This window comes from Paramisgurnus dabryanus, chromosome 18 (genome assembly GCF_030506205.2).
Source record: "Paramisgurnus dabryanus chromosome 18, PD_genome_1.1, whole genome shotgun sequence".
Taxonomy (NCBI): domain Eukaryota; kingdom Metazoa; phylum Chordata; class Actinopteri; order Cypriniformes; family Cobitidae; genus Paramisgurnus; species Paramisgurnus dabryanus.
The window spans coordinates 2,920,908-2,992,996 of NC_133354.1; the positions used below are offsets into that span (position 1 = coordinate 2,920,908).

A 72,089-nucleotide genomic window follows, 5' to 3' on the forward strand; every position below is an offset into this window, starting at 1 on the left:
TTCAATTTATATTTGATTTGTAAAATTTCTTAAGAGGTTTAAAAACAGAGAGAAATGAGACTTAACTCGTTGTAAATGTTATATATATATAGATTTAAGTTTGAAGTGGAATACTAGTTTACTGACTACTAAACAATGCAAGGTGTATACATATTTACCAAAGGTTAAAAGGATGAATATCATATAAGAGGCATAGCAGGACAGCTTACAAGCTACTTTCTAGTCTTGTATTATGGAAAAAATGGTGCAGTCAAATAGTTAAATTAAAAACAGTTGCTCCTAATTTCGAAATTTAAGATCAAACTAAAATGCAGTTTAACTCTGAACTATTGAAGACTACAGACACTATTGAAGAAGCTACATAAAGCTATGAAAGATCATTCTGTCTTTTATTTATCCCCTCCATCACTCGCTTTTCTCCAACTTTCAGCCTTCAATTCCCTTAGCTGACACTTTCCCGCCCAGCTCTCACTTTGACGCATTACGTTTTCCTTTAAGTTTTTACTCTCATTGTTTGCTGTGACCCAGGGCACAATCTTTTTCCTCCATACACTTCCTGCACCATAGGAAGTGCTGTGTAGGGCCATTTCCTTTCTCCAACTTTTTTGAACTAAAAATGTTGAGAATCAGGGTCTTACCACCCCCTAATCATACACGTATTAACAAAACAATGTCCAGCTCGTTGATCAAAAGAAAACTCATTTTTATAGTGTCTAGACTTTATTATCACACGTTGGGCCACAATTACGCACAGTTTTTATACTGTGCTGTTAAAAGATCAATTGTGTAGATAAACATCACTGAGGCAAAATGCATTGTTGCTGGTTTTACCTTGACATATGAAATACATTTACATGCTTGTTTTCTGTTTTTTAACTTGTTCTAATGTTTTTTTTATATAACATATCAAGGCCCAAGTCCCCTGGTTGAGAAACGCTGCTAAGGATGGCAATGTCTACAGAACACCCACAGCAACGTTTTTATTTTTGGCTGAACTATTCCTTAGCTTCTTTGCCCTCGAAAATATGTGTGTTGATTTACTTTGGCTCTCTTTCTCCAAACTATTAAAACAAGGTATGCAAGTTCCCATCACAGGGCCAAATTCTCAACCCCACGGTTTCTACAAATCACGGTGTGTTTGTGCACCAGAGACAGACGTGATTAAAAGTTGCAAGGCTGTTTGTGCAGCAGGTTTTATCAGCAGCAAACACTCGCAGGATATCCGCTTTGGGATTGTCCATCCAATTCCTGAGCTCCACAGGAAGCGCGGAATAAAAAGCTGGAGAAAAACGCCCAAATGCATCTCATTCCTCTCCAGTCGGATCGCGGGGAGCATCGAGACACCGCACGCGGCTCTTCAGCACACTGAGAAAGAGTTTATAAGAAATGCTGGCGATGGAGAAGCGCCTTAGAGCGCGCGGCAGGTGGACCGCATGGCAGCTCGGCGCGCGATCACGTGACCTTATTCTAGGAGGGTGAGTGCGTGTATTCATTTTGATATGATATTCGTTCGGAACAAGTTATTAACTTCTTCCATGGCTTATTTAAGTAGGTCATGTACAATAAAATCTGAAAAATTAACTATTTCATTTCATAATCCGCAGTGCATCATGTTTACGCGTCAATTAAATTGATCTAATTTAATAAGCAATTGTCTGCAATTTCATTGGTACAAATCTGAACCTGAGTAAGAAAGTAAATAGCAGTGTAAAACATTTTTGGTGCCTTAAAATTTGAAGTAGGCTTATTTTGATGAGTTAATGTAAAACATATGTTTAGATTTTTATAGTGTACAGTGGATTAGGTTTATATTAATGTATATAAATGTGATTTAAATGTGATGATAGTTGCCGATGGTCTTATGGTTTGACAAAACTTGATGCAGATTTTATACATTCATCTGAGATTTTGGATAACTATTGAATTGGCTACAAACACCTCCAAAGTTTGCATTCTTTTCGTTTTCTTTCTTTCACTTTCTTTCCTTTTCCATGACCCCTTAAACTCGGCACCGTTGCGTGTGAATTCCTCGGGCGATGACGTCACGGGCAGTGAGCGTCTCCCCTGTGGGCTCGTGCGCTAACGTTTCTCCCGGGACGTCCCGGTAAAGGAGGGGCAGTGGTGGTGTGTGGTTACCCCCCTGCACGCTTTGACAGTTGTGAAAGAACTGAACTGAGCGCAAAACCCCTCCAAACCAACCCCACGCAAAAGCGGGCGCGCGCATGGAACTTCGAGTCCCGTGCCAATGAGTTTTTCTGGGCACATGCGTGTTTTTGGATGATTAATATAAGAATATTTCAGTCCTGTCCTTTGGTTTGGTGGGAAACTTTGTTTTTGGGACGCGTTAAGGAATCACTTGCTTTGCGTCTCACGTCTATGCACGCGACTGTCTGCGTTTAATTTTACAGCGGCGCGCTTATCTCGTGAACCGAAGTAAACAGTAAGTGTTAAGAAAGTCTTTTTAATTTAAATGTATGCATGCACGCATCACTCTGTTTATACTGTAATATAAAATCAGATTATAAGATTTTCGTATAGTACTAGTTAAGGTTTATTGTGTCTGTGTGTGTGGCACACTAGAGATTACTGGCTGATTTTACTCATTCCTGTTTGCTGAGTGTGTGTTAGCATAAAGTGTCATTGCACTCAGCTTGGATCAACACTGACATTTTTGAATGGCATAAAATAATGTTGCAGGAAATTAGCGCCGCCTGCTGGTTGTGTAACGCGCAGTCAAAGGATCCTTAACCCTAAACTTTCCACTGTTTTGCACTGCTAAACTGTGTTATTGTATAAAACCTCCTCTTTTGTACTGTTCTCGTTATTATTCCTTCTTCGGTTTCATTACTATTCCTACTTAAATGTTGCTTTGTGAATTGTGCAAAATGTTGAATGCATCCTTATTTATAACACACCTAAGTGTCAGTGAATAGCAATCTAGCACACTACTCTCATATATTTCTCAAGTATAGTATGCATAGTGCATATTGCATGCATAATGCATACTACTTCATGCATATTGCATATTAGCTATGTCAATTTTTTATACACAGATGATGTCTATGTCTTTTAAAAATAGTAATAGTAAATGTAGGCTATTTCCTAAAAATAATGTTAAACAGAACACATTGTGCAATTATAAACATTTGAAACTTTCACTATGCTTCTCATATGACTTCCTCATGTTGCATGTTAAATTTAATCAATTGCATGGACTTACAATTTTAGAAATCATCCAGGTATTTTTTTCAAATAAGAACAGCATGGTGGTATTACAATCATAACCTACATAATTTACAATTAATTGACATGCATTTGGCAGACGCTTATCTTACAGTGCATTCATTTACAAGCCAAGGTTTACATTTTTTCTGGAAATCAAACCCATGACGTTAGCGCTGCTATAATGGAATGCTCAACTTGTTTAGCTACAGGAACACATTGACAACACTTGAAAAATGCAGATTAACCAAAGTTGTGTCCAAAGTTGTCACCTAGTACCAATAAATACAATTTGGCATGTGGTGAGTTTGTTTGGCAAAACAAAGATGAGCATGAATGTTAAGTGTTGCATATTGTATCACGTATCACATACTAAATTTAGTAGTAGGCAGCATATAGTGTGCATTATGCAGTACTCTAGTGTTGCATTCTGGACACAACCGCACTGATGTTGATATAACTCCGACTGACTCTCATTACTCTTAACTGCTTCCGCTTCTCATTTGTGTCATTATTTGTGATTATATGCAGCCATGTGTATCAAAATAGAGTTTTGCCTTGGCATGGATGATGAATGCTGTGTGTTTTATTGTGTGCTAAACCTTTATTCGTAATATAATTCTGTATATAAGATTGCAACATAATTTCTAATGATAAACATATGAGAGCCCCACAATAGCATACATTCAGATCTACAGATCTATAGAAATTACGACTTTCTCTTGGTTTTTATACTGTAGGCTGACCTAACCAGGATGCACATTGTGATTTTTATAAACTTCTGACATTGGCAGAATTTAATCGGAGGGAAAATGTGTCACAGTGGCCATAATTCGACGACTGTTTGCATTTTTACATTTTTTAGTATTCTCAAAGTTAATCTCAGACTAGGGATGCTAAACAATTAATCGTGATTAATCGTTAGCTGAATAAAAGTTTTTGTTTAGATCACATATATGTGCTAACTGTGTATAATAAATATGTATATATATATAAATATTTAAATTTAAGAAAAAAAATGTATATATTAAGTATTTATATTTATATATAATATAAATTATACATAAATATACAAATGTATATACACATGTAAACATTTCTAAAACATATACATGCATGTGTGTACATTTATTTATACAAAGTTATTATACACAGTTCACACACATATATGATGTAAACAAAAACTTTTATTCTGCTAACAATTAATCGCGATTAATCGTTAAGCATCCCTATCTCAGACAGCCAAAATTGTTTGGTTTGCACACTTTTAGTTCAAGATTACCTGGTGATTATTATTATTATTAGTGTTTATGTTGTTTATAAAAGTGCTTATGATGCGGTGTTGGATTAAGATGATTTCTTGTGATTTAGTTTTTTAGTCACAAAGTCCAATTTTTTTTTGCATATTTATATTTCATAAATCTAGATTCAGACTTCTTTGTACTATTTTTATGGTGGATTGTGTAAATATCCACTTTTAATGTATAGAAAAGAGTAAACCTACAGTAGCTATAGACAACTCTTGTTGTGAATTACACACTAAATGAAATCATGTGTAAAAAGTTTAGAAAATAATACACTATTCATTTTTAAGAGAACTGAACCCACAGATTGCTTATGCATGACTCAGAGATCTGGCAACAGCGTGCAGCGTTTACATATTGCACTCTGTAAGCATTCAATGTGACGGCTATCAAACACACACATGCATACGATCTCTATGACTGACACGGACTACAGGTATGGGTCTGTTAAAATCATTAAATATTTGGCAGGAGATCTGTCTGAACATCATCTAGAGATCCCAATCCAATTTACAGCCTCATTGTGCTGTCAGACTCTCTCTGCGGTGGGCCGTCCGACTCAACGTCAGTGAAAACATTATCTGACCCAGAGACATCTGCACAGACGGAGGAGTTAACACCATATTTACTGATAAAAGCTGACCTACAGGGCTTAGGGTTAGATGTCAGATCTCACAAGCTGCTGTAAAGAGCTGTGAACGGTGTCTTTATCTTCTCAAATCTGACATTAACCACCACACATACATACACAATGTGTATATCAGCACAACTGAATGTTAATTTTAACTGGTCTAAAAAATGTAAGGGGTATCTGTTGGCTCTGCTCTCCAGTGATTCTGATATATAAGTCTAGGGAAAGACACATGCACGCACATCATCATAACAACTTCAAACATTAAGAAGAAAGTGCAGAAGAGGTTTAAGATGGGTCAGTCATTTTACCAAGAGTGAAGAAACTGCTGACAAAAACACAAACACAGACTTGTTTACACACACTTAGACAACTTAAGCTCCCTTTGCGGCCATACACAATTAATTGCTCTCTGCCCATTTCTTTTTAACATGCACACAAATACACACAAACACGTGTGATGCACATACACACAATACGGACACACATACAAGCACACAAATACACACACATGCACAAATACACATACACTCACATGTTTACTTTGAGTTTACGTTTTTTTATAGAGGTTTAATAGAGCACTATTATAACCCGTACTGCAAAAAAAAAAAAAATCTCTGGCCAAAATATATATTTTGAATTTTGAAAATATATTTAATTTTTTATTATTTCAAAATATAATTTTTAAACCTGTTATTTTAAAAAGTTTTGTAACATAATCATAAAGTTTAGCTTTCAATGCAATGTAAAAAGTTGGTTCAACATAAAAAGTTACTTCAATTGGTAACTTGGTAATTGTTTTCACCTAAAGTGAAATTTTAAGTTGACTTACCTTTTTTACTTTTTTAAGAGTGTTCTTAGGTTATCATGTGTTACCAATTGAAGTAATATTTAAGTTGATACATCTTTTCAATTTTTACAGTGTGGTTTAAAAATATATGGAGGGCTAAATATATATATTAAATGTTTTAAAGTGGTTATATTATGTAAATTTTTTTAAATGTAAAATAAGTCTTTGATGTCCCCAGAGTGCCTGTGTGAAGTTTTAGCCCAAATATCCCACAGATAATTTATTATAGCATGTTAAAATTGCCACTTTGTAGGTGCAAGCAAAAATGTGGAGTTTGTGGGTGTGTCCTTTAAAATGCAAATGAGCTGATGAAATGCAAAACTCAACTGTGCTGTCAATTATTTTCTCTCTCTCATTCTCTCTACACTAAATGGCAGTGCCGTGGTTAGATAGAGCAGATTAAGGGGCGGTATTATTTTACTAAGACTCGCTACGTCACAAAACAGGCGAAATCTGAACAACCTAATTTTTCACATGCTTGCAGAGAATGGTTTTCATGATATGACTCCTTTAAATAAGCCAAATACAAGGCTATTTTATAAAGTATATTTTTAAGTTAAAAAATATATTTAATTTGAACTTTTTCAAAAAATTTATTTTCAAACCTGTTATTTTTGTACATTTTGGAACATAAACATACACTGTAAAAAATAATACGCTGGGTTTTCTTAAAAATATAGATGGTTTCATCGGACGCACGTGATACACGTCTGGATCCGAACCTTACTTCCGGTTTCGTTTTTTTAATGGTCTGACTAGTTGCTAAACTGATCTCTTGAACAAATGCCTGGTCGAAAATAACAAATGTTTTGGTTTCCTAGGTAATCTATGTGTTGTTTTGTTTGCTTGTTATATAAATAAACTATGTTTAAAGAATTTGTTGTTATTTATTATTAGCGGAGTTTACCGGAAGTTACGTGCGGACCGCGACAGCGGCTTGTTTATGTTGTTACCGCTGAAACGGTCTATAGTGCATCATTTTTGCATCCACTTTTTTAAGTAAGTTTTACTTGAAATTTTATGCAATTGCATACATTTCTTAAATTTCCATATAATATTTGCTTAAAAAAATTAATGCAAAAATGATGCACTATATATTTTTTTCAGTGTAAAGTTTATCTTCCAATCCGACGTGAATATGTTAAAAGTGGGTTCAACTTAAAAAGTTACTTTAATTGGTAACACCTTAAAAAAATTTGATTCAACCTAATTTTTCACATAAAGTGAAACTAAAGAGAAATTTTAAGTTGAATAAACTTTTAAAAAAACTTTTTAGGTGTTTTTTTTAGGTAATCGGGTGTTATCAATTGAAGTAATTTTAAATTGAACCAACTTTTTACTGTTTACAGTGTGGTTTGAAATATTTGAAGGGCTGTATATATATTTTAAATGCTTTAAAATACATTGATTTATAAAATATATTTCAAAATATACAAAAATACCCAAAATATATTGGTGAAAAATATAGTTTTGTAATTCAGGAAACATTTTGCATTTTAACAATGTAATTAACCTTATTTACTTTATTTTATAGTGTTTTTACAAATGAAGATGTTCCCAAAGGGAGGTATTGATCAAGTTTGTCAGGTTGTGCTTACTTTTGGGTACATATTTCTCACCATAATATAGTTAAGTAGGTACACACAGACACACACAGAGGTATGCATGAATAATAACTGAGTGTTTTAGGGTTGTTGTCAAAAGCTCTCTTTGAAAAACACTATCATCTGTGTTTTCATTGTTGCTCCTATGAACCCAATAAACCGGCATTAAACAACGTATTACTGTGAGCTGTTCAAGATGAGAGACACAAACACATGTGGTTACTCTACACAAGTTAAAATGAATCCTAATATAGATGAGCTTTCATTGTTTCATGTTAAATGAATGTGTTGAAACTATAAGCTATATCTGTTTTAATAATCACTTCCATGTTTTTAATAACGCTGTGTTATTAAAATCATATCTTAGGGGCTTATTCAACCTGAAACCTTCGCGTTTTAGACGGATACAGAAATATTTCTTCATTACATGCAAATAAAACTATAGCTATGTAACTTAAGCCATATTATAAATCATGATAAAACTGTCTGTTATAAAGCGTGCAGATGTGCTCATCTTAGGAGACCGTGTTGAATTTAATGAACTGTAATTTGTAACAAATCCGAGTCATTTTCTCTAATTTTGCTGGATTGTCTGTCTTTCTCTGTATCAGTCTTATGTTTAAACATTAAATCATTTATAGTCAGAGAAAATGATGGGTTTTAATGTGAATGTTTCTCATAATGTCTATGTCTCTCTCTGTCTCTCTCAGGTAGCTGATATCATCGGCTCAGGTGTACCTGAGTGTGATCGACACACCTGTGACAGAGAGATGTACACAACAGTCCTGCTGTCATCTCTGTTTCTCATGCATGTGACCTCTACGCCTCAGTTTCACGGTCATCATGGGTAATGTCTTAATATCTCCCATTAAAGATGTCTTAAATCTCCCTCATGCCCATTTATAAAGGGGTCTAATCCTAAAGCACTGCTGTCCTGCAAACTAAAAGTCCTAATAAAAGGCAGGGTTGGAGCTAAACTAAAGGAGCTGAATTGGACGGCCCTGTGGCAGGAAGTCTTGGTTCACACATACAAAGGCATTAAGGGTCAAAGGTCACTTTGAGGTTAGAGTTCAATGGGTATAATAGCAGCTAATTTCATCGGCCAGTCGCTTTTCGTTACACATGATGGATGCCAAACTCAGATGCAACACTCACAAAAATGAAACACATTCCTATGCAAACATCATTCAGCATTGTCATACACACACACACATTAGCATATAAAGTTGAAATGCATCAGTAAATTTCCTGCAATGCTACTAAGGTTGTAGGTTCTAAACCAAGACAGACACATACTGGTTAAATATATATATATATATGTTGTAATGCACCAAAAGTAGTTTTGGATAAAAGCATCTGCCAAATGCATAAATGTAAACTCTTATCAAACTCTATGTAGTGACTATTAAAGCATGTTACATTTACACATTTGGCAGACTTGTTTATCCAAAGTGACTTATAGTGCTGTAGATTTATCAGTATGTGTGTTACTTGACAATTAAACAATGCAACTTATGTATTTACCTATAAAAAGGGGCTATAATATATACTACACTGTCAAAAAATGGTCCCTAGCTGTCAGTGGGGCAGTACCCTTTTAAAAAGCACACCTTTGCATCTGAAGAGTTTATATTAGTACCTCAGAGGTGCATATTGGTACCAGAGAGTGCACTTTAGTGCCCCAAAAATATATTTTGGTACCAAATGTATGCATATCTTAGGACCTTTTAAAAAGGGTATTGCAGTGGGATTGTTTTTTGATTTATTTTTATTTTCTGACAGTGTAATACAGTGAGCATATAGGGATATGAAAATGCTATTTTTTATCCAGTACATGGTTTGGTCGAATATATGGAGGATGAAAAATGACTTAAGTGTATATAAATATATGAATAAATGCATGAATAAATAAATAAAGTATAAATAAATAAATTCACAAATAAATGTAGAAATATATAAATAAACACATAAATGCATAAATAAACCAATGTAGAAATAAATAATGCATAAATAAATACACAAATAAATGTAGAAATACATAAATAAACAAATGTAGAAATAAATAAATACACTAATAAATGTAAAAATACATAAACAAATGTAGAAATAAATAAATCAATAAAGTATAAATAAATGCATAAATAAATATATAAATGCACAAATAAATTAGTCATTAGTTAAATGCATAAATAAATGGAGATATAAATAAATAAACAAAAGTATCAACTTTTAATTGTATTCTTTATTTTTATTTGTACATTTATTTATGTATTTATTAACAAAAGTCATTTTTCATCCTCCATAACTGTGTGTTTGTGTGTGTTTCAGGAGGAGAGTTTGTGTTGGAGATGCTTGGAGTCCTCGTGTATCCTATAGCACAGAATCGTTTCTTCAACCTGTACACAAACCCTATATGACCATGTGCCAAAACCACAGATTGTGTAGTACATACAAGTAAGAAAACACACGCACACACACACACAATGTTTTTTTTAGCTCACTCATTTCATTTAAACTTCTGTAAAATGTTTTGCAAACCAATGACCCTTACTTGGTTTGATGTTATCTAATACAATGACATGCATAGATTTTTATGTCCCCAATAATTTTTTTTGTTTTGGCGGGGGGCACTGTATGTTCTGAAGTCAAAGTATTGAAATCAATACACTGACTGCTGACACTCATATACACTGTGTTTTTGTGTTTGACAGAACAATATACAGAGTATCTTATAGGCAAGTGAGTAAAACAGTCGCTAATGTGCACGCGGACTGCTGTCCGGGATGGAGGCGCATGCATTCGCACAACTGTAACCAAGGTACATTGACATGACTTATGCATTTATACAATACAGATAGATATGTTTGTGTTTGTATATGTTGATGTGTGTAACTCTTTCTCTATTTAGCCGTGTGCGAACAGTCCTGTGCAAATGGAGGATCGTGTTTACGGCCTAATAAATGTGCGTGTTCGAAAGGATGGACCGGACGCTATTGTCAGATAGGTACTTAGAAACACACAATGCATACATTTTTCAGTGTTCGAATTGGGGGGGTCACAGCATTGAGGGACCCCCTATAAAGCACAAAAATATAAATTAAATTAATTAAATTAATACAATTTAAATACTACATGAATTTAGCCCCTTCAGACCTGATTTTCAGGTGTTTGATCACTGTGCCTTATTTTGATTGGTTAATCATAATTTTTTTATAAGTTTGTCGGCAAAACATGTGATGTTCATTCCAGTGGACGCAGGGACTGAAAGGGTTAAAATTCTCGTTCTGCCCTGCCACAAAGTGATACTGTCCATTATTTGTCCTAATTTCACAATAAACTAATAGAAAAGATTTCTGAAATAAATGTAAAGATTGTTAGATTTAGGATTGGGTAAGGGGCTTTAAAAAATATTTCAGACTAATTTGAGGGGTAAAAATTGCTTAGGATTCGAGTTAAGGGTAATTTGGGGTTTCTTTGATTAAAACGTTGTTCCAGGACCAACAAAAAATGTTAATTCACATCTTACTTTGTGAAACCACGGTGACCCTATAATGATGGGGGGCTTGGCCAGGGGTGGGTCTTAGCTAGGGGACCACCAAAATCTGCATTTTTTTTTATTTTCAAGGCTGCAATCTGTGACATTTGCTCTCTATTGCCATCTCTGTTTGAAACATAGAATTGCAGATTACTTGCAAAGTTGTTTTCATAACGTGGGTCAAACTAACATTTCCAAACTAAATTATAAATCATTGTGCTCAAAAACCACTTTTTTCTCAGATGTGGATGAGTGCATTGAAGCTCATGGCTGTTCACAGACGTGTGTGAATACACCGGGGAGTTTTCAGTGTGTGTGTCATGAGGGATTCAGTCTGGCTGAAGATGGAATGACATGTTCAAGAATTCCCACGCCCTCCGTGCCGACCGCCGCTCCTCCCACAGCAGACGATCTCTCATCCAGCGCTGATGCTGGTAAGACATTCATACACTAATCAATAATGGAGATAACATTATACACCCTGACATAAACAACCATTGAGTAAGAGATACGAGAATGATGCATCTACCTCCCATGCATGAGAGCTCATCTCAGGGATCACAGATGTAGGTCTTCATTATCCTTACATCCGAGGCCGGTACTATATCCACAGTGCATGCATGCATTCAGTAAGAATCGAACACTGGACTATAGTGTGAAGATGTTTACGGACCCCTGACCAGCCTCACGATTCATTATTACTTTTGGTACGCGCTATGCCACTATCAACTCGTACCGTGAGTAATAGTGCACTGTGACTGGTGACCACATCAACCACGTACGGACCAATCACCTGCCATGAATCTACAACAGATCGTCATAAATGCATTCTGGTTTCTATAAAACAATGAACTCTGGCAGTAACATCTCTCATCACAGGCAACTTCTCCTACATCTGCTTTCTTTTATGTCTCCAAATGTATTTTCGCCAAGCTTCGTTTTTGTCCTAGCAAGCAAAACCGGCAGAGACATTTCAAAATGCTTTCGTGAGTTCACCATGGGAACGCATGTGCCAAAACTAGCTTGTGATATTCAATCTGTGACTTCCTTGGCAGCGTTTCATCATCTTTTTATGTTTCTCCATCTTTCTCGAACTATATTAGTAAAAGCAGAACCTTTACTGTCCTTAGATAGTCATATTGACCGTTTCCTAGTGACAAGCTATAATAATCGCCATTTTTTGGCAGGCCCTCAAAGTTGAACGCATTCCAGTACTGACAGTGAGATTGTTAGTATGTGCAGGAAAACTGCAGGCGAAAAGGGGCCAAATTCGACTTTATTGCTCAATATTTGATCTTTTCAAATCAGACCCTGGCCACTTTCATATGTGGTCCCAAATTCAGATACATATCCGATCACAAAAGCATCAGATTTTTGCTTCATTGAAATGCAATAGAAGTCACAATTCTGCGCCAGAGGAGGCGGGATGATGACGTCACGTCTTTATTTGCGCATGCGGGTCACTTCAGGCCCGTATACGGTGAATAAAAAAAAAAAATCAAACTGAGCATTAAGACCTGCAGTGTGAACTAAGCCTTATACGTCTGAACCATAGACTGAATAAAACATGGACGTAGCGTCTGTGACAGCAACCGTGGGTTTCTGAACAGCGTTTTTGAAGCTAAAAGTGGGCGGATCCGGTCATCGCCATCTTGGCAAACGTATCACTGCCGGATAACCGCAATTGGCCAAATAGGCGGAACATGGGTGAAAATCTTTGGTGTCTGCAGTAAATGGCAGTGCTGTGGTTGGATAGTGCAGATTAAGGGGCGGCATTATCCCCTTCTGACATCACAAGGGGAGGCAAATTTCAATGACCTATTTTTTCACATGCTTGCAAATAATGGTTTACCGAAACGAAGTTGCTGGGTTGATCTTTTTCACATTTTCTAGGTTGATAGAAGCACTGGGGACCCAATTATAGCACTTCAACATGGAAAAAGTCAGATTTTTTCTGCTCCCACACTTGTCAAAGCTTAGTAGTCTGCTGAGACCTCCACTGGGAATAAGGTGTAAGCTCAGTTTACTTTAAAACCGTCACCGGTCTCATTGGTTAAATACAAAGTACCATTTACCTTTACTAATTCAAAAACAATGGGTCTTATTCACTAAGCATGCGTACGGACAAATTTGTACGGACGTTTAACTTACAAATCATGATTCAACAAAAACGTACTAAATTTTATTTTAAATGTATGCAAAAACTTAAAAACAACTTAGACTACACATACGCAATAATCATGAACAAGGAAAAAATATAAAATATATATTACAGGGTTCTTTTTCCTTGTCCATGATTATTGCGCATGTGTGGTCTAAGTTGTTTTTAAGTTTTTGCATACATTTAAAATAAAATTTAGTAAGTTTTTGTTGATTCATGATTTGTTAATTAAAACGTCCAAACACACATTTCACAAACAAATTTGTGCGTATGCTTGCTTTGTGAATGAGACCCAATGAATCCTCCAAACAGAGTAAAATAAAAGTTTAACTATAATAAATATGGTTACCACAGTAAATTTATGTGTGAAGGTTAATGCCGACTTATTTCTGGGATGTGATCTTCTGGAAGTCAATCTACAAATGATTTACGCTAGGGCTGTAACGATAAATCGCGTGTCCCATTAAAAAGATCCGTCTAAAATCGATTCTGCATCGCAAGGCTGCCATTCTGTGTTTAATGCGCAGCTTGTGCGTGTACTACGGCATTTGGTCAGTAGGAAGTCCTTATCAATCTTAAATCATTATGAGTCGGAGTCGTTTATAACGTGCATTTAAAAAAAACACTCGATAAATAAAATCATTCAAAATATTCTTTATTATCATGAAAATACCTGAAACAATCTGAAGAATGGCGACATAAATATCCTTATAGGCATTTCCTGGAATAGCATCCGTAATGTAATGGGTCTTCTGTGGCACAATGGGAGTTTCTGCACGAGAGCGCCCTCTGGCTTTTGGATGTGGTGGCATTTCACCGTAATTCATTCAAATTCATTCATTGAGAAAACACGCATTTGCACGATTAATCGTTAATTTACGCATAGTTATATTTGCATATTAAACATTGGTAAGTGAAAGTTGATATCAATCTTATGGTTTTGTTATATTTAACGTGCCGTTGTGTTGTTGTAAAAGCATTAATGTGTTTAGATTGAGATTTTTCAGCTAAATATAATTGCTATGAGATTTTGCGGAGAGGTCACAACCGGACAGAAAGTGTAGCTGTTGTTTCTCTTTATATTTTGGCTCAGTGCTTCGGCTTACATTCCACATCTATCAAACCCAGACTGCTGGGGGTCACTGTTTGTCTTATACACACACAGAGAGAGAGAGAGACGCACAACAGACAGGCACAGATACACACACAGACATGGAGACACAAGCACACACACTCACAAAAAGTCAGACACACATAGAGAGAGAAAAAGAGAGAGACTCAGACACAAACACAGACTCACAAAGACACATAAACAGACACAAAGAGACACAAGCTCAGACACACACAAACTCAGACACATCTTTATAACATCACACATCTGGGACAGATTGACTGTGCGTGTGTGTCTGTGTAAGAAGCCAAGTGAATGCTAACTATAACTTTAGGAAAATATGTGTGTGTGCGACCCATTGACTCGTTCTGAGAGTGATCGAGTACAACTGCTTGATCACAATCCAACACATCCAAAACAAAGGCCAAGAGGCGGGACTAACAGAGCTAAACTCTGATATGATTGGTTTTTAATCCTTTCCATCACACTATTCAGCCAATCAGAGTTGTGTAATCCATCACTGAGACATTTGATGGAATATGACCTGATTTCATCTACAGTTGGATCCAAAAGTCTGAGACCACATGGAAAATATGTTTTTAGAAAATTATTTGAATGAAATCTGTTAATGTACGCATTTTATTAATAAAATAAAGGATGCAATAAAATATTTTGACTAATAATTTGTGTTGTGTCTGCACTTTTTATTGCATTCTTCTTTTTACAGTACAAGTGTTTTCATTGTGACCTGTGTCTCTCTTAAACACACGTAGTCTTTCTATTTTCTTGAAGGTGGAGGTTTGCGATTGGTGGAGAACGTAACAGAAGAGGTTCAGATGCTAAAAAACCGAGTGGAGCTACTGGAACAGGTCAGACATTCACACGCACTCACCATCAGGTTATCAAACTTCAAACAACTGTGTGGTGTTTACTAAAAAAGTTTATGAGTTTAAAGCCTCACTAATGATTTCATTAAACAACAGGTGACTTATAAACCTGTAAATATTTGAGTGTTTCCAGAAGATATCAAAGGGGATAATTCACAAGACTTTTTTAAGATTTCAAATAAATCTTTGGTGTCCCCAGAGTGCGTATGTGAAGTTTTAGCTCAAAATACCTCACAGATAATGTTAATGTTAAAAAGATCCCCTTCTGACATCACAAGGGGAGCCAAATTTCAATGAGCTATTTTATCACATGCTTGCAGAGAATGGTTTACCAAAACTAAGTTACTGCGTTGATCTTTTTCACATTTTCTAGGTTGATAGAAGCACTGGGGACCCAATTATAGCATTTAAATATGGAACAAGTCATATTTTCATGAAATGTCGCCTTTAAAATACACACTTAAAATAAAGGTTCTTTTTTTGGTCTATTTCTGATGCAAAAAGGTTCTTGGTATGTATGTGATCGAAAAGAACATAAAGGTTATTTTAAGACTAAATGCTTCTTTTGGAAACCCAAAATGGTTGCTCTGCGATCTTAAAAAATAAAGATGTTTTAAATTAAGCATGGACCAGTTAACGGTTTCAAGGTATACCGAGGTTTTAAACAGTCCAGGTTTCAAAATCACTAAAATGTTCTGTGATATCGTCTCCAAGGTATGAGCTCTGTTTATACAAAATTCATGAAATCATTAAGTCATATGATGTTTACATTTAATATACAAAGCATATTATAATTTAAAGGCTTTATTTTTACCTGACATTTAAAAATAACACATTTTAGTGTTGGAATGACAGTACCGTAACACTGTGAAACCATGGTATTTTTGCTAAAGGTTATCATACCGCCAGAATCTTATACTGGCCCATGCCTTCTTGAAATGTCAATGCCATTTTTGGTTCCTCAAACAACCATTTTCCTTACATTTTTATAACCTGAAGAACCTTTTTCACCACAAAGAACCTTTTATGAAAACAGAAAGGTTCCTCAGATGCTAAAGTTCTTTATGGAACCGTTCAGCCAAAAATGGTTCTTCTATGGCACCGTGAAGCACCTTTATTTTGGAGACTGGCATCTCTGCAGAACAAAAAGAGGTGTTTCCCAATTTTGGGCCGTTTACAAACTGAAATAGGTGTTAAAAAAATAATGATGAAACGGCCCTTTTTTGTTCCGCAGAGACTTATACTACACACAACTTTTTTTTAAAGTGTATACAAAGTTAAACATGCAAAGTATCTACTGTGTACTGTACCCACCCACAGAATGAAGTGAACCTTTTGAGCAGTACAATGCTACATTGTTGTTACAGGTCTTCATTATATTTTTAAGCAAATGGTGTCCAGTTATTGTCATTTGCATACAGCAGATTTGCATAGCCTCCTGAGCATTGCATATACATACAGTACTAGATAATGCCAAAATAGTCTGGTGGTATTCTGAACACAGGTGCTACAAATGGTTCTACACAACAATGCAATAGTAGAACCATTTCTGGTTCCTTAAAAAATAAAAAATAGTTGGTATCATATAGCGCCTTTATTTTTAGGAATCTAAAATCTCACTTTCATGTCTGCCACATCTTTACATAATCAAATACATTTTCTCTGTGAACTTTCTAGAAACTAGAGATGGTTTTGGCTCCGTTCACCACTCTCTTCTCGTTGGATGATATTGGGGGTGAAGGAGACGCTAATAGCTTCCTGTCTGACCGGACTAACTTCCTGTCACATTCGCTGCAGCAACTGGACCGTATCGACTCGCTCAGCGAGCAGGTTGGATTTCTGGAAGAACGAATCGGAGCATGTAAGCATTTATTTGCTTGTATGAAATGCATACTGCTATACTATATCAAACATCTCATTTGACTGTGTGACATCTTTTTTTTAGGTGCCTGCCAGGAAAACTGAGCGATTACTGGAGATGGGCTGGATCCTCTCGTGTGAAGACAACAGCTCGTCATTTACATCAAAGTTAAAACCATGAAAAGATGTAAAGGGGAGCATAATGTCGAAGACACACAATTCTGTTTGGGAGTTTTATGAAGTATAACCTGGTGCTTATTTGTGTGTGTTTCGTAACATTTTTATTTCAATTTTATCATTGTATTTTTGTATTGTCTCTCATGTTTAAGTATGAACCAGGAAAATTTATATATTTATTCCATGATAATTCCATGTAGAATTCCTTTCCCTGGATATTACGGTTGAAAGAAACTACAAAAGTGTACTTTTCTGTAATTATTTTTTTTTACTTTTTTTTGTAATAAAACTGTCAAAAAAACGGAATTGGTACATTGCTTTAAAACACACAAAAATAGACAGCGAGATGGAGAGACAGATCAAACCTTAACATTTCTATAGGAAAAACAGATGATTTTATTTACTTTTTCCAAGATGTTCATTACACGGATCGTATCCAGATTCTAGCACATCAACATCTGATATATAACTATCATCTCATGACTTTACAGATTTACAATGGGCTCACAGCTGTGCGTCAGGTCGGCACCCAAACACGTTTAGCACATAACGCTGCCTGCCCGTAAAACGTCCGACAGTATCAGAAATTAAAATCAGAAATCATTTAAAAGCTTCATTTGTTCTTTATCCTTAATAGCTTTGGTGGAAATCATACAACAACTACATTTTTCATACACAATTTTTAGGTATATTTCTTCTTATACAGTTGGCGTGTTCAGCAGGGCAAAAGTTAGACTGAGAATAAGAAAGAAAGGCTTATAAAACTATAGCCCAATACACATTATTCAAATCTAGTTGTGATGTTTTTAGCTCGAGGAGCAAATTATTACATACTGCATATGTACAATTCAGCCCTCGAATATTAAGTCGTACATATTGAATTATGGATGTTATATATTCTTATCAAATAATACAAATTACATCATCAAACATTACACATAGGAACTCAATTATAAATGTGTGAATGTGGTTATAAATTTTGATCAATGCATAACCATGTGTTTTTAATACAGTTTGGCTTAATAAATATGTGTTAAATAATCATTAAATCATCAATATTTTTAAATAATCTAATTATCAGTAGGTACAATATATAAAAGTATTTCCTACATTCGGTTATGCTCTCTAAGAGCTGAAACTTTAGTAAATGGGTTTATTAGATTAAACGCAAGTATATTTCGGTACGGTACAGTACTGATCTAAGACAGGGATGCTTAACGATTAATCGCGATTAATCGTTAGCAGAATAAAAGTTTTTGTTTACATCATATATGTGTGTGAACTGTGTATAATAACTTTGTATAAATAAATGTACACACATGCATGTATATGTTTTAGAAATGTTTACATGTGTATATACATTTGTATATTTAAGTATAATTTATATTATATATAAATATAAATATTTAATATATACATTTGTTTTTCTTAAAATTATACATGAATGTGTTCATATTTATATATATACATATTTGTTATACACAGTTTACACACATATGTGATGTAAACAAAAACTTTTATTCTGCTAACGATTAATCGCGATTAATCGTTAAGCATCCCTACCAGGTATAAGACCGGCTCATGCCATCTAGAGACAGAAGCAGAAAACCCAACTTTATCTGGAATTGTGGGTAATTTTTGGAGATGGTATAAGTGACACCACCACGACAAAACATTTTAAAGAGCTCGCAATTTGCATTATATCTTATTCAGTTCGATTTCGTTTTTAGTAGTTGTTTGATCCGAACATTGTATGCAACAAAGAAAAGTTGATTTTTAAGGTGAAAATATCGTAGTTGAAACAAAAATGTTTTTGCATATTTTTTACAGCGCATTCTTTAGATTGAAAGTTTTAAAAAATAAACGCTACTCTAGATAACATGTTAGATAATACTTAGTAGATCACTCATTATAATAATGGTTCCCTTGTGAACAATTTAGGTGTGGTTAAATAAGCATTTAAGAATAAAAAAACATGTCGTAGCTTTAACGCAAACAAAACAGACATATACTGAATAAACAAAGCAACTTGAACGCATTTCTATTTAAACAATCACTAGTGTTTAAACAACAGTCAGATACTGCACAGCCGATGATAGCTGAGACACTTTGGACACATGGCACAGGAAGAAGCTGCACTTGTTAACCTTTCGACACTTTTGAGGACGAACAAACGTAATATTTGACAAAAGCGAGCAACCTGGGATTTCCTTTGTTTAAGTGACCACGCACGAAGCGGGTTAAGGTTTTGAATTCAGATTTTGGTCAATAACCTTTAAATCAACTTAATTAATTGAAACACTAAAGGGCCATCTCCTATGAGCTGGGCTGTTAAAGGCAAACTAAATAAAACAGGCGTTTGTCACCGATTTCCCAAAACGCAAGAATATAACGAACAGAGTCGGTCGCTGTAGATGATCTGTGAAAGAAGGACAGAGAAACAGAGAAAGCATGCAGATCAAACACACATCCACGATGTTCTCAGGGTGTCACTCCAAACTCGACCTGTCGCCAACGATAGCAGATCAATCCCAACAGCGACCAGAGACACGCGAAACGCCAGAGTCACGCCAGGTTTGCCCAAAAAACGCTTTCCACATCTCAGCGCCCCCTGTTGTCCGATGGGAGATCAAATCTAGGCTAAGATAAAATCTGCTGTGTATTCACGTGAATGTGTACGTATGTAATTTGTCTGTGTATGCACATGTATTCCTGCTTCATGAGGACGCCGTAGATACCAAAGCGCCTGGTTGTCATGGTTACCGTCGCCACCATGATGACGTAGCCTTCTTTGTATTCAGGCTGAATGAAGGAGCTCGAGCTCAGTGACTGGACGGCCCGTTGCTCTGAGGGGTTTTACCGGAGATCTCCAAAAATGCTGAACGCATGATGCCGTACGATTGGTCGGTGAGTGATGTCACATCATCTGCCGTCAATCCTTTCGTCTCAATCTTCGGTAGGATCTTCAGAGTGATGGTTCCTGTTGGAAAGGAGAGAAATTGTAGCTTATAAAACCTCTTACATGTAAAATACAGGTATGTAACACAAGAAGGTAGGCACGTGTGATGCACGTGCCATTTTTGACAATGCAACTTTAACCAACTGGCAAAAAAGGACTCACCTGAATTAAACTCTTTCTCTTTTCGTTTGTAGAAGTTGTTGTAGGAGGAGAACACAATGGGTATGATAGGAACCTGTGAGGGAGGGAGGTCAATGTGAAATGAAGCAATAATTCAGCAGAGATTATAAACAGACTCATACACACATAAATCACACACACACGTACAGTTTCCCTCTGTGAGCAGCTAATAATAGATTTAGAGGAGCAATCAGTTCTCATGAGAACACAGCTGAACAGATGAGACAATGTGTGTTAACTATTCATTACCATTGACAGATGTGAAGAAATAAAAAGATGTGAAGATGTTTAACCCCTAAATGTCCCCCCTTTTGAGTGTGTGGGAGGGGGTAAAAATGTGATGTGCAGCTTCAAATTAAAATATGGCAAATCATCTCAATATCAAATCAACTCTGGCATTCTTTGGTCTAAAAGACTAATCTTGGTTTCTTTTCAAAAAGAACGTCTCAGGTTACGTATGTAACCCTGGTTCCCTGAGAAGCGAACGAGACGCTGCGTCGCCATAGCAACGCTTTGGGGAACGCCTCGGCGTGACTAATCTGAAGCACGTGTAAAACATAATCAATAATTTGATGATTGGATACTGACCGTGATGCCGTGCAGACCAGGGGTATAAGGAGGCATCCCACACAAACACACTCGCTTCCAAGTGCCGAAGCAAGTGCCTGCAGGGATGCAGGGAGTATGGCATGGAGACGCAGCGTCTCGTTCCCTTCTCAGGGAACCAGGGTTACATACGTAACCTGAGACGTTCCCTTTCGAGGAACTCGAGCTGCGTCGCCATAGCAACGCTTTGGGGAACGAGATGCCCACGCTTCCATACTACCAAATGCCTGTAGCGTGTATAACTGAACACAGTCAAGGCAAAGAACCTGGGACCCTAAAGAGGGGTCTAGGTCTAAATTATAAATCTGACGAAGGTGAGCGATGAAAATCAACCGGCCGCATCACATACGTCCTGGAGCGAAACGCCTGACCCTAAGGCCTTAGGGGCAGCCATACCCCGAGTAGAGTGGGCACTCACAGCGACGGGTGAGTGTATACCCTGATGTTCATAATCCAGTGAGATAGCATCCACTATCCATCTGCTCAAAGTCTGCTTGGTCACCGGTAAACCTTTTCTGGGTGAACCAAAGCACACAAATAACTGCTTGGACTCCTCCACTGAGCAGTCCTGTAAACATATGTATCCAGTGCTCACACAGGACACACCAAATTTAGCTTTTCCTGGTCCGCACTCCTGAATGGGGGAGGACAAAGGGCCTGCAGAACAATGGGCCTCGGCACATTGTTCAGCACCTTGGGAACATAACCTGGCCTTGGGTGTAGAAAAGCCTTAGCCATCCCAGGTGCAAAGTCAAGACATGTCGGGGATACCGACAGGGCCTGAAGGTCCCCCACTCGCTTTAAATAAGTAATAGAGCCACTTATGGGTGTCTACCCACTGATGAGCCTTCCACATGAGTATGGTAGGCAGAAACTGCTGCCGTTAAACCTTAATGGTGGAAGGAGTAAACTCATCAGAGAACGCTCCTGCAGAAACCTCAGAACTACGTCGACAGGGCAGTAAACTGGGTCTGTCAGATGAGCTGAACACCAAGAGGTGAAAATTTCCCACTTAAGGGAATAAAGTTTCCCCGTGGAAGGACAAACACAACCAGGGGGGAAAGGCATACAGACGTAGCCTCGGCCATGCCTGTACCATGGAAAACCACAGTGGGTAAAGTGTGGTGTCCTGGGATGCAAACAGATCTACCTCTGCGCGTCCAAACCTTTTCCAGATGTGGTTCACCACATCTAGATGAAGTCTCCACTCCTATCGGAGATATCTTTTGTCTCGAAGGGGCATCTGCCACATTCAGGTGGCGTGGTATGTAGACTGCCCTCAGAGAGTCCAGAAGTGTATGGTAGGCAGAAACTGCTGCCACCTATACCTTAAAGGTGGAGTAATGATATGGTCTCCACAACCTCAGTTGGTAGCATGACATTCTTCCAAAGGAGTATGGTAGGCAGAGACTGCTGCCACCTAAACCTTAGGGTGGAAGGAGTTAACCCAGCAGAGAATTGCTCCTGCAGAAACCTCAGTACCACGTCAAGGGGCAGTTGACTGGGTCTGTCAGTTGAGCTGAGCACCGAAAGGTGAAATTTCTCTACTTTAGGGCATAAGCTTCCTCTTTGAGGGAGCTCTGAAGTAATCATCTGGTTCCCACAACCTCATTCGGGAGCATGAGGTCCTTACAAAGGAGCATGGTAGGCAGAGACTGCTGCCACCTAGACCTTAAGGGTGGAAGGAGTTAAGCCAGCAGAGGATTGCTGCTGCAGAAACCTCAGTACCACATAAACAGGGCAGTTGACTGGGTTTGTAAGAGGAGTTAAACACCAATAGGTGAAATATTCTCCACTTAAGGGCATAAAGCTCTCTTGAGGGTTGTCCAGATGAGATATGAGGTCCTTCTAGAAGGAGTATGGTAGAGGCAGAAACTGCTGCCATCTAAGCCTTAAGAGTGGAAGGAATTAAGCCAGCAGCTAATTGCTCCAGCAGAAACCTCAGTACCACATAAACAGGGCAGTTGACTGGGTCTGTCAGGTGAGCTGAACACCATGACGTTAAGTTTCTCCACATGGGGCCTAAGCTCCTGATGGAGCTCTGGAGTAATCATATGGTCTCCACAACCTCAGTTGGGAGCATGAAATCCTTCCAAAGGAGTATGGTAGGCAGAAACTGCTGCCACCTAAGCCTTAAGAGTAGAAGGAAGTAAGCCAGCAGAGAATTGCTCCTGCAGAAACCTCAGTACCACATAAACAGGGCAGTTGACTGGGTCTGTCAGGTGAGCTGAACACCATGAGGTGAAGTTTCTCCACTTAGTGCCTAAGCTCCTGGGGGAGCTCTGGAGTAATCATATGGTCTCCACAACCTCAGTTGGGAACATGACATCCTTCCAAAGGAGTATGGTAGGCAGAGACTGCTGCCACCTAAACCTTAAGAGTGGAAGGAGTTAAACCAGCAGGGAATTGCTCCTACAGAAACCTCAGCACCACATAAACAGGGCAGTTAACTGGGTTTGTCAGGAGTAAAGTATGGTCTCCACAACCTCAGTTGGGAGACCTGAGCCTACGAGCCTGGCCCCCTCAGAGGCCAAACTGACAGGCCATACCTCTGGCAAGCTTCCTCCAGAACTTCTGTGGCAGAGAGATTGGGGAAAAGAGAAAGCCACATTGGGCAGTGTGTGCGGTCCTGAGACGCAAACAGATCCACCTCTGCGCGTCCAAATCCTCTCCAAATGGGGTTCACCACATTTGGCCGGAGTCTCAACTCCCTAGCAATGGGTGTTGCCATACAGGGCATCTGCCATATCCAAGTGGCCTGGGATCTAAATTGTCGTCAACGAGCACAGTTTGTCCAGAGACCACAGTGCCATTATCCCAAAATCAATAATGTAGTGATTTTGGACCTCTCGGCCTTCCATACTGTACTCCAACCTGTGGGGAGTGCGTTCTGGTGTCAGTGTCACACACCAGTAGCACGCACCCAAAAACAGGCCTTAGGATGGAAACCAAGGTTTTCTCCACACCACCAGAGCACGCAGGCAACGATGCGTGACTTTGATAGCAGATCTCCTTAATAATTTATTAATCAACCACTGATGTGATGTCTATCTGGACAAGCACATGATGGCTCATCAGGTCTGGACGGAAATGGGAGTCCAACCCATACCACCATATTTCCAAGGCAATTTCAGTGCCATATCCGATGATGCGATTTTGATCCTTTTGGCTTTCCATAATCGCAACAACCTGTGAGGGATGCGTCTGTTGTCAGCGCCACACATCGACAACGCGCACCCAACACAGGACCTTGGGACAGAAGCCATGGCTTTCTTCCTGTTACCAGAGCACGCAAACAACGATGCGCGACTTTGATCATGCGAGAGGGGAAACCCCCCCCCCCCATGTTGAATGGAGACATGAGCTCTAATGTAAGGAATCAGTCCTCGGATCTGATTGCATCACAATCGGTTTCAGTAACAGCATAGAACTGAGCCGCATCACTGAACGATTCCCCTACTTTTGGAACATTAAAGTAAAGGCTGTAAGCTGTCATTTCTCATGTGGAGGTTCTACAGCCTCCTGCACAAGAATGTAGCCATGCTCCACTACTGGAGCCAGCTGTATGCAGGTGAAGGTTAATGGGGGCTGCCTGTCGTACTACGCACCAAAGGGAAGCAGGCACCATAAATGAGGTGTGAGCTGCTTTGCTTCAATAAGAAAGTGAGTGCCACGAGCGAAGACGTCACCCGCCTCAGCGGATGAGGATCTCGAATCGTAACACACAAAATCATTATCTGAATTATGGCGCACCAGCGGCCGATCAGGAGAATAAATGCTGTGCACAGCTGTACAAGCAACACACAGCATAGACACAAAATCACTGTTTGACTCATCAAACAATGACAAACAGCTCATGCAGGCTGTGACAGGCAGATATACATACATAGCCTACACATACAGGTGTAAAAACGTATGTATATATAATACCTTCATACTGTAAAAAGAGGAGGCTTCACATGGAAACTGCACGTTTAGCCTTAAACAGTAGGCGGATTATGAAGATGATCCATCTCTCCGGAGAAAGACAGCTGAAAATATATGGCTCTCACGCAGGGCGCCTTCCCGATCCGGCGAGTGAGAGAGAGGGACTTCACGTGCAGGCGGAGATACCGCCGCCTGCGCGAAATCATATGGCGACTCCCACGAGTGCAACCGCCACTGAGAAGCGGGATCGCAGCCGCGAACCCAAGCTTCCTAGAGAGCGAGAGACAGATGTCACGGGTGTAGGCGGGGATACCGCCGCCTGCACGCATGAGTGCAGTCACCGCTCTGCCTCGACAGAAGCGGGACCGGATCCGTGAGGGCGCGAGCCTGAGATATCCTTCTCTAAGCGCGAAGCTGGAGCGCAACACGTGCACGGGAATGCTCACAGTGCACACAGCCAGTTTCCTCAAAAGCCAACTGTGCGTGCTGCGCTCGAAGACACATATACATGTGTATCCTTGTCTGTGATATCGCGCTGACAGGGAGATACACATACTTGAACTTCTTAAACACACTTCAGATTTATGCAAACATACACGTAGTCACTTGCTGAGGCACTAAAAGCGAGTGTGTTTGTGTGGGATGCCTCCTTATACCCCTGGTCTGCACGGCATCACGGTCAGTATCCAATCATCAAATTATTGATTATGTTTTACACGTGCTTCAGATTAGTCACGCCGAGGCGTTCCCCAAAGCGTTGCTATGGCGACGCAGCTCGAGTTCCTCGAAAGGGAACACTACATTTTTTCACTGAAGTGTCTTTAGTTGTTAAAGGAACACTCCACTTTAAAAAAAAAATTGGCTTACTTTCCAGCTCCCCTAGAGTTAAACCTTGGGTCTGGCAGTACCACTTTCAGCATAGCTTACCATAATTCATTATTACGTAGTGCCAGAAAATAGTCCCCAGCTAGGTAACTTTCAATGTGACAGGCACTAAGTTTTTATTTTCGTGCGCTGCAATATATCATTGCGCCTGCTGTACCCAATGGGACGGCAGCAAAGTCCCTGATTATTAGGCCAGAATGAAAGTATATCTGCCTAGAAAATCACAACTTTTAATTTTCCGTCAGTCTTAGTTAGGGATGGGAATCGAGAACCGGTTCTACTTAAGAACCGGTTCCCAGTGAATCGATTCCTTCGAATCGTAAGCATGCCTGCTTAACGATTCCGCTTATCGGTTCCGCTCGCGCTCGTTGCAAATGTGTCATGACGTCACATACACGCTGTGTTGTTTTGGTTTAGAACGCAGCAAACATTGCATCGAGGCAGAACGATCCAAAGTTTGGTTATATTTAGTGGTGGGCAGAGCGAGGCTTCGCGAAACACTGAAACAGTTGAATCAATAACTTATATTTCACGCGAACATACGTCAATACGGTCGCGTTGCAGGAGGTTGCAGGACTGTCGCGTGTTTGACACACTATTACACAATAACAGCAGCGAGTCAAACACCAGCGGAGCTAACGGGACGTCATCTGTTATTAATGCAGAAGGTAATGTGTTAATGTTAATGTGAGCGCCATTTCATTATGTAAACTTTTACTATACGGATAATCTCCGTTGTCATTGTCCATCATATTGAGTCTGACTGGCTCTCACACTGGCTCAGAGGCTGCAGAAAGTATCTCTCGTGCACCTCCAGCTACTCAGTTTACAGAGGCAGGGAGGAACTAAATGACCGAGGCGAGGATAAACACATTTCACAGAGCAGTAGAGGCGGACACTACTTAAGTATTTCTACTTAAAAGTACATTTTCAAGTATTTGTATTTTATCAGTGTTTTTGTATTTTTTTGAAAACATACATTCCAAAGCATATTATCATAATTTTAACTCCACCACATTTCATAATTTCAAGTTTTTGGTTTATATTTAATATTAAAGTACATTAAAAATCTAGTAATGTTTTTTACTTTTACTTAAGTAAAAAGTACTTTTACTCAAGAAAAGTAAAAGTACACAATTTTTATGTAATTATGTATTCAATCAATTTTTATATGCAATATAAATACACAGTATGATTCTATGCTTTAGTGAACATTTTTAGTAAAGTAATTTTTTCCCCAAGACAACACAGATGCTTGGAAAATGAAACTAAAATACTCAAGTAGTGTCCACCTCTGCCGAGCAGTGACTAAGTTTGTGGTAAAGGGTTTGCATCCGTTTGCCACAGTAGATGTCTCTGCATTTCGGTAGGTTAATTTGCTGTATTTTGTCCAGCATCATGTCTTTAAAAGAAAATAACAAATGCATGCATGACCAAAAGTGGCATGTTTTATGTCAGTCTAGTTCAGTTTAATTAATTCCTAGTCCGATCACACATTTACTGGTTGAGAAACACTGCCCTAGGCTATAGGTCCCTGGACTTTACTTTAAGAAGTAGCTCACCTACTTTTAAGTTGGTTTTGATGTTGCTACACATAATTTGTGTATACTCTGTTCTGTGTCTTCTGAACAGATATTAAAGCGAGTTAATACAAACATGCAAATTTGTGCTTATTCCCTCACCCAATGAGAATTGATAAGAGAATCGATAAGGAATCGGATCGATAAGCAACATCGATAATGGAATCGGAATCGTTAAATTCTTATCAATTCCCATCCCTAGTCTTAGTACACAATGCAACTACAGAAGAGTCAAGTTTTAAATAGGAAAAATATAGAAACTCTTTGGTTATTTTTAAGCACGATGCTAATGGTGTAATCAGATTCAATGGATTGTGCTAAGCTATGCTAAAAGTGGTAGCACCAGACCCATAGATCAGCTGAATGGATTCCAAAACAGTAAAAATCAAATGTTTAACTCTAGGGGAGCTTAGAAAATGAGCATATTTTCTAAAAAAGTGGAGTGTCTCTTTAATAATAAATTTAAAATAACTTAAGTTTAATATGTTTATTTTAATACATAAAAATAATTCCATGAAGTATATAAGTTTATATAAAAGAACTCTACAAAAATGCCCAAATGTTAAAAAATTAAAAAATCTCAATTAGTTTTGATTTTTTTGACACTAAATGTGTTTTTTGTCACACTTTGAGTGGTTTTACCAACAAAGGCCACTAGGTGTCATTGGTTTGCTGCATCCCATTGGCACAAATTAATAAATTACTGACACTGCATTATAGGAGTGTGACGAGATCTCGTGTGACGAGATCTCGTGCGACGAGATCTTGCGAGATTACATGTGTCTCGCGAGATTTGTTGTGGAGGTGCTGGCCGTTTCTCAAATAAAAGACTGCATCCTTCGGAGGTCACATTTTTAAACTGCATTTACTTCATCACTGTCTTATTAGAGACTATTAACAATTATAGTTAATAATTAAAGTTTACTAATTATTTAGTTAATCACAAATTGTTGTAATATGCTCACGACTTGCAAATGTAATGCTCAGTTAATGATCTGAAATAAACCTTGATGACGTATGCAGCCTGCATATGCGACCTCCGAAGGATGCAGCTTTCTGTTTGAACCTTTTACAGTGCATGCATTATATTTGTCTTTTACCGCGTTTGCGTTTTTGTTTGGGTTCGTTTGGGAGCTTTAATATTAATATGGATTTAAACATTGTTTGACTAAAAATAAACGTTTCTCTTTGTCTAAAGTGAAAGTGAAGAGAGCGTCCGCGAGACGAGTCCTTTATCGCCCCCTGCAGGCATTTGTTATAATACATACATAATGTTTTTTATTTATAGGGCACAAATGTAATGTGTTTGTTAATGTTGTTTAATAATGTAACTTGGTTTTAATACTTTATTTGAACCAATTGCATCTTCGTTATTATGCAATTTTAAATGCTACTGCTCACTTGGGTCTATTTTTATTACCCCAAAATAACAAATTACTTCATTATCAGTTAGCAAAATAATTGTTAGGGCCAGTCGTTGATTAGTTAAAACATTTAACAAATAATGTGATTTCAGTTTCTTATTCATTTATTTTATCGTTGAGGGTTTCTTAAAGTGTAAAAATATCGTCTCGTCTCGTTCTCGTGAACCCAATCTTGTGTTTCGTCTCGTCTCGTCACACCCCTACTGCATTATTATTATTACAAAAAAATTGAAATCTGAAAAGCTTTCCAATGATATATAGGTTGTCAAGATATTTTAAGATTTATAACCGGATATTAGTGTTATAAATATGTAATAAAAGTGGGCCCTCATTACATTTTAGAACATTTCTCTCACCATCTCATTATTTTTGTCAAATGATGATGAAATATGAAAATTACATTCTTGGAGTTTTCTAACAATATATAGTTTGTCAATAGTATTTTAGTGTTACAATGGGCTTTTATCAGTTTTATAGTTATGCAAAGAATTTGGTTAAAGGGACACTTCACTTTTTTGAAAATATGCTCATTTTCCAGCTCCCCTAGACTTAAAAATTAGATTTTTACCATTTTGGAATCCATTTAGCTGATCTCTGGGTCTGGCGCTAGCACTTTTAGCATAGCTTAGAACAATCCATTGAATCTGATTAGACCATTAGCATCACCCTAAAAAAATAATCAAAGAGTTTTTTTATTTTTCCTATTTAAAACTTGACTCTTTTGTAGTTACATCGTGTACTAAGACCGACAGAAAATTAAAATCTGCAATTTTCTAGACAGATATGGTTAGGACTATACTTTCATTCTGGCATAATAATCAAGGACTTTGCTGCTGTAACACAGCTGCAGGAGGCGCAATGATATCACGCAGCAGCCGAAAATAGTCCCCTTAGTAACTTTCAATAGCAGGGGACTATTTTTGGGCAGTGCGTAATATCACGACACCTCCTGCAGCCATGTTACATCGGCAAAGTCCTTGATTATTACGCCAGAAGGAGAGTATAGTATTTTTTAACTCGATGCTAATGGTCTAATCAGATTCAATGGATTGTGCTAAGCTAAAAGTGGTAGCGCCATACCCAGAGACCGATTGAATGGATAACAACACGATAAAAATCAAATATTTAACTCTAGGGGAGCTGGAAATTTTTATATTTAAAAAAAGTGGAATGTCCCTTTAATGTGTTAAAAAAACCTTGTAAAGAGCTTAAATGCAAAAGCTGTTAAACGCCACCTCCGTCAAAACGGAGATAATGCTATTGACTGAATGCTCTCGGTACGTACTATACGTTTATCAAATACTTTCGCTTCAAATCCACATAGTGTGTGTATACTACACATATACACTGCTTTTACCTTAACTATCAAGAAACATCAAGAACCTGTATTATTTTGCTGTAGATGAAGTGATGTCTGTCTGATAATCTGATTATGATTTTTTGCATTGGCATTTTAAAACCATTGCGTAATGATATCAGTCTAAATATCAACATGCACCATCATAAACATGTGACTTACATTTTTAAAATTGAATTTTATAATATTTTGCTTACCACACAGCCCTGTTTCCCCCGAAATAACTTGTCGCGTGTTGCAACTCGGCAACATTTCTAATTCAATCCATCTGCTAATTCCAAACCTCTTACATACAAATCTATAGCACCCATGGGGTTTTGCTGCATGACTCTAATCTGTCTCATGTTGACTTTATGTTGAGTAAGATTTATTGGTGACACTTTACAACAAGATCTCATTCATTAACATTCGTTAATGCATTCATTAACATGAAATAAAAATGAATATATTTAACAGCATTCTAAATTGTTGGTAGTTAATGCAAATACAATTATTCATTGGTTTTCCTCCTTTTTTCAACATGCGTGCTTGTTGAAAAGCTTATGCATGATCTCAATGTACAATTTCTGGCTTCTAGCTTCTGTTGCAAAGGTGGCTCATATAAGACCATACTGATATAGACAGTATTGTCTCATCCCGTATCCCGCTGGGAAAAATACTGACACATTACCAAAGCTCGATATACCAGACAGCCCTGGGTCAAGCCTCCGCATTATAAAACTGCTCTGTCAACACTTTCATCTAAAAATCTTTACACACAAGATGTATATTGACTGAGACAATGGTGATCACTAATAAATAACATCTATAAACAACAATATAAAAACAGGAAGTTGTTAACCACCCAAAAGCTTCTGCGTGCCTCAAATACAATCAGACCTAATCCAGCAATGTAATTTGTTTAATTCTCTGGGTGGCCCGGCTTGATTCACAACTTTATTAACTATCCTGAAGCAAGGAAAACACATTGCAGGAAACCGTTTCATGTGGCTTTTGGGAATTAAGATTCATGTAGATCAAATGCATACGGGTGAAAGTGTCTGTTGCACTACAAACAGTAAAAAGAAACAAGAGCTCCCTCTGTTGATCAGAAAAGCAATAACACAACACGAGATGTGAACTCTGAGCTGACACACAGGTTTCAAAGGTTAATGAAGGACCTTTGAATGCACGTTTGCTGAGGTTGTGACAGCGGCTCAGATCTGGTCATGTGTCAGGGGTGAAGGAAGTTCTTATCTCATCAAGAATGTTTTGAAATGTAAGCAAGATCTCATGTAAATCTACAATCTGTAACTTTAACAAATGCACAAAATTAGTTATTGAGCAAGTACATAAAGAATCAGGGTTTAAAGCTGTCTCCTTATCTTACCATGATTAACAATAGTAAGCTTTAAATAATGATTTATAATTTGAGCTGCTATGTCAGATTTTGCAGGAAATGTATTGAGGTATGTAAGTAAAGTAACATGCGATATTATGTTTCAAACACAGATGGCGACAGAGAAGCAAGACTTATGGGACGTACACACTAGTGATAGTGGGTCGGGTTGGGTACAGAAATTGTTACATTATTTGCGGGGCAGGTTGGGGCGAGTCATTAAAAACAAAATAAAAACCTTGGTATGTTACGTGCAATCCCCCTATATTAAAGGGACAATAAGTAGGATTTACCCCCATCTATTGGTGAAATTGAATTTTGCATTCAAATTAGGGATGCTTATCGATTAATCGCAATTAATCTATAGCAGAATAAAAGTTTTTGTTTTACATTTTTACAGTTGTTGAAAACTGTGTATAATAAATATGTGTGTGTGTGTATATATATATATATATATATATATATATATATATATATATATATATATATATATATATGCACACATGCATGTATAATTTTAAGAAAAAAAATTTATATATTAAGTTTTTATATTTATATATAATATAAATTATACATAAATATACAAATGTATATACACGTAAACATTTCTAAAACATATACATGCATGTGTGTACATTTATTTATACAAAGTTATTATACACAGTTCACACACATATATGATGTAAACAAAAACTTTTATTCTGCTATAGATTAATCACAATTAATCGTTAAGCATCCCTAATTCAAATGAACAGTGCTCTCTAGCGCCTCATTTTTTCAAATGCGTGTTGCAACTATGGTAGCCGACGCGAACTCGACACAAAATCTAAGCTTACAAAGAAAAGTCAGATCATTGGCAGAGGTCATTTGACACCAACGAGAACATATTTATGAATAAAAACATTGATTTTGATCAATAAAACACTTAAAACCCTACTTACTGTCCCTTTAAATATTTGGGAATATATATTTTCATATTTTATTAGGTTCTTTAATAAGGTTACTATATGAACTCGACGCGAACTCGACGCGAACTCGACGCGAACTCGACGCGAACTCGACGCGAACTCGACGCGAACTCGACGCGAACTCGACGCGAACTCGACGCGAACTCGACGCGAACTCGACGCGAACTCGACGCGAACTCGACGCGAACTCGACGCGAACTCGACGCGAACTCGACGCGAACTCGACGCGAACTCGACGCGAACTCGACGCGAACTCGACGCGAACTCGACGCGAACTCGACGCGAACTCGACGCGAACTCGACGCGAACTCGACGCGAACTCGACGCGAACTCGACGCGAACTCGCGCGGGGGCCATGCGAATTGGCTGGTGCGACTGCCGCAAAAACACACGCTATTCATCATTAGCTTTGTGTACACCTAAAGACTTTGAAAAGATTTAGAAAAGACTTTATAAGATTATCAGCTCACATCTAAAGACTTGGGTTCACAGTTTTTAGTCTCAGACTAAAGATTTTACAAACACTGAATCTCGTAGTGACACTATTTACAAGACTACAACAAGATTATTTTAGCTTTTTATCATCATGCTCAGCAGTGATTTAACAAAAATGTATGCACGTGTCCATTGTGCTTTCACACCAGCTGCGTTTGCAGCGCATACTGTGCAGTTTACAGTTTTTCTCAGTTGCTTTGGTACAATTCTCAGATCAGAATTGAAATTCTCTAAAGTACTTGTTCATTTCTCACATCATTGTGTCACTTGTGCACAGCAAAAAAGCATCTAAAAGTATTTGTATTGTCTATTTTTTGGCTATGGTTAGATGTCTATTAGACTTTCACTGGCAGCCCAAATTTAGCCTTGTTAGCCAAACATGTTTGCTGGGTCAGGAGGTATAGGAAGACTTCAGTGTAAGACAGCACTGCATGTACAGTTTCCCTAAAGATATTGTTCAATGTTCACATTTCTACTTTTTTCTTTGGGCTATGCAGTGCTTTTCCTTTCTGTATGGCAATGACATGGTTTGTCAATGAATTACAGTACAAACAGTAAAAGCGTAAATGTAAATTTTGTTTAGTCTCTTGCAATCAAACTCCCACATAACTTACACTAAGGTGTAAATTACAATTTACAATACTTGTCGTCAAAACTTTAGCGATAGTTTACATCAGAACATCACTTCAGAGTAAACTGTTATATTGACAAAGTGACTAAACAATTTGACTGTCTTATCCATGCACAATGACACAATGACTTGTCATTCTGATGGCAATGACATGTTCATTGACACAGATATTTGAGAGATGAATTTTGAGTAAGAGACTGGCTTTTGCAGGTTATCCATGGTGTTTTGCTACTTGTCCGGATTGTTTTGAGAAATGCACTTACTGTTTTGCAAATTGTGAGTATGATTGGAGAAATGTACCAAAGCGACTGAGAAAAACTGTAATATAAAAATCTCAAGTTCACATTACTTTATTTTATATGCATTAATGAGCAAAACCTCTTCAAGACGGTTTTTGACGGTCAGTGTAATTTATATAGCTGTGATTTGTTTAACCCACATTGTTTTCGTGCTGTTCTGGTTCGTTGAATGACAGATATAGACACAATACACAATTATAGACATAAAAAGCCCTTGGCACATTATTAAATCTGTTTCTCTTATGTTTTAAGATAAAATAAAAAAAATTACTCAGTGATTGACAGCATGAAGCAGTCGATCGTGTTTCCCGTCAACAGTTGAAGCATAAGATTTAGATTTATAGATGTACGTTATCTGTTTCTCTGAGCAGTATTAAGCTATATGAGGACTCATTTGCTGGGCAGAGAGTGAATGACAGCGCAGTCTTCTGATGTTTTTAAATATTTCATTGCTTTCTTTTACATTGCTCAAAGTCATGACTGTTTGAAACACACATTTATGACATTTATGGCGTCACATGGATGACCGCACGCGTGCGGTGTACGTGCTTGTGCTTTAACTTGTTAACATGGGCGCCGAAAAAAACACGCGCCGCTTACGCGTTGCTCACGCTTGCGGTGTGAAGAATGTAAGCACATACCAGAAAACATTAGCACGTTATGCCATTCAATAGAGTGGTAGAGTTAGCATGTTAACACATACAGGCAATATCGCTCCACTTTTTTTCTTTTTCCACTCTGTCGTGGTATGAATGGCAGTTTACACCAAAAAGACACGGCTGCTCTGCCCACCGCTCATCAATGCGCTCCTCTTTATCCACGGTCCATTTTCGCCTACTTCGCGCTCGTTGTGTTTCCACGTCCGTCGACATGTTTCTTTGTTGTGACTGATGGCTTCCTGTTTCCGGAGAACGAGTTTATTGGTTGTTGATTGTTTTACGTCATGAGACTACGCTGGGACTTGCGATAATATCAAACATGTTTGATATGAAAGACTAAAGAAAGACTGGCATAAATCGGGTCACCGACTGCAGATTATCGCCTCACAGTTAACAATCGAGACTACGGGAGCGCGCCGAGACTCCAGTTAGATTCCTAAAGACTGCCGGTCTTTAGTCTGGGACTGTGAAAATCCTTTGGTGTACGCTAGGCATTAAACGCATATTCGTGCAAGTTGAAAAATAAGGCTTGGTGTGCACTAGGGATGTGCACTAGATCGGTATCAGCCGATAACGACATTAAATGACTCGATCGGTACTCGCTAAATGTGCCGATCTCATGAACCGATGTTTCTGTTTACCTTTGGCATCATAGAGATCCTGAATGCGGCTGCAGTTAGAGAGCATTTTTAAACAGTGCGAGCATTTTTATAACCCGTTGCTCATGTCCACATTTTTTATGAATGGGTATCGATTCAGATGTTCCAGATCGATTCGATTTCGATTCACAAGCTATCAAATCGATTCGATTCCGATTCTCTATTTAATTTTCGATTCTGGTTCTCGGGTAGGTTTTTATACTCGATTCAACTCACTGAATATAGATTTAATACAAATACTATATTAATAAAATAGAACAGTGAACAGAAGTTTACAAGTGGGTAATTAATAAAAAAATTAAAAGCCACAACACTAATGTTGAAGAAGACTAGTAATTAGATTAACTTTAATCTTACGTTCAATGTTTGTGTAAATAAATATGAAAGAAAAAAAAATGTATTCTGCTCTTTGAGAATCGATTTTTATTAGACCACGTTTTAAAAAACGATTAATCGGAAAATCAATTTTTTTGCCCAGCCCTAGTATCGACTGCAAAAATTCTGATCGGAGCATGCATGCAGCATTACAAACTGCAGCTTTAATGATGCAACACACCATTCAGAAACAAAATCCATCTGCGTCTTGCTTTGGGAACCAATAAATTTGGTTAAATGTATTCCGCTCACCTGTGCCTGTATCGCCAGATGAAACGCTCCCTTTTTAAAGGGCAACAGGTCACCCTTTTGATTGCGTGTGCCTTCAGGAAACACCCACAAGCGGATCTGGAGTAAAAAAAAAAAAAGGTTAATGTAACACAACACAAGATTATTGAAAGACTAAAAATTGCACTAATGTTCATGTTTCTATATTCTTTACAAATTTTATGTTTAAATTAGGTTTACGTTTCTTAAGGGGCTTGAGGGGACACAAAGAGTGGTTAAAACATTAATAGTAACATAAAAGAGGAACATGATACTGATTAAAAAATGTGATGTGCGATAACTTTCTGAATAATGTGATATTCGATACGCTATACAGCTTTACATTTGTATCATCCATTTAAACTAGGGCTGTGTATCGGCAAGAACCTCACAATATCATACACATCACAATATATGGGTTGAGATGCAGTATGTTGCAATACAGTGCCATGCTGTACATGGCTTATATTCCTATTTTAGGTATATAATAGGATATAATATTAGGAAACTTGTCATTGAGAACACACCACCATATGCAAGCCTTAGCAAAAAATTGCTAGTACTTCCTGTGACGGTTTAAGGTCAGAGATAAGAGAAATGCTATCTAGTGGTCAGGATGTAAACAACTTGCATGAATCAAGTTGAAATTTTTTTTTTTTTAAACTTGTTTTAAAAGCATGCACCAGGTTTATTTTAATGCACAATGTATTTATGTTAATTTAATGCAATAAAAATTTTTACTTGCACTATTTTTATTAAAGCTAAGGCTGAATGGACCTTAAAATGTCAAATGGTGTAACCGCTAATTGCGCCAAAGTATGAGAAATATTAAATATTTTATCCACCTTGATGGCATGTAAATGTAATCATCGAAAAAAAAAAAAAAATAATAATAATAATAATTTTAAAATATTTTATTTTATTAGTTACTTCTAAATGTAATTTTTTATGCGTTTTGTAATATTTGTCCTAACATATGCTGAAAACAGCCCTGTTTTCTTAATAATCTTTGACAAATTATGTAAAAATTTATGTAAAAAAATCATATTACACTAAACTAGATGATTATATTTTATTCCACATTTTTTATGAATATATTTATATTTTAATTTAGAAAAATACTAGTTACACCACATTGACAATTTTGCAATTACCCCCCCCAAATATTCTTTCAAAATAAAATACAACCAAAAATGTTTGACTTTTATGCAAGAAATTGGCAAATTTATTTTGAAATTAACCCTTTTATAAAAAATATGTAGTGTTCTCTTCATAAAGACAGACCTTGTCAGCCAGGACCTTGTTAGCGGCATCACACATGACGTTCTTGGCGTCGCTGGTCTTTTTGCGGTTAATGAAGACGATTCCTCCCAGCCAACAGATCATGCCCACTGTCCCCGCCCACATCAGCTCCTTCTTAGCAATCGTGGTACAGCGGTCTGGCAGAACCTCCATCATGCCTGCAGATGATGCGATCAATCATGTGATGTCTGGGTGTGTAAGTAGGAAGGAGAAGAATTTAAGCGGGTCTGGGCGTGTTGTCCGATAGGTCGAGTTTGCTAAGCAGCCAGATCGGTTTCATCAGAACATTTAACTAGGACTTGCTCAGATTTGTTCCCCAGTTTTATGCCTGACAGATCGTGACCCTTTTCAAGAATTTATAGGTATATGGTGCTTGTATCAGTAATACTGAAACAGGGTTGATTTATGGCTCTAGACAGCAGCAGATGTGTGTGTTTGTGTGTATTTGTTCACCTAGCACGTCAAGCGATGATTGGTGGTTGGAGATGATGACATAAGGCCCATCCGTCTGTAGATGCTGCCAACCACTGACTTCAAAACGCAGACCCAGGAAATACTTCACATGTCGAACCATGAAGCGGATAACCCTGCGAAAGTAACCAAACCTCTTCAGGTTTCAAACAGATACAGAAGTATACAGCGGGGGGAAATAAGTATTTGACACATCAGCATTTTTATTAGTAAGGGGATTATTAAGTGGGCTATAGACCCAAAATTTCCACCAGATGTAGCCATCAAGCCAAATATTGAATTCATACAAGGAAATCAGAACATTTAAGTATACAAGTTGAGTCGTAACTGAACACATAATCACTCTACAATTAACATTAACTAAATTTAAAAATGATCTTCTTTGCACCTGTAAAAACTAATGTTGACCTAATGTTTAGGGGTTGTAAATTTTTCAACTAAAAAGTTTTTGAGAATTGTGATCTTTATTTTAAGCAAAAGAATCATGATTCTCATTTTATACAGAATCGTGCAGCTCTAGCGGGTATGCTCGCGAAAAAAAAAAAAAAAGAAGTAAGGGGCCAATCACACAGAACACGTTTATGGCAGTGGCAGGCGCCTTCTTCATTTTTAAATGGGCAGTGAGCGTTATGCGCAATGTTTATCCATGCCAAACGCCTCCTGTTTTGGCCGCCTCCTGACCCATGCGTTTTTACAGAAGTGCACCAAGCGGAAAAGCGTCCAACGTCATACATGTTTTTCAATTGTCCAATCGAATGAGGGGAGAGGCGGGTCTTTCGTTTTGATGATTTACCTATTGTGATGTCGATGTGTAACTTTGAAGTAATAAAAACAAGTTACTGCAAACCACTGCAACATGCAATTTTGATATATTGTGCATCAGCAGTAAAAATGAAGTTTACTGTGTGGTGTTGAATGACACATGACAGACAAAAGATATTAAAAGATACTGATACAGTATCAGCAGGACCTTTAACCACATTATCAGTATTCTAAACATGAGGTGCAACGCAAGCAAAACACATTGAAAGTTGCACAACAGCACAACTAAAGGGAGTCATCAAAACCCATCATTATCTGTCATTCGCATGCTTTAAGATCGAAAACTGTTCATGCACAATTCGGGCCAGATTGACAAATATTTGGAAAGAATCAGTGGTGTTGTGTTGTCAAACGTGAAGAGCAAGATAAGCATACTGGAGACAGAGAGAGATGTTTGTAAGACAACACTTTAAGGTTAATGTGCAAAAACAAGTGGCAGTGCAGCATGATAATTTTAAATTTATGAAAAACAGGAGACCACCTAATTTATTTTTTTGTGTTTTATGGGGGTCCCTCAATGCTTATAGAAGGTGGTATTATCCTCTTCTGACATCACAAGGGGAGCCCAATTTCAATTACCTATTTTTTCACATGCTTTCAGAAAATGGTTTACCAAAACTAAGTTACTGGGATGTTCTTATTCAAAATTTTTTAGGTTGATAGAAGCACTGGGGACCCAACTATATCACTTGGAAACTTAAACATGTGCTCTTAGTTCGGCTAATATTCTGAGCCCTCCCCTTGGAGAGCATGCCAAATATGCTTCATCTTGTTACCCAATCCATTACATGTTAAAGCGAACCCATGAATTAAATGAAAGAAAAAATGTGTATCTGTATATATCTGTATCTGTATGTGCACGTAATAAAAATATTTCACACAGAGTTGGATTTTTGCAACAGCACTGTTACTCAATTCACACCTCAATACAAAGTTCTGCCCTGTTTTCATCCCATCAGATGTCCCAGCCAACTACGCCTGCACGTTATTGGGAAAAACTATCATTGCAATGTTTTGTTTTTCTACGACATGAGAAATACTGAATGACTTCACCAGATGACTTATAAAAGCTCAGTTTAAGAGAAATTATCTTCTGCCTCGCATTTTTTGTATAGCTCACTGATTTCTAACAGAGACATCTGTGATTTCCTTCTGCCGTCTAAATTGTTTTATATAGTGTACCACTTGCAAAGAGGTCCAAAATAGTGTTTCTTTAAAAAAAAAATGCTATGTACGTTGTGCAATGTGACACTTCCAGATGCAGGCATTTTTGAAATGATATATTGTGCAGCCCTAAACCTAACCAACCAACATCAAACTAAATGCAGTAATAAAATGACAGATTGCCTATAAGCTGGTACAGCTGGCGATTCTGTGTGAACATAAAACAGCACATAAGGTTGGGAAACACTGCTCTAAATCTAGATAACCTTAAAAGTAAAAGGCTGATGAAACACGACACCACTCGTTGTACTCCACATCATGTGTTCTATTGGTTGGTTAATATGGGTGTCAGGTCAACCTAAAAAAATTGGCAAATAACCATAACCAAACACTTAACCCATTAAGCTTGCATAAGTTATATAATATATTTGGCATGATTACATTCCAGTATTAACCCTACATAGTATGTACCTGGACATATAACAACACAATAACACTTGATATAGTGGTATGGGTATAGTAAGTAAACCTACACTTACCAACCATGATGCATTAGCTTATTCAGTCCCAGACTTAAATACCGGTTAACCTCGCACCCTTACATTAAAACCAAAGCCAGTTTATGATCAAACCTGCTTACCTGGACAGATTCATCTGTGAATCTGCACTGATAACTTGAATTACTAAATAGCTGTACAATATTAGGTTGAGAAACAATAACTAAAAAATGAGTTGTTAGCTTGTATGTTTCTCGTAGCCAGAATGCTTTCATTTTCTGCTCATCAATGTGATCATTGTAGCCTATGTGTGAATGATCAAACTGTAATGCCCAGACAAGGCCGAACTTGGAAAAATAGCAACTTTCAATGCTATTTTAAAACAATACTACATTGGGATTGAGGCTGACAGGAACTTGTGTGCACTATCAGCTTTAAATTTTTATATCACATGGACGGTATTAGTGTGTGCCACCACACCACAAGGCTGCTTTTCATAGCAGGTCATGACACAATACACAATACACAAAGAAGATTCTGTCTGTGGCAATACACACGGAAAAAGTCTACCTTCTCCCAATTGTATTCAATACCATTGCAAAACATTTGCCTTGATGGTGAACCTCACTAGCACAACTGCTTCATACATGGATTATGATTATACACCCTTACCTTACCTATAAATAACCATGGTTTTTCAGCGTATTGGTTACTAGTGGCAAAACTGGTTTTAACCGTAGTAAAACCATGCTTAATAAAAGTTCAGCTCTATCATCGTCATAAACATACAAGCGTTTCAATGTGCAATAAAAACACATGCAATAAAGGTCACACCCTACAATAAGGGCTAAGCGGTATATTGAGTTTTGGTTATATAATGGCCTTCATCCACAGCGAACCACGTGATGAGACAATACCGTCATCTATATATCTGTATGGTCTGATTATATGACCTTCCTTTTTTTGCAACAAAAGATATGCCAGATGTAAGCTTTCCAGCCAGCTTGCATGTTGTGCAGATGAACATTTTTAAAAACCATGTCTTAGAATTTTAATTTCATCATAAGCTGTTTTAATAAATGTGATTGTGACATCTCACATTAGTTACATATTTAATTAATTTATGATAAATTAATGCATTTTATAAAATGTCATTAAATTGGGGCACCATCTCATCATGGGCACGGTCACAGTTTAAAATAACATTTGTTTCTGTGCTTGTATATTATCTTGCCTTTTGTTTAGTAGACCAAAATATTTTAATATCATTTGCATATAGAGACTGGTAATACTCTAATTTTATATCGTAAAAATGTTTTCTTTCTAAGGCATTTTTTTAAAAATGACTTAAATATCCTAATTTAAGGCATAGTCCTGTCTTAAGATAAGCCAATTGACTGTAAACCCTGCAAAAGAGGTCAAAGAAGTACCTTTCACAACAAACCTGTGTGTGGGGGTTAAACTGTAACCTGTTTAAATCATAAACATATCGTCATGACTTAAAACAGGTAAATAAAAATTCATAAAATTCCTGCTTTATACGAGATGTGAGTGACTTTGTTTACATTCCACGCGTTACAGAACCCAAGTGACGTCACACTGGTCGTTACATTCCAGAACGTCATAGAAGGTTTAAAGTGATTTTCGGCGCAAACATCGATTCCAGTGGCGCGTGATCAGCAATTCCATCGATCAGTTGTCAACGCGCGCGACTGTTGATTTTAATCTCGCATCATCGATCAGGAACTAAATTAACCCTGCACCCGCTGGGCCGGTCCATCATGTCTTAAAAACAGGGTTAAAAGTCATTTATAAATATGAATCTCGTAACCAAAAATTCGCGTTGACGTTTAAAATAAGACTGCGTGCGCTACATTAGATAATTAGAAATAATAAACACGGGAACCCTGTGTTTAACGCACGAGACGCTAAACCAGCTAACTTAGCACGCGCTTTATGACTCTGCCCGAGCAAAACGGGTACATTTTCACTTCATATAGCTATGGCTTATATATGGCTTGATTTATTCATCTGCTTTAATCGTAAGTGAAACGTGAGGTACAGACAGAGGCCTGTGCGCGTGCGCTCGCGGAACTGAAGTAAGCGAGCTGACTAAAAGAATCGTGATCCAAACATCTGTCAGAAGATTACGGTAAATGCATTTCGGTTCACAAATGGTTAAGTGTGGGTAAAAACCGCTTGTGTGCAAATAACAAATAAACAATAAATAGAGTTAACTGTGAGATGCATTTGTATAACGTTATCATCATGTGTCTCAATAAAAAAACAAACTTGATAACACATTCTTATGCAGGATTTTATAACCACTTACATTGAAACATGCAGCGGATTACATTTAATGGATGACAAAGAAAAGAAAACGTTAAACAGTTTAATAATTTGTTGTTGACATCTTACCTCATATTTTCAATGTCCCTCCCGCCGCATTTTAGAATGCACATCGGTATGGCTATAACGGCCAAAGCCATCATGTACGCCACGTAAAAAAACTTTTTGAAATAGAAGACGAACGTGCTGCTGGTCAAGAGCAGAACCGAGAAAACCAGCAGCACCGACAGCATCCACAGGGCGTCCATACCCGCGACCAGCGCCTCGGGCGTCGAGTAACGAATGATACAAGGCCAGCGGTGGAGCGGAGGGGTGAGACTCAAAACCCAGCCTACATCAGATACCGAGTCCAAATCGCACACCTGACCCACTAAGCGATCCTCCTGCTATTCGTTTACGCGATATCATGCGAGCTATAATAAAAAAACCACACAGAGACAGGCACGGGTTATCGTTGAATCCACCGCTGCACGCGTGGTCACGGTGTAACCTTTGGCTGCCTGCCGCCGTGTGTGTTACTGGTGATGGTCCGATTCGTCAGAATGGTTCTTTTGAACAAGTTCCTTTGGATGATTCAGTCGAACCGATTCGCGTTCGAATGATTCCCTTTCAAACATCTGCTATGCCATGGTAACTAGTTTTACTAAAATCAAATTGTCGTAGTTGCTACAGTTTATATTAGACCTATTCTATGTTTGTGAGGTGTGTGACATATTAAAATCATAAGAACAAAATATTACACGCAGTTTATATACAATATACATTTTAAGCAGCTACTAAAATGTACTTTGGTTAAAGTCCGTGTTTGTAAAAAAAACATACTTTTTGATGTTTTAGGCCATTTCTCAATCCGAAGGCTGCAACATCCGGAGGTTGCATATGCAGGCTGCATACCTCGCATTCGCAAGTCATTAGCATATTACAACAGTTTACAATAACTTAGACTAATTGTCAACTTTTTAATTGTTAATATTCTGAAATAAGACGTATGCAGCTACGAATGCCACATCCGGAGGCAGCAATCTTCGGATTGGGCTACGGCCTTGTTGTGGTGAGCGCCAACAAAATGACTCGGTCGAGCCGGTTCATTTAAACGAACCGATTCCTCACGCTTATTGAGCAAAGAATCCTCCTGTAAAATTTGAAGCCCTCGATCGTGTGTGTTTCCGGGTATGGTTGTTTTGTTTCCCTGTCATTGCTTCCACGTATTCAATGTATGTTTTAGTATGTATGTATGTATGTATGTGTGTGTTTGATGCAATGTTATTTTGAATCCGTTTGTCATTGAATTCGAGTAAACACCGTTTGTATGTGAAACGTGCTAATATAACAGTGCAGTGTGCTGTCACCGTGTTTTATGAAAATTTTCAACACGGTTAAGTGACACAAGCATTGTTAACCGCTTTCAAGTATTTACATCTGATCTGAATAATCGGGATATTTTTTTCCAAGAAGTTTATTGAGTTTTATGTTTGGGTGCTGGGCTACATCAAAATGCTGATGAGAGTGTTAAGAAGTAAATAGATTACAGATTACAGAAGATGCAGTTAACAAGATTAAAGAGCTAATCTGGGTGTATAATCAGATTCACACTGCTGCTTTTTAAATGTGACGTGGATAAAAATCACTGCATGTCACAGATCAGACAATCTTAATCTAAAATGAAGAATATGTTTTATTTTATTTTTTTATTTAAACTCTATTGCTTTCAACATAGAAACATAACAAGTAAAATATATTTTTATGATGTGTGCCTTTACATTTTTGAAAGTTGTCACATTCTATTAAATACCAATTATATAAATAACTGTCTATTTAGTTTATATTCAGCCTTAAAACTTAAAGGTGTGGTTTCCTGGACAGGGTTTAAAAACTTTAGATTAATCCAGGACTAGATGTTAATGATATGCAAAAGGTACAAACCCCAAAGTAAACGATGACCTGAGTTATCATCTCCATCGTAAATCTCTTTTCTTGGACAACAACAAACACATGGATTGTAGGCAACAGTTTACTTCCTGGGATTGGTGATGTAGAAAAGATTGACATTATCATAATTCCTCCAGCTTTAACTCACAGCCTGTAAGTTAACTCCTGTTAGCATTGCATTGTGAGCGAATCTTTTAAACAGGGTAATGAGCGTCACATTTCCGGCTGATGTCAGAGGTATTCAGACCAATCACAACGTACAGATTAGCTGGCCAATCAGGGACACAGAGCTTTTCAAATAGATGCCTTTTAGAAAGAAAGTTAAATCTGGAGCTACAAAATATTACAGTATGTGGAAAATAATGTGTTTTTTACCATAAACCATGCGAACACATTACCAAAAACACAAAATAATGTTGTTTTTAGCAATGCAATAGGTGCTCTTAAAAGATATGTGAGTGCTGTTTTAAGTTAAAGGGATAGTTTACGCAAAAATTAACATTCTGTAATCATTTACTAACCCGCATAAATCTCTTTGTTCTAATAAACATGAAGGAAGATATTTCGAGAAATGTTTGTAACCAGACTGTTTGTGGACCCTATTCACTTCCATAGTAGAAAAAAAGAATACCATGGAAGTAAATGGAAATGTGTTCGTCTGAAAATTTATGGAAATATGCATCTCGGACAGCTTGAGGGTTATTAAATCATGGGTTTAATATCATTTTTGGTCGAACTATCCCTTTACGCCCCAAAATGTACAAAACTTGTGAAAATATAAGGGTTTTTTTGAGGGCGGGGCATAGATTAATCTAGATCAATCTCATACAAAATAAAAGTATTTTTTTGCATAATATATGAGTTGTGCTGTGTGTTATTATTAAGTAAATACACACGCATATATATATATATATATATATATATATATATATATATATATATATATATATATACATTAAAGAAATATTTTATTTATATATTGTTGTTTTATTTATATATAATATATAAAAATATAAATAAATATATATACACATGTAAATGTTTCTTAAATACATACATGAATGTGTGTGTATTATATATACATAATAATAACACACAGCACACAAACTCATATATTATGCAAAAAATACTTATTTTGTATGAGATTAATCTAGATTAATCTATTCCCAGCACTAGTTTTTTTCTACCGAGGAAATGCTGCTCACAGTTTTTTTCAGATAATCTGTGAATGTTGCATATCATGATTTCAGAATATGAGGTCTATGACACGGGAACTATTCACTCACCCGATAATCTGCCAGTAAAAATCAATGAATCATTTTTTTCAGTGTATATATAATATAAATTATACATAAATATACAAATGCATATACACGTAAAAAATTATTAAATATTTACATGCATGTGTGTGTATTTACCTATACAAAGTTATTAAACACAGTTCACACACTTTTATTCTGCAATAGATTAATCGCGATTAACCGCGATGCAGCCCTTATATTTTATTTTTCTATTTTTCCTCATAAGAATATTGTTTTTTTTTACTGAATTTTATTGAAATTGTTAGACCCCAAGACAAATTTTATTCAAAATAAAGGTCATTCTGAAAATCAGACTATACATTTTATGATTGGTGAGTCTATGCTTGTCACGGCCTTGTTCTTTTTCATACACATTTTCCATTTCATTCTATTTGATCGAAATTAAAGTACCATTCTATACATTAAAATCAGATTCTATTCTATTTTATCCTATCCTATCCTATTAAAGGGATTGTAGGCATATATTATTTTTTGTCGGTAGTGTAAATCAGTGTCTCCACCTCCCCCTTAAGGCGCATTGTTGAGGCCGTTTCTCTCCAGCTGCTCGTTCTCACGCTCACAACGTCTCATCTGTGCGCGGCCCGTGCTGAGCAGCATCCGGAGAAGAAGTGCCGGATACAAACATCACGCAAATGTCCTTGCTGAATCTGAAAGCATCTTTGGCGGTGTCGCATCCTGTCGCGCGAGGATGATGGCCGGGTTTCGCGCGTTTCTGGGTGCAGCGCGAGCAAATGGATGCGTGTGCGCGATATTTGTCCTTGAGTTGAGCGCTGCCAGCACGGGATGTTTCAGTGTTGCATGACCCAATGCATATTGAAATAAAAGCCTATGGCGATACAATAAGCGTACACGTTTATATCTGCGTTTTTGTCCATATGCGCGTTGCGTTCGTGGAGAGTATTGCGGGCATCTAATGGAGGAGATGAGGAACGCGGTGTCTTTATTTTAGTAGAGGATTGCTTATCATCAGTGTTTGAAGATGCCGCGGGGTGTGCGGAGACTGATGCATATGATGCTCTTCTGCCCTTTATCTAAGGGCTTACAGGTAACTTTTTTCTAACCATCAGAAAATATTGTTTGCAGTGCTTATTAAAAATCTAATTTAGAAGTGTGAATGTAACAAAAGGTAGGCTACCACAGTAATACCATATATGCTTTATTGATATGTATCTTGGTATGATGGTGTATTTTAAAGCATGCATGGAGTGCAAATATTTATAATTCATTTATATGGTAATCTTTCAGTACCATGGTATTTATTTACATTGCACTACTTGGGTAGTGTAAAGCAAAGAGTGCCAAATTGTTGGATATGGTACTTATGGAGTAGGCCTACCAAAGTTGACATGATGTATGAAATGTATGATGAATCAAGATTGGACAGACAGAGGACACATTTACAGACACAGTGGACCTATAGTTTTAGTTTTTGGGTTACTATACGTCGTTCCCATATTTTCAGAATCACATGCACGCACACCATTGTTGTGCTGAAAAACATTGAGTGCCTAATGCACAGGGCTGACAGTGTTTTTGTGGATGTGCACTAAGGGCCCTCTTTCATAAGAGCACTCATCGTAAGTGCACAGTGTGACCGTTTGAGACTCGCTAGGTCAAACCTGTCAGATTCATCTGTGAACTCTGTCCAGAAGATAAAAAGGCATTTTTCTATTAAATATAAAAAACAGCATTTGGGTTAAGAGGAAAGATTCTCACCACATCCTGTTGTACTCATAATTATCTGGTATGGACATCTGCTTTCGTATACCTTTGGAAACATGTGTGTGTGTGTGTGTGAAATGACAGCATTTGTATTTTGTATAAACTATCTATTTAAAGTTTAACAACAGCACATCTCATTCGGCTACAGAGACAATTAGGTTTTTATCAATTATTTGTTTACTGTAAATAAATGTACTTAAAATTCTGGCACACAATAGCATTATTTGGATTGCATGTTTAGCCGTTGTTTTCAGCATGCAGGCACACACAGACTGAATTTGGATATCTAATAACAGTGGTCTGTATCAACAGGCGGTAATCAGATATGTATGTATTCACACAAACCCTTTCCCATTCAAGCAGAGAAAACAGTCCCAGCCTTCGGCATATTGCGCCCTTCACACCTGAAAACCGCTTAAGAGACATCGCTATATCTTTAGGCACGTACTGTTAACCCCCAATGAAGGAGATGTGATACATGTATCTCGAAGTGCATGCCTTTTTGTCAACCATAATCAAAGTTTGTCCCGCTGAACTATCCTTTCCTATTATTTTCTTGTTTAAAACTCTTAAAAATAAAGATTTTGCTTCTCCAAAGAAAGTTTTTTTACGCCAACGTTTGTTTAAAGAACCGTTTCTTTCTTACCTTCTTAAAGTATGTAGAACCTGTTTCCGATACAAAGAAATATTTGTAGAAAGGTCCCTGTGGAAACTATAGGTTTTTTATGGAGACATAACAGAGTATGTGAGCGGAGTGGGAGCGATTTGAGGAGGGGAGCATTGTGATTTTGACAGAGGAGCAGATTTTTTGGAAGTATTTGAGGAGCATCTGGGTTTTCTAACTCCATCACAAGCTCATGTTTTATTTTGGAAATTGATTTCATTTAGCCTCAGACAGCAATTTAATTTTTCAGATATGGCTTATTTTTTTGTAGTGATGCATCCATTGCATCTCTAATTTAGTGGCTTATTATTATTCTTCTAGTTCAAATAAAGCACATTTATAGATTTGATCATTGAATAATGCATCTTAGAACAGAGGTTTGTGATATTTTGTGAGTTGAAGCGTTACTTAGGCACAGATTTGTCATGGAGTGAACACGGAGAGAGAAGCAAGGGAGTTGGGAGTGGGCGAGGAGCAAAAAATTAAAAATACCCAGAGTGGAGCTGGAGCGAAGTAAATATAAAATGCGTGGAGGGCAAATGATTGTTACTTAAATCCGCTCACATATTCTGATATATATATACAGCCAGACAAAGACTTTTTAGTAAACTGTTTAAATATGTGTCATACTCTTTTACAGTCCCGTCTCCCAGCAGTAAAGGTGAAGTACCTGTTGGTGGTGTGGTTTGGGATTCTGGTGGCCAGCTGGATGCTTTACATGCAGTATTCTTCATATTCAGAGCTCTGCAGAGGACACGTCTGTACTATGATCATAGTAAGTCATGGATGAGTGTACATCTTTTTCCCACAACCAGCATCTGGACATACATTATGAGAGTTCGCAAAATATCTTCAATATGATTGACCGATGCAACACACATAGTTTAACCTTTACAATCTTTTACCTTCTCTGTTTTAATTTGGTCTAAAACAGGAAGTGCGTTAACAAATACTGTTCACAGAAAGAGAGAGAAGTGGGAAGTTAAAAGAAGGAAGCAAAAGAGTTGGCAGTTTATAACCCAGCTATTATGTAAAACCATATTGAACCACTCACATCATTTTTACCATCAACAATGTTTAAACAAAAATTATTTGTCTTTTTAGAAGAAGCAAACACAAACCTCTCACACTTGTAAACCTCTATAAAGGGTGTTATATACATTTTGACATGACACCATAAGACAAGTTTTTCCCCATGAGAATACAGAGATTACGGAAAATACACAGAAAATGCATCCGTGATTTGTTCGGATTTGTCTGTGATTGTTTGATTTTTGGTTCCTTCATACACTCGCAATGATTTTTCGGAATCTGTGCATGCATTCACACAAACCGTAAAAAGACACGTGACGTATTTAAAGTCCCGCACTTGGAGGGTTTTTTCTAAAACATCTGCGGGCACGTCCTCACTACGGCACGCACCTTACGGCATTGTTTTTGTCTACACCGAAAGCTTTTCAATGTTACTAGGTCCTCTTTACGGGAACAATACCAGAATATTTACATGATGTGTTTGTGTTCAAACTAAAGCCTGTCTTATAATTTTATGGAAATTTTCTGGGACCAAAGTGCTGTGTGAATGGGGTTTAAGATATTTTAAGGTTCTTCCCTTCATTTGAACTCATCAGCTCAGTATTTTGGTTCTCCAACACTTGAAGAACAAACAAGATTTTTTAATGACATATTGTGACTTTGGGCCTTGCTGTGTTTTAGTGTGATCATTATCAGAGGGGAATCATCTCCGGCTCAGCGTGCAAGTCTCTCTGTGAGGAAAAAACTCTCTCTCTTCAACACTGTCTTTCAACATCACCTACACACCAGGTAAGTGTGTTTATATCCTTAAAAAACACACACACATCCATATAGACGCACCTAAAGGATTATTAGGAACACCTGTTCAATTTCTCATTAATGCAATTATCAAATCAACCAATCACATGGCAGATGCTTCAATGCATTTAGGGGTGTGGTCCTGGTCAAGACAATCTCCTGAACTCCAAACAGAATGTCAGAATGGGAAAGAAAGGTGATTTAAGCAGTTTTGAGCATGCCATGGTTGTTTGTGCCAGACTGGCCGTTCTGAGTATTTCACAATCTGCTCAGTTACTGGGATTTTCACGCACAACCATTTCTAGGGTTTACAAAGAATGGTGTGAAAATGGAAAAACATCCAGTATGCAACCGTCCTGTGGGCAAAAATGCCTTTTTGATTCTAGAGGTCAGAGGAGAATGGGCCGACTGATTCAAACTGATAGAAGAGCAATTTTGACTGAAATAACCACTCGTTACAACCGAGGTTTGCAGCAAAGCATTTGTGAAGCCACAACACGCACAACCTTGAGGCGGATGGGCTACAACAGCAGAAGACCCCACCGGGTACCACTCATCTCCACTACAAATAGGAAAAAGAGGATACAATTTGCACAAGCTCACCAAAATTGGACAGTTGAAGACTGGAAAAATGTTGCCTGGTCTGTTAAGTCTCGATTTCTGTTGAGACATTCAGAGTCAGGATTTGGCGTAAACAGAATGAGAACATGGATCCAGCATGCCTTCTTACCACTGTGCAGCCTGGTGGTGGTGGTGGTGTTATGGTGTGTGGGATGTTTTCTTGGCACACTTTAGGCCCCTTAAAGTTCTTAAAAATGTTTGTCTTCTGACAACTTTTATAAACTTTTTCTTCCACTTTAATGTCAACTAGTGTAGTTTCTTTTATATATTTTTCTATTTTAAGGTGAAATACATTTGAACAAGTTTTCTTTAGATATAACATCACGTGTGTGTCTTGTGCAGGTGTACAGTGCCGAATGGAAGGAGAAATCCGTTCTGGTGAAATGTGGCATCGAGGAGAGTATGAGAGGAGAAAACGGTCCTGATTCTCCACAGCAGCACCAAATCAGCCTCTATGACAAACCCACACGTGGGACGTCCATGGATGAATTCAGAGCGATGCTGCATTCCTTTCTCAAGGTCTCTGTTGTGCTCGTATACATCATCAGGCCTCACAAAAAGCAACCGCACCCATATCACCATTCAAACACTAACATACAGAGCTCTAGTTTCTCAACTGCTGGGTCACGGCCCACAAAAGAGTCTCAGATCTTTTCTGTATAGGTCAGTGTTAGAGCAATGTTTTAAAAGTCCAAAAGGTCAAGAGTTTGAACCCAGAGAACATGAGTACATGTACTTATAAAATATATAACTTGTAATGCACTGTACTTCGCTTAGCGATTTTATGATTGTGCGTTAGGTGTTTATATGGTCTACAGGAAAAAGGAAACAGAGCTTAAGATGGACAAACCCTCCTCAAGGTTTCCTGTAGGAGGAAGAGAGAGAGAGGGAAAGAAAGAGGGGGGTGTGAAATAGAGAAGAGAAGCCAAAAATACCTGAAGGAGCTTAAAAAGGTCACAGGCGGAACAATACACTCACTCTCAGTGTCGTACTGAAGAACAACAAATACACACTGAAACACCACAAACACACAAATATGCTACAAATCACCATAACCATCACACCACTTAAAAGGCCTTTTAACACTTATGTATATAATCTCTACGATGAGGCTGAGTGTCTATTTACGTCCGAAATCGTTTACTTCTATACTCTATAGTAGGCGAGACTAGAAGCATGTCCGAGTTCATCGTTTATGAAAAAGATTGGGTGAAAAGAACCCAGATGACATACTACTTCTACATTCCTTCTAAGATTTTGTGCATTTGATGACTCAATGTAGAAGAAGAAGGAGAGGCATCGTCATATTTTAAAATGTTGGAAAGCGGTAACACAGCTCTATTTAAATGTAAAAGTTAAAATAAAAAGTTAAATTGCTTTGCATTGCATAGCTATTTGACTTATCCGCACACACAGACGTTTGATGCATGTGTATTGCGACAAATTGCAATACCTCTCCTGGGCTACATACCTTTGTGTACAAAGTACAGTACACACGGTTAAAAAAATATGAAGCTGCATGTATAGTGTGCGCATACTATTCCATTGCCAAAATTTGCACCACACTGACCATCGCGTACGCATAAAACAGGCTTTAAAGGAAAACACCACCGTTTTTCAATATTTTACTATGTTTTTACCTCAACTTAGACTAATTAATACATCCCTATCTTTTATCAATGCATGCACTTAATCTTTGTACAGCGCGTTGTAAAAGTGTTAGCATTTAGCCTAGCCCAATTCATTCCTTAGGATCCAAACAGGGAAGAATTTAGAAGCCACCAAACACTTCCATGTTTTCCGTATTTAAAGACTGTTACATGAGTAGTTACACGAGTAAGTACGGTGGCACAAAATAAAACGTGGCGTTTTTTTAAGGGGATAAAAATGAGAACTACATTGTATGGCAGAAGAGCACTTAGTTAGCACATAGTGTGCAGCACTTTGACCTCGGCACGCCTCTCTCTCAAACTTCCGTCAATATTACAGCGCCCAAGGACAAAATAATTGTTTATATTTTTTTACCTAAGAATGAGACATTTTTATATCTATACAATGGTGGTCCCCTTACATGGCAGTTGCCGCCATGTTTCTACAGAAGCCCTTAAAGGATTACTGAATTTTCTTTAAAAAAATCCAGATTATTTACTGACCACCATGTCTTTCAAAATGTTGATGTCTTTCTTTGTTCAGTCGAGAAGAAATTATGTTTTTTTTTGAGGAAAACATTCCAGGATTTTTCTCATTTTAATGGACTTTAATGGACCCCAACACTTAAAAGTTTTAATGCCGTTTCAATGCAGTTTCAAAGGACTCTAAATGATCCCAAACAAGGCATAAGGGTTTTATCTAGTGAAACAATTGTCATTTTTGGCAAGAAAAATAAAAAATATGCACTTTTAAACCACAACTTCTCGTCTTCCTCCAGTTGTGTGACGCGCCAGCGTGACCTCACGTAATTTCGTAATGCCGTGGAAAGGTGACGTGTTACATATATGAAACGCACATTTGCGGACCATTTTAAACAATAAACTGACACAAAGACATTAATTAGTACCATTCCACATACAACAACGTCGGAACGGTCCTCTTTCTCCACACTTGTAAACACTGGGGCGTAGTTTCGCATACGTCATCCGTGACCTCTTGACGTGATGACGTATTGCGTGAGGTCGCGCTGGCTCGTCACACAGCTGGAGGAAGATGAGAAGTTGTGGTTTAAAAGTACATATTTTTTATTCCTTTGAAACTGCAATTTTAAACTGCATTAAAACTGTGAAGTGTTGGGGTCCATTAAAGTCCATTAAAATGAGAAAAATCCTTGATTGTTTTCCTCAAAAAACATAATATCCTCTCGACTGAACAAAGAAAGACATCAACATTTTGGACAACATGGACCTTTTAACCTGCAATCCATAACTTTATTTGGTTAAAAATAAACAAATCAGTTATTGCGCAAGTACATGAAAAGTCAGTGTTGACAACCATCTCCTTACATTACCCCCAATTCGAAATAGTAAACTTAAAATTATTTATAATTTGAGCTGTCAAGTCTCGCTTCACGAAAAATGTTAGATTGACTTTATTTGACTTTAGTCCACCTAAAGAAAATAACAAAATGTTTCAAAACATGATAAAAGCAGACGCTTTAATCGAATGAGACTTGCAGTGAATATAGATAGAATAATAAGTCACATTTGAGGTTTTAATCTTTTTCTCTCTCTCATTGAATTACAGGACAGTGTGGGCGAGCAGACGTCTCTTGCAACTCTCGTCACGCGTGTGATCTCTCTAGCTGATGTCAATGCCGACGGTAAAGTTTCTTTAGCGGAGGCCAAATCGGTCTGGGCTCTGCTGCAAATCAACGAGTTTGTTTTAATGGTGGCGCTCCACGATAAAGAACACGCACCTCGCCTGCTGGGCTTCTGCGGTGATCTTTATGTGACTGAGCACATAGCACACAGCGCCCTCTTTAGGCTGGAGGTGCCTGGCTGGATGCAGCCGGTGTTTCCCGACTCACTGGGAGGGGCCCTTAACCGATGGCTCGCCCCAGCGTGGCCCCGCAGGGCCCGAATCACCATCGGCCTGCTGGAATTCGTGGAAGAGGTTTTCCACGGCGTGTACGGGAGCTTTTATATGTGCGACGCCAGCCCGCAACGGGTCGGCTACAACGCTAATTACGACTTCAAAATGGCCGACCTTCAAAGCGTAGCGTCGGAGGCGACCATCAAGGGATTCTTACGAGGAAGAACGTGCGAGGCGAACGCCGACTGCACTTATGGGCGGGATTGTACGGCGACGTGTGATAGGTTGGCCAGGCAGTGTAACGTGGAAGTGGTGCAGCCCAACCTGGCCAAGGTTTGCGCCCTACTGCAGGACTTTCTGTTGTTCGGAGCACCGTCTGATCTGAAAGAGGACCTGGAGAAGCAACTACGTACGTGCGTGACGCTCAGCGGACTTGCTTCGCAAATGGAGGTACATCATTCCCTCGTTCTCAATAACCTTAAAACGCTATTGTGGAAGAAGATCTCGAATACCAAGTACTCTTGAGACACTAAACAAGAGGATGGTGGTGAAGATAAATGAATGAATGAATGAATTTGGGACAGTAAAAGATATTCAAGAGTGTCAAACGCTTCTGAGACTAATGTTGGGAGTGGTAAGGATTCCCAGATACACTACATCTTCACCTATTTTAACCCTTTAACCTATTAAAATACCTTCTGAAAACTTTACTTTGGCTTCAAGGTGAAAATGGTCCTGATTAATGAACTTCTAGGACAATTACAATAACCTGACAAAAGGTTTTATGTTGCATCTTGAAAGACAAACTACATCTACACCTATTTTGACTCTTATTACAGAACAAGATATTGGCTTTAGCAATGTTTGAAGCCAAGTAAGAAGTTTCCGCCAAGACCTACAACACAATTTAAGAAGACTTGACCACTGAATACATAATATATAAAGAAGAGATAGAAAGAAGTTATATATGATGTCTTTTTACAGCGTGTTTGTTGTGTTTGCACTAGGAGTATGTTTTCATTTATTTTGTAGTGTTATATATTTCTCACATATTTATTTTCAGAGTTGTTCGAGAATTAATGAAGAAATCCTTGAGATCTTATTCACTTAAACTGTGAGAGTATTTTTCTTTCGAACGTGTTTCTCAGGGTTTGTGTGTCGATGTATGAATGTGTTTGTTTAGAGATTACTGTTAACATTAAACATAAATGAAACAGAATTATGGTCTCATATTATTGGAGAGGTACAAATTTTGAAGAATTAAAGGGACATTCCACCTTTTTTGAAAACATGTTCATTTTCCAGATCCTCTAGAGTTAAACATTTGATTTTTTTTAGCTTAGCACAATTCATTGAATCTGATTAGACCATTAGCATCACGTTCCAAAATAACCAAAGAGTTTCGATATTTTTCCTATTTAAAACTTGACTTCTCTGTAGTTACATCGTGTACTAAGACCGACAGAAAATTAAAAGTTGCGATTTTCTAAGCTGATATGGCTAGGAACTATACTGCAGGAGGCGTAATGATATTACACAGTGCCCGAAAATAGTCCCCTTAGTAACTTTCAATAGCAGGGGACTATTTTCGGGCACTGTGTAATATCATTGCGCCTCCTGCAGCCATGTTACAGCAGCAAAGTCCTTGATTATTACGCCAGAATGAGAGTTTAGTTCCTAGCCATATCTTCCTAGAAAATCGCAACTTTTAATTATCTGTTGGTCTCAGTACACGATGTAACTACAGAAAAGTTTTAAATTAAGTTTTAAATAGGAAGGAAAAATTTCGAAACTCTTTGGTTATTTTTTAGCACAATGCTAATTGTCTAATCAGATTCAATGGATTATGCTAAGCTATGCTAAAAGTGGTACCGTCAGACCCAGAGATTAGCTGAATGGATTCCAAAAAGGTAAAAATCAAATGTTTAACTCTAGGGGAGCTGGAAAATAAGCATATTTTCAAAAAAAAGTGGAGTGTCCCTTTAAAGAGATAGTTCACCCCAAAATTTAAAATGTGTCATCATTTACTCACCCTTGTGTTGTTCCCAAACCTGTATCTTTTTGAGCACCATTGACTTGCATAGTATTTTTAATAAAGTCAGTGGTGCTCATGTTTCCTGCTTGATTACAAATATCTTCCTTTGTGTTCAGAAGAACAAAAACATTTGTTGGTTTGGAACGGGTTTGGAACGACTTGTATAAATCATAGTAAATAACATACTTTTTATTTTTTGTTGAACTATCGCTTTAAGGCTCGGTGACAGTTTATGTGGAGGTGTGTAAACATGTTGTGTAACGCTAAATATCTACTTGACTGATGTTATCAGTAGGTCATTTTACACGCATCTCTTACACTAGTTTAGTGTAAACAGGTTACTGTACATGTCGTCACACGCTGAACAGATTCACAGGTCATCAGTATTAAATGAGGTGGACATTTAAGAAAGATGCACATATTGTTGGTTATTTGGGAGTATTTACTTTAAAGACGGTTTACACCAGGAACAATAACTATAAAGATAATTATATTAGCATCCACACCAACAAACAATACATTTATGTTGGTTACATTTTACAATTCATAAACTACATGAACTAACAATGTGCAATACAGTATTTTTATCATTTAATAATCTTTGTTAATGTAAGTTATGCCAAAACATTTCTTCATGTTAGTTCATTGTGGATTAACTAATGTAAACAGTTTAATTTTAAAATTTGGAAAGCAAATGCTGTAGAAGTCATTGTTAGTTCATAGCTAATGCATTAACTAATGCAACTTTATTGTAAAGTGTTACTGTTATGTTTTTTTTCTGAACTTGTGGGCTTCAGTTTCCCATTTAAAATGTTTATATTGTTATCAATTTTTAGTTGTGCACTGAAAAAATATGCAGCATGAAGTTAAAACAACTTGTGATAAGCCGACATAACTTGTTTTGAAGAAATTGTTTAACTTCAGTTAAAGTAACATAAAAATATTTGTTGCAAACATGCTGCGTTTTTACAGTGTGGTGTAGACTGATATTGTCTTAAATGTTGAAACAATTTATTTTATCTTTATAGTTATCATCTTTGGTATGAACAGGCTTTAAATATCACATGACCAAGTGGACGTTGCATTAAAATTTAGAATTTCATGCTCTTATGAATGAGGAAATTCTGTGTACTGAATCTTTTTTATCTTTTGTGTATTATGTTCAGACCCATTATTATGTTTGTTTGAATAAATACATTTATTTGACTTCTATCGGGATTATTTCTCCAACTCTTTGTATTGTTACAGACCTTTAGAAAGAAACAACATGTTTTAAGAAAATCCACCTCACCTTTAAATGTTACTTACAGACCAAATCTAAAAACTTATATTCTGGCCTCGAAACAAAACTCAAAGGAGTTGGAATTTGATTGATATTATTTTAGTTTATTAATATTGTTGTATTTATTAAAACTGTTAAAATATATATGTGACCCTGTCTATGAAATGAAGGCTAAAATCTTAATCTAATTTTAGAAGAATCAAAGTTTGAACTTAATTAATTTCAATCTCTAACATGATCTTACTCAGTCAATATTAAAGATATAAAGATTATATGTTCTTCACATTATCACAAAATTACAAATAAAAAGACTTTTCACAGCCGTGTTTTTCATAGACTCGGTCTCAAAAGGTCATCTAAAAATATTCAGATGGTCTACACCTGTGGTTCCCAATCTTGTTCCTTACCAAACACCAGATTAATGGCATGAGGCAATTTCAGACGCAGGGATCCAAACTGTGTTACTGTTAGGGTGCTCCAGGTTTTGGGAACCACCGGTCACCGGTTCGAACACAGCCAAGCAAGCATGTGGATCCAGATCAGCTGCTGTAGAGTCAGATGACATTTAACAGTTATGGTGAAAATACTGCAGGCAGCAGACGTGGTCCTTTCTGATCTGTCTTTGAAATTATTAAACCAAAATAAAGTTTATCCAAGAATGAGAGTGTGCGTTTAAGTGTCAAAGACTTACCAGTACAGATTAATGTTGAATTGTGCTTGTGCCATCATTCCCCAAGTCTGCGCTTCCATTATTAGCAACAGACTTTCTTTCATAAGCCACAGAATTACAAGACCAAATCTTTCAAACAAACCTGGAATCAAATACAAAGACATCATATGAAAAATACTGGAATACTATACCACAGTTAGTATGGACAGTCAGCCACACACACCGGTTATGGTTGGTTTATTTGGCTTTGTTCCAAGCCCCTGGTCCACTTTGCAGGACAGCAGGGTCGATCACGAGCCTTTTAATTTCTGCCCACTTTTAGCACAACAATGGCATGGAGGCCAAAGTTGCGTCTCATGGGGCAAAACCCAAACACACACACACACGACTACACAATGACAGACAGATAACACAAATGTAGATAATCATGTGCAATGGTAAAAGTATTGTGACATGATGTGCTACATCTAAAATTATTTTAAGTGCTTTAAATGCCTGTATGTTTGTTCTACATGAACACTTTATGACCTCCCCATACAGCAAATATTTGGCCAAAAATATGTTTTAAATATATGCTACATACATTTTGTAGAAAGTAAAGCTTAATTAAATATATTTTTGAATTTGAAATATATTAACATATATTTCAAAATGTATTTCAGGGGCAACAAATACATTTTTAATTTTACAACCCATATGGCAAAAAAAATATTTTTTTCCTGGCCAAAATATAAAGGTGTGTATAAAATGTATAAACTGTGTAAGTATGTATAAAATTATAATTTAATTTTTTCCAGTTGAAAATATATTTAATTTGAACCTTTGTTGTATACACATAAATGCTTTTAAATATATTTATTTTTATAATTTATTCCAAAATATAAAAAATGCCAATAAATATATTGATGGAAAAATACATTTTTGTAAACATATTTCAGCAAATATATTTTTGGCCATTTTTTTATTCTATTTGAAAATATATTTGCCGAATGGGTCATGTACTTCTAAAATATTATTTGTCAAACTGCTGGATTATGTGCAGCACTTAAATGCAAATAATATACTAAAACAAAATACATTTTTAATTTTACAACCCATATGTCAAAAAAAAAAATTTTTCCTGGCCAAAATATAAAAGTGTGTATAAAATGTATACACTGTATATAAAATTATAAGCATATTTTTGCAGTTGAAAATATATTTAATTGTAACCTTTTCAAACCTGTTGTTACATATAAATGCTATTAAATATTTTTATTTTTATAATTTATTCCAAAATATTAAAAAAAAAATGCCAATAAATATATTGATGAAAAATACATTTTTGTAAACATATTTCAGCAAATATATTTTTGGTCATTTTTTAATTCTATGTGAAAATATATTAGCCGTATGGGTCATGTACTTCTAAAATATTATTTGTCAAACTGCTGGATTATGTGCAGGACTTAAATGCAAATAATAAAAACAAATACATTTTTAATTTTACAACCAAATGGCAAAAAATATATTTTTTTTCCTGGCCAAAATATAAAAGTATGTATAAAATGTATAAATTGTATAAGTATTTATAAAATTATAAGTATATTTTTGCAGTTGAAAATATATTTAATTTTAACATTTTCATACCTGTTGTTTACATATAAATGCTATTAAATATATTTATTTTTTTATAATTTATTCCAAAATATACAAAAAATTGCCAATAAATGCATTGATGGAAAATACATTTATTTCAGCAAATATATTCTGGCCATTTTTTAATTATATTAGAAAATATATTTGCCGTATGGGTCATGTACTACTAAAATATTATTTTTCCAACTGCTGGATTATGTGCAGGACTTAAATCCAAATAATATACTAAAAACCTAAAATAAATAATTGTATCATCATAAAATATACACTAGTTAAAGTTAAAGTTTGGACTCACTTGGCCACATTTATGTTCAATAACATCCCTTAAAACAGCTCATATACGTCAAGAGTGTGCAGAGTTTTGGACAAGGCTAGAATTGGGGGAACATGCTTGGTCATTACATAATTTTTGTATAATTTGGGAAATATTGATAACAAGAATTAATAGGTGGAGATTTCCTTGGTTTAACATGAAGTACAGGTCTTCAATTGATGTCTTCAGACTGGATGTTATGGTGGTTTCCAAATATGAAGAAAAGTCCTTAAGTGGGTTTCTGTAGGGGAATCAAAACATATTTCATAACTAATAGCATTATCCCCACTATGTAATATCAAAGTCCCTTTAGGGAAAGGTTTCCCACTTTTTATACATGTAAATATATGTTTTAATGGTCATATTGTGCTAAAACACTTATTAATCAAATAACTTCAATAACTTCACAAAACAGTACAAAGCCCCTTCCCCTGATAATCGTCAAACTGTGACGATTGATGATTGGCTCTTTTTACTGAACAGAACTACAGCGTCATGGTAATAATATCTATAGTATTTAAGTATATAAGTTAATTGGGTTGAATTCAGTGTCGTTCCAGTATTTTCCACAAGGAGCGACCATGAGAATCGCTGAGTGTTGACACCCGGAACCGAGCTTTTGCGCCCCTTGCAGACACAAACACGCTACTGCACCCGCGCTTTGTGACACCTCAAAGGCAGCGCTCCACCAAGTCTAAAAATACCCTTAACGTCCTCCATGCATTAACTCTGACACAGACACAATGTTATATCTTGGGATCATAAATAATTTAAATGCAGAAATTAAGTTAATTTAACGTAAACACTGGAGCTCCACCATTACACATACTGATATGTTTGCATAACACGTGGATGGTTTCAGTCAGCTTTAAACGACATTACACCATTATTGGTATTATGATGTATGTAACCATTTAACATTTACGTAATAACCAGAAACGGCGTGAATTTGATATCCAAAACACACACGCGCTAAAATGACAACTCATATTATGACGTCAAAATTATTTGCAATTCTATGCATTGTAATGCACGTGATCGAGCACGTCATGAAATATTCGATTGTTTAAAGAAATCACGGCTTGTTTTAAAGTGAATTATATGTAGTTGTGATTCTTACCTTCATTGCAAAACAAATACAGTACAAATCCAGTCGAGGGGAGTGGCCAAAAATATTTTAACAACAGACCTACGGCAACCTGCTGGGTCATAAAGCCTGATTTCATATTGGTTCTCCTTACGGTTGTTTATGGCACATTTACACACATGTGTGAACATAAAACAAACATTATGAATTTAAAGTGGACATTTCACAACACTATTAAGATGTCAAATAAATATTTGGTGTCCCAAGAGTACATATGTGAAGCTGTGTTTAGCTCAAAATACCATATAGATAATTTATTGTAACATGTTAAAATTGCCACTTTGTAGATATGAGCAAAAAAGTGCCATTTTGGATGTGTCCTTTTAAATGCAAATGAGCTGATCTCTGTACTAAATGGCAGTGCTGTGGTTGGATGGTGCAGATTAAGGGGCGGTATTATCCCCTTCTGACATCACAAGGGGAGCCAAATTTCAATTATCTATTTTTTCACATGCTTGCAAAGAATTACTTTTCAAAACTTAGTTACTGGGTTGATCTTTTTCACATTTTCTCGGTTGATAGATGCACCGGGGACCCAGTTTTAGCACTTAAACATGGAAAAAGTCATATTTTCATGATATGTGCTTTTTAGGAAACTTTGTGTTTATAGAAAAATCAACATAAATTAATACAAATGAAAAAAAAAAACCAGTCTGATGTTACTGGATTTAATATCTGGTTTAATGAAGTTGATGAAGTGGTCAATGTACTTGCAAATTAAACATGGTATCTATTCATATGTAAAAAACAAGTGAAGTATTAAACTAAAGGTAGCTCGTGTTTCAAATTCTTAGACATTTACAATACATGAATATGTTTAAGCATAAAATGTTGGACTCTTATTTCCTGCTGAGGTTTGTAAAGCTCAATGAAACAGTCACTGTATCTCAAACTGGGGTTGAAATTCCTCTCAGCAGCTCCATTTGCCTCCTCTTGTCTTTCGCTCTGTTGATGGTCATTTTAAACAGCCGGCAGTACATCTCCATGGCAACGTGAGTGTCATCGTTGCCTGGCACCGGGTACGTGAGCAGGCTGGGGTTACAATTGGAGTCCACCACCCCGATCGTGGGAATATTCATTTTGGCCGCGTCCCGGATCCCTACGTGTGGCTGAAAAACGTTATTGAGGGTTGAGAGGAATATGATGAGATCCGGAAGCCGGACACCGGGGCTGTACTGGACAGGGGCGTTGGTGAGCAGTCCGCCCTGCCAGTAGCGCGTGTGTGCGTACTCTCCACACTCTCGAGCCGTCGTCTCTACCAGGTGGCCGAACTGTCGCCTGCGACTGACGAACATAATGATGCCGCCCCGGTAAGCCACGTGAGCGGTGAAGTTTAACGCCCTCTGGAGGTGCTCCACTGTCTGGTCAAGATCGATTATGTCAACATCCAGACGTGAACCGAACAGATAGGGTTCCATCAGTCTAGAATGAGAATTAAAGGATTATTTAAAGGGTTAGTTCAACCCAAAATGACAATATTATCATAAATCACTTACCTCTGTGTCGTTCTAAACCACAAAGTCCTTCGATTTGGGTCACAATGGGTCTCATTCACTAATAATTTCGTACGTTTTTCGTATTTATACGCACACTTGAACTTCTCACGCAAACTTTCCGCCGAATTCAATTATATATATATATCACACACACACATGTAAATGTTTCTTATGTTTGTGTATTTATATATTACACACACTCATATATTATTCCAAAAATCGTGATTAATCTTTGCCCAGCACAAATTTTTTTATATTTTTGGTGAAAACCGAGAGGCTTGTGACTGTCCCATATACTGGAGTTTTCGTTCATATTCCCACTTTTGTGCACAAAGACAAAAACAAACGATTTTATTTAACAAATTTGTTCTCCTCCTTGGTCCTTCAATGCGTGTTCACGAGCAGGCTACGGTGGATGCTGCTGACGTGACCTGCCAATGAAGTTGTAATTGGTGCATTATATGGGCTGTTTAAGTATTGTTTACAATGTCTGCATAATGGCTTAAATAAAAAGGGGAAAAACAAAAACGTGGATGCGCTGTAGTCTGCTCATAAAAGTGTCCGAAGGAGCAAGAACAAATTGTTAAATAAAATAGTTTTTGTTTTCTTTGCGCAAAAAAAAGTGTTCTCTGATGGTGCATGGACCTGTCCGGTGATGGCTTTCATTATTTCTGGGAAAATAACTTTAAAACAAACTGCAGTCTATGAGACAACCCTCTCTGTTTTCATCAAAAATATCAAAAAATGTGTTCTTAAGACAATTGAAGGACTTGGTAGTTTAGAACGACACAGGGGTAAGAGAATTATGATAAAATTGCCATTTTGGGGTGAACTATCCCTATAAGATAGCTGTAAATTCAAGCTACATTGAGACTTCATGTGTACCACCCACCTGTGTCTGCAGCCCTTCTTGTGGCCAAGGTGCACGCGGGCTTCAAACAGGTCCTTGATGGTGAAGAGCTCAGACAAGCGGAAAAAGTCTGGCTGAGTGAGGGGAAAATTTAGGATCTTACTGTTCACACCTGTGGTAGAAAACATGAAGGAATCCAGACTTATTAAAGGGATAGTTCACCCAAAAAAACTTAGAATATCCACAAAAGAAGATATTTTAAGGAACATTTGTAACCAATCATGAGCCCCATTCACTTCCATAGTATTATTTTGTCCTACTATGGAAGTGAATGGGGCTCATGATCAGTTTGGTTACAAACATTCCTCAAAATATCTTCTTTTTTGTTTATCAGAACAAATAAATGTATACAGGTTTGTAAGAACAGAAGGATTAGAAAATTATAGAATTTTCATTTTTGGGTGAACTGTTCCTTTAATATTACATCCTACATTTACATGCTTTTATACCAAGCTGCTTACAAACACGAGAAAAGCAATGAGATGTTATTATAAGGCGGTATTAATATGAATGTTATGGTGCTTCTGGTGTACTGTATACAGTATATTGGTACACATTTATCACCACTGAGTCTCACCGGTATCATCGCTCGGTGCCGCCGGATGTTTGGCCGCAGCTGCTGCGGTGCTGAGCGGTCCATGATGACAAGAAAACACAGCACCGACAAACCGAGGAGCACGCAGGACCTCGGTTACTAAAATAACATATGAAGTAAAGTCATTTAAATGCTTAAATACGTCTACTAAAGTCAAAATGAATTACAACTTGAAACTAAACATAAATCGTAATCATTTCACACGTCAAGTCATTGTAAACAGTAAGCAATTTGTGATCGGCGTCTTATAGTACAATACATTAAACAGTCAAAGTACATGTAAACATTTAAAAATACGTGTTTTATTTCACCTCTACTAAGGATGCCAGCTGCCATGCTTTCTCCTCGAGCTCCGCCCCCGGAGCTTACGGTAAAGCAGAGAGGATTCTGGGTAATGGTGTTCAATACAGTACTGCATTCGAAGGAAACCGTTGCGCGTCACTATGAAATGAACTACAACTACCACAATAACCAACCGAGTGAAAATTCTTTAGAAAACTTTATTAAAAGAACTGCGTGTCAATTTTACAACACTGAACACTTCAAGAAATTAAAACTTAAAACATAACAGAATATGTACAAACATGTACAAAACAGAAAGAACAGCTTTTGTTATAATTATTATAATATTTAAAATAAATAATACTCTTTGAAACACAAGAACTTCCTTTTGTTTGATTTTCCTGCTTCAGTTTATCTGTAAATTAATAATAAAAAACATTTAGTGTTACACCACAGTAGCAAGACAAATGTTACTCAGTGTTATACAAATTTCAGAGTTCAACCGTGTTGAAAAGACCAATGCTCCACTAGGTTTCCTAACTAACTTAACCAACTTTGTCAATCACTAAAACCACCTTGCTAGTTGACCTCTATTTGTGTTGGTGATGAGCACTGCTGGTCAATCAGATAAACATTTCACATTGGCGTAAGCTGGTCTTTTCAGTAGGGAAAGCAAGGATGAATTCAAATATATATATTTTTATTTTTCACAAAGCAGGTGTAATAAAAAGCATACAGTAATCAGAAACCTCAGTTACCTGTGTGCATGGAGACAGGTGTATTTACCTGGGCACACTGACCACAAACTGTAACCTTCGTTTGACCGATGTACTACACTGCACGAATACACAGACACACAGAGACACAAAGGTTTGACTATATTGTTAAGGTACATACATAACATACATAAGACTTCCACTGTTTTTAAACCAGGTTAATAATTCTGTCTTTCATATCTTCTAACAATGTCCCTACCCAAAGCACTTTTATAACAATCTCTGCATTTTGTTTAGATATTTAAAAAATGTGGTATATAACATACAACTTTACCATGCCATCTGCGTATCATATCAATGTGATATTTGTGCATATAGTGTGTGTACACCCCCTTATACTGACAACAGTGCTTGTATGTACCTGTAACTGTTTTTGAACCTGAAAACGTCTGCTTTGAAACTTCAGCCTCCTCTCCTCTGTATTAAGGGCAATGTATGGACTCGGTAAAATCCCTGGATCTATACAAGTGGACCAAATCCTGGTGTAAACAAAAGAAAAACAGCATTATGTGTGCCTGCGTACACATAATGTGTGCTTTTTAGGTTAAATATTTTTAGTCATTTAATAAAATTAAATAACAATCAATATTATTTATAAAAAAAATTATATGTCATAAAGTTGCATGAAATATTTATGCGAAAAAGTAAGAATGTTGTTTGAAATTACAACACTGACACAGTATACATATGGATATAAGTTTATTTCAACAATGAATTCATCCGAGAATAAAATGTTTGGAATAAAACCTTCTGGAAGTAAAAATCTGAACATCTAAAAAGACAGAAAACATTTGGGGTGGTTTCCAGTACAGGGTTTAGATTAAGCCAAGAGTGGGCCTTGGTTATTGTGACATTTAAGACAATTTTATAAACATAACTTTTTCCTGGTGTGCATTGTGAGGCAAAACAATGTCATTGATATATTTTAAGTTACGTCTGTGCGGTTTTCAGTCACCTCAAATATGTATTTTAGTAGTCTGGGACTAGATTTAAGCCCTGTCTGGGAAACCACCCCTAAATAATTTATAATTTAATCCTGGTCTTTATAATTGATTAAAAAGACAGGTTGGTAGTATATTTTTTCTCTTAATCTGAAAAGGAACTGGTTACATGATAGATTATGATTGAACATCCAACCACACTCGGATCTGGCATCCGCTTTAGTTTCTCAGACATCTGTTGGAAAGGAAACTCAAAAGATGAAGATTAAAATCATTTACAAGAATTCACAGTTTAAAGCCATTTAAAGGTACAGTTCACCCAAAAATTTAAATTAAAATCTCACATTGGTACAAACCGGTATAAATTTCTTGGTTCTGGTGAACACAAAGGAAGATATTTTGAGGAATGTTTGTAACTAAATCAATCAGAAGCCCCATTGACTTCCATAGTAGAAAAAAAATAATACTATGAAAGTCAATGGGGCTTCTGATCGATAAAGAAATTTATACAGGTTTGTAACTACATGATAGTAAGTAAATTATGACAACATTTTCATTTTAGGGTGAACTCTCTTTTTAACACACACAAACACACACACAGCAATGTAGACTCATTTAGTCTGGTGTTTCAAAGTCAATTTTTTTATTATACATCTTAAGAGATACAGTTTGAGTTAATTTTCTCTGTGTAGAGCAGGGGACAAAAATCTTTTTTTTTGCAAAATAGTTATGAAAACTGGCAATGCCCAGCATAGTCAGCGTGAGTTTTAAACTTTCTTCACTTCTATAAACAAAAATAAATAACATTTTTCTCACATATGAAAAAGCAAACATATAGCAACAAAAACAAGAAACAGGTGCAGAGAGAGAGAGAAAGTGAGAGAGAGAGAGAGAGAGAGAGAGAGAGAGAGAGAGAGAGAGAGAGAGAGAGAAACTGAGAGACTATAACTAATGTTTTTATGCAAATATATCCACAGCGAGAAAATTTGACTTTTCAAGTTGATTTTGAGAGACATCAGTGGTAGAAAAATAACTTGGTTGCACCAAGGAAAATGTACAAGACTATAAAGAACCCCCCTTCCCAAAAACTGAACAATGGGAAAATGTATTGCATGGTAAGGAAGTATCTGATCGTTGAGGGTAAATTTGTGATTTTATGGTAATTAAAACTTAAAGGATACCAATAATCACTACTAATGGTGTTTATAAATGGCTATGGTCATTCATGTTTTATATACACAGTAAACAGAGCTGGCCTCATTCATGAAACACACGCAGAACAAATTTCTGTGCAAGCGGTCACACCAAACTAAACTCTTAAAAACTATTTACGCAAAAAAGTGTTGTGCTCACGTTTCATAAATGAAGGCCTTTATATTATATTCACTGTTGCACTGAGAACAATTTTCTCATTCTGAAATCATCCAGGACCATTTTTCACATTACCAAATGATTACTTTCAATGTTTATCAGGACAAACCGAAAAACATCACAAAATATCTGACGTTAAGTTTAAACCATTATGTTTGGTGCACACAAAAACAGTTTCATTCTTTTTGCCTTCACATAATCGACCGTTCAGTCATTTATGATACGATTCGCAGGTCTTTATTTTTTATATTTTGTCTAGCACAATAATAATTTTCTGTAAACACAAATAATATCTTTATATAAACTTACGATTTTTTGTTTAAATTCGTGTTTGACGTCTAGAATAAGACGATATCAAAACAACACGTCAAAAAGTCGCAAAGCAAAGTTCGTAAAGTTTCATTCCGCAGAAACGCAGCTGCTGTAGGAAAAATACAATGGAACGACAATAAAAACAAAAGTATAATCTCTCTTTATGACATCATGTTGCTTTTAAATATATTTATAAATGTACAAACATACAAAAATGAATGTGGTACACGTCCCATGTGACGATCCCCTAAAACCTACAATCGGTACAAAGACCGAAATTCTGAAATAGGGACGAAACACAGCAAGTGTACTGCAGTCTGTCAGGCTAATGCTAAAATGTAAAACTAACATTTGGGATGTAAGGATGACAATCTTGCAAATACCAGATGGTCACAAAGTGGGTCCATAATTGTGCTCCACCCGATTTGCAAACCACTCACCAGCTCAAAATCATAGTGACCATTCATAAAGTTTTAGGCTTTTGGCCCACATGGATGCCTTAACTGATATGCGTGTCTGTGTGTGTTTGGACAGAAGTACTCACTGATTGGGTTGATGCTGCTGTCTTTCTGCCCTCATCTTCTCATCTTTCCTGTCCTCATCTGACTCTACGTCTGTCTCATCTACACATTTCTCTTCCTCATCTTCCTTCATTTCCCCTTCCTGCTTTTTCTCATTCTTCCTATCATCTTCCACCCTTTGTTTTACTCCTAAACTCGATCTGGTCTCATTGTGTGTGACCTGGTTTGTCTTTTGGGCAGTCTGGTCCCGTTGCACCTGGATGACACTGCCCTCCAGGTGGGGTGATGGCTGGTACAAGTGCGAGGTAATGGGGGTTTTATCAGTCTGGTATCTGTCTTTTTTGTCCTTTGTGCGATTATGTAAGTAAATCTCCTCTGTCCTGTCACCGGGGGTTGTAGAGGTGAAGAGATCACCCGTTGTAGGCTTATCAGTGGGAGGTTTTGTTTTGGAAGATGGCGATGGACACACAGACCTGATGACCTCGCTCAAAGGTATCCTAGGGGTTGGTCTTCTCTGAAGTTCATTGCAGTCAGTTGAGGGACGCTTCTTTAGCTCATTTATACAGGGCGTCATCAGAAACAAATTCTGGTGATGACGACCCGATGGCCGGGGTGTATTTGAGCTTATAGAGGGTGAAGTAAGATAATTATGACTTACTGGAGTGCCTTTACCGGTCAAGCCGTCTTTTCCTTTTTGAGAGCTGCCATTCCATGGATCTCTTGTGGTGGAGATCTCAGTTTTTTCATTTTCAGTTTTTATAAAACCCATTATGCAAGAGCTGCTTGGTGCGAGGACTGGTCCCTTATTGGCTTCTGCACACGAGTCTGTTTGTCTTTGAGCAAACAAAGGCACGCCTGCGGATTCCGTGTCCGTACGGGTTTCGTTATTTTGAAGTCTACCAGAAACAGGAGTTTCGATGGGAATCTGTTGATGCTCCGATTTAACATCATGCTCTGTAGCTGTTGACAGGATTTCTTCAGCATCTTCTTCCCTCTTGATGTTCACAGTTGCAGGTGCGGCCACTTTGGCCCTCTCGGCTAAAAATCTCCTGATTTCTTGTTCAATGCTGTCATCGCTGTCAACATCGCTGTCGTCTTCATCTGCATGTTGAATGGACGAGGGTAAGACACTTTCTCCTGTTACCCTATCTGTGTTTTTGGCTTCTGATGTGGTCTTAACAGCTTTGCTTTTAGTTTGGACATTTAGTGTACCCACTTTTAAAACAGTGGATTTGAGGGTCTTAGCCGGTGGGATGGTTTTCTGCTCTGTGATAGGTTTGTGTTTTTTCAGAGTATCCAAAGTGAATATCTCTGAAGGTCTGAGACCTTTTCTTGCCTTCATGTCCCTCACCTTCTTTTTAACCTTTTTCTTTGTTTTAAGCAAATCTTTAATAGCAGCATCAAGATCCTCGTCGCTGTCCAATGAGCTGCTCTTGTCGCTACTGTCATTTCTCTCTGAGCCAATCATTGTAGCATTAGGTGGACTGGACACTCTACAACTTTTGTCTTTGGGTACGATATCCTCGGAAACCTTACGGGAGTTTTGGTTCGGTTTGTTGTTTTTTACACTGCATGGATGTGATGTCACACTTTGAGGACCAGGAAGTTCAGGGAGTGAAATTTGCAATGTGGTGGATTCACTATGGACCAAAGTTTTCTTGGATGGCTCCTCTTTAACGTCCCCATCTGTGAACTGTTTGCTTTGCTCCTCCTTAATTTTGCGCTTCCTTGATAATGAGAGCCTGACTGATTTACTTGGCTGGGTTTCCTTCGTCTTTTTCTTTGGCTCTTTGCCTGCTGCTGGATCTCCAGAACAAACTGAAGGCTCTTTATTCATCTGGGCTTTGAGCTCCAGAAATTTCCGGATCTCCTGTTCAATTCCTTCCTCGCTGTCGACGGAGCTGTCGTTGCTTCTATCGTCGCATTGAGCGGCAGCGGGAAAGGTCTGAAGCACATCTCTGTTAGCGATTGTCAAGTTGGACTCGAAGACCTCAGGCATGACAGTCTTTGAGATGTCCAGAATGGCTTCAGCACAGAGAAGCTCAGCAGTGTTCACATTCAAACTGGAGTGAATCTGACGCTCCTGCGTGTCGGTAGGGGGCGCGGTACAGTCTTTAGAGTCCTGGGACGAGCACTTGTTTAAAAATTGGTTTACGGCCAGCGCGACAGGGAGATCAGATTTGGTAGTTGTCAGTTTTTTCTTATTGTTCTTCTTGGATAGCGTTTTGACAGGTTGAGTGCTCGTGCATTCGGGAGAAACAACAGCTGGTTTGCTACGTTGCGCAGGCACTTGCTGGGCAGGTTTCAGAAGACATTGCGTCGTTTTGTGTTTTTCTTCTTGGAAGAGACGTATGGCTTCTTCAATACCTTCATCGCTACTGGAATCAGAGTCTTTTGTTTGTTGAGAAGATTTTGTTTCTTTCTCATCTTCCTCTTTTACTTTTTTCTCCTGCTGGAATTTCTGGATCTCCTGTTCAATTCCATCATCGCTGCTGGAATCAGGCCATTCGTCGTCTTCCTTTATAATGAGACGGGGTGGAGATCTGTCCATCTCTGAAGATGAAGACGATCCTTTTTTTGTTCTGGACAGAATAGGACTCTTCACAGGCAATCCTGTACTCACATCTGCTTTCTTAGGGGGGTTTTCTTTGCTTAGCTTTTTCTTTTTGACTTTCTTCTTCAAGGGTTGCGTTTCAGTTAAGGCTCTCTGAATATGATTGCTAGCAGTTAGCACTTTACCACCGCTGGAATGTGTGTGTTGCTTAGCCACTTCCGACGCATTCAGTTCCCTCCGCGGAAGTTTGGCCGCTGGGGACGGACTTGTCACCAGATCCCCTTTGCGCTTGTGGTCCACTCTCTCCTTCAAATACTCCTGAATGGCTTCCTCAATGCCCCTGTCCACAGAATCGTCACTGTCCGAATCTTCTCCAGTATCAGACACAACAGTCTGACGCTTAACATCTGTTCGCTGGGATCTGTCCACAAGCCGTGCTTGACCCTTGTTGCCAGCCTCGTGGCTGGAGTGAGCAGCTTTTTCGCTCGGGACGTTGTCGCTCATGTCCGAAGACTGGGTGCAGTGGAGGCTTTCAATGATCATCTGGATCTTCTGTGGGAAGGGGGTGCCACTAACAGAGGCAAGGTCGCTGTCGGAGGCACTGTCATTGAAAAAGAGAGGCAGGCTGCAGCCCTTACTGGATCTCCATTCTGAGTGTATAGCCACAGCCGGAGGAACAGTCTTCAGGAACATTCTAGAAGATCGGAATGGAAGGGATGTAGGTGCATGGAGATGCTCCACTGGCGTTCACATTCTTAAAATGAAGAAAACAGAATTACTAAGTATTAAAGTGTATTACATTCATTTAAAATGCTTATTCAGGGATTAGCAGAATGGTTGGTTGAAAAATATAAAAATATTAAAGGAATAGTCTACCCTTTTGCCATATTAAACTATGTTATTACCTCAACTTAGACTAATTAATACATATCTATCTTTTTTCAATGCGTGCACTGTACAGTGGTCGTGAATGTGTTAGCATTTAGCCTAGACCCATTCATTTCTATGGTACCAAACAGGGAAGCCACCAAACACTT

The 72,089-nt window shown here is 37.5% G+C and overlaps 5 protein-coding genes and 1 long non-coding RNA gene across 10 annotated transcripts in view; 2 read left to right on the forward strand and 4 right to left on the reverse strand.

Annotated features, from left to right (window-relative positions):
• Positions 1-1,299: 1,299 nt before the first annotated feature.
• Positions 1,300-17,586, forward strand: egfl7 (EGF-like-domain, multiple 7). 2 transcript variants are annotated; one of them, XM_065243906.2, is made up of 9 exons: positions 1,300-1,475; positions 8,322-8,458; positions 9,940-10,065; positions 10,323-10,429; positions 10,520-10,615; positions 11,389-11,580; positions 15,211-15,287; positions 16,983-17,166; positions 17,251-17,586. In XM_065243906.2, the coding sequence occupies exons 2-9, from the start codon at positions 8,382-8,384 to the stop codon at positions 17,268-17,270; spliced, it is 879 nt and encodes a 292-aa protein (XP_065099978.1). In that variant the 5' UTR covers positions 1,300-1,475; positions 8,322-8,381; the 3' UTR covers positions 17,271-17,586. The 2 variants fall into 2 exon arrangements, with proteins under 2 accessions (XP_065099978.1, XP_065099979.1); XM_065243907.2 differs by lacking the exon at positions 1,300-1,475 and adding an exon at positions 2,176-2,440.
• Positions 17,587-17,714: 128 nt separating this feature from the next.
• On the reverse strand, positions 17,715-43,122 carry agpat2 (1-acylglycerol-3-phosphate O-acyltransferase 2 (lysophosphatidic acid acyltransferase, beta)). The gene is made up of 6 exons (XM_065243908.2): positions 42,666-43,122; positions 37,747-37,880; positions 37,276-37,451; positions 35,977-36,072; positions 20,464-20,536; positions 17,715-20,322 (listed from the first exon to the last, which is right to left on the reverse strand). The coding sequence occupies exons 1-6, from the start codon at positions 42,842-42,844 to the stop codon at positions 20,165-20,167; spliced, it is 816 nt and encodes a 271-aa protein (XP_065099980.1). The 5' UTR covers positions 42,845-43,122; the 3' UTR covers positions 17,715-20,164.
• A 3,037-nt stretch (positions 43,123-46,159) lies between these two features.
• Positions 46,160-55,428, forward strand: dipk1b (divergent protein kinase domain 1B). Its single transcript, XM_065243905.2, has 5 exons — positions 46,160-46,892; positions 48,874-49,008; positions 49,947-50,054; positions 51,027-51,203; positions 53,922-55,428. Exons 1-5 carry the CDS (start codon positions 46,827-46,829, stop codon positions 54,732-54,734), a joined length of 1,299 nt encoding a protein of 432 aa, XP_065099977.1. The 5' UTR covers positions 46,160-46,826; the 3' UTR covers positions 54,735-55,428.
• A 516-nt stretch (positions 55,429-55,944) lies between these two features.
• On the reverse strand, positions 55,945-61,321 carry LOC135721562 (uncharacterized). The gene is made up of 4 exons (XR_010521507.2): positions 61,268-61,321; positions 60,130-60,388; positions 58,218-58,338; positions 55,945-58,072 (listed from the first exon to the last, which is right to left on the reverse strand). It is a non-coding gene; the product is annotated as an uncharacterized lncRNA (long non-coding RNA).
• A 636-nt stretch (positions 61,322-61,957) lies between these two features.
• mrps2 (mitochondrial ribosomal protein S2) lies at positions 61,958-64,749 on the reverse strand. The gene is made up of 4 exons (XM_065243904.2): positions 64,607-64,749; positions 64,278-64,394; positions 63,683-63,812; positions 61,958-62,716 (listed from the first exon to the last, which is right to left on the reverse strand). Exons 1-4 carry the CDS (start codon positions 64,629-64,631, stop codon positions 62,182-62,184), a joined length of 807 nt encoding a protein of 268 aa, XP_065099976.1. The 5' UTR covers positions 64,632-64,749; the 3' UTR covers positions 61,958-62,181.
• Positions 64,750-64,885: 136 nt separating this feature from the next.
• ppp1r26 (protein phosphatase 1, regulatory subunit 26) overlaps positions 64,886-72,089 on the reverse strand; it is a 9,272-nt gene continuing 2,068 nt past the window's right edge. For 2 of the 4 annotated variants that reach the window (XM_065243902.2, XM_073812528.1), the window contains exons 2-5: positions 68,522-71,806; positions 65,715-65,832; positions 65,336-65,413; positions 64,886-64,992 (exon numbers count right to left, since the gene is read on the reverse strand). In XM_065243902.2, the coding sequence (XP_065099974.1) occupies positions 65,360-65,413; positions 65,715-65,832; positions 68,522-71,745 (3,396 nt within the window). In that variant the 5' untranslated portion in view covers positions 71,746-71,806 and the 3' untranslated portion in view covers positions 64,886-64,992; positions 65,336-65,359. Of the gene's footprint in view, positions 64,993-65,024; positions 65,414-65,714; positions 65,833-65,886; positions 66,545-68,521; positions 71,807-72,089 lie in introns of those variants that run through there. The other 2 variants (XM_073812527.1, XM_065243903.2) reach the window with 2 other exon arrangements.

Excerpts from the sequence above, each read along its gene's own strand:
- egfl7 (XM_065243906.2), top strand. The coding sequence starts at position 8,382 with ATGTACACAACAGTCCTGCTGTCATCTCTGTTTCTCATGCATGTGACC. Across the intron at positions 10,616-11,388 it reads CGGACGCTATTGTCAGATAG|ATGTGGATGAGTGCATTGAA; the intron begins GTACTTAGAAAC and ends CTTTTTTCTCAG. Across the intron at positions 17,167-17,250 it reads GGAAGAACGAATCGGAGCAT|GTGCCTGCCAGGAAAACTGA; the intron begins GTAAGCATTTAT and ends TCTTTTTTTTAG.
- agpat2 (XM_065243908.2), bottom strand. The coding sequence starts at position 42,844 with ATGGACGCCCTGTGGATGCTGTCGGTGCTGCTGGTTTTCTCGGTTCTG. Across the intron at positions 37,881-42,665 it reads AGGGACATTGAAAATATGAG|GGTTATCCGCTTCATGGTTC; the intron begins GTAAGATGTCAA and ends TTACTTTCGCAG. Across the intron at positions 36,073-37,275 it reads ACAAGGTCCTGGCTGACAAG|ATCCGCTTGTGGGTGTTTCC; the intron begins GTCTGTCTTTAT and ends TTTTTACTCCAG.
- dipk1b (XM_065243905.2), top strand. The coding sequence starts at position 46,827 with ATGCCGCGGGGTGTGCGGAGACTGATGCATATGATGCTCTTCTGCCCT. Across the intron at positions 46,893-48,873 it reads CTTTATCTAAGGGCTTACAG|TCCCGTCTCCCAGCAGTAAA; the intron begins GTAACTTTTTTC and ends ACTCTTTTACAG. Across the intron at positions 50,055-51,026 it reads CAACATCACCTACACACCAG|GTGTACAGTGCCGAATGGAA; the intron begins GTAAGTGTGTTT and ends TGTCTTGTGCAG.
- mrps2 (XM_065243904.2), bottom strand. The coding sequence starts at position 64,631 with ATGGCAGCTGGCATCCTTAGTAGAG. Across the intron at positions 64,395-64,606 it reads AGCTGGCATCCTTAGTAGAG|TAACCGAGGTCCTGCGTGCT; the intron begins GTGAAATAAAAC and ends ATGTTATTTTAG. Across the intron at positions 63,813-64,277 it reads GGCACCGAGCGATGATACCG|GTGTGAACAGTAAGATCCTA; the intron begins GTGAGACTCAGT and ends TTTCTACCACAG.